The sequence below is a fragment of the Juglans microcarpa x Juglans regia genome, chromosome 1S, assembly GCF_004785595.1.
Source record: "Juglans microcarpa x Juglans regia isolate MS1-56 chromosome 1S, Jm3101_v1.0, whole genome shotgun sequence".
Taxonomy (NCBI): Eukaryota; Viridiplantae; Streptophyta; class Magnoliopsida; order Fagales; family Juglandaceae; genus Juglans; species Juglans microcarpa x Juglans regia.
Genome location: NC_054595.1, coordinates 10,453,697 through 10,513,499, shown reverse-complemented (window position 1 = coordinate 10,513,499; position 59,803 = coordinate 10,453,697). Strand labels below are relative to the sequence as shown.

General features: G+C 36.0%; 3 protein-coding genes across 3 annotated transcripts; all 3 read right to left on the bottom strand.

Moving 5' to 3' along the window:
* Positions 1-5,101: 5,101 nt before the first annotated feature.
* Positions 5,102-5,572, bottom strand: LOC121247292. The gene has a single exon (XM_041145662.1). It carries the CDS (start codon positions 5,570-5,572, stop codon positions 5,102-5,104), a length of 471 nt encoding a protein of 156 aa, XP_041001596.1.
* Positions 5,573-23,630: 18,058 nt separating this feature from the next.
* On the bottom strand, positions 23,631-24,798 carry LOC121245771 (transcription factor IBH1-like). Its single transcript, XM_041143630.1, has one exon. The coding sequence runs from the start codon at positions 24,355-24,357 to the stop codon at positions 23,881-23,883; it is 477 nt and encodes a 158-aa protein (XP_040999564.1). The 5' UTR covers positions 24,358-24,798; the 3' UTR covers positions 23,631-23,880.
* A 24,734-nt stretch (positions 24,799-49,532) lies between these two features.
* Positions 49,533-52,864, bottom strand: LOC121247829 (pectinesterase-like). The gene is made up of 2 exons (XM_041146284.1): positions 51,760-52,864; positions 49,533-50,518 (listed from the first exon to the last, which is right to left on the bottom strand). The coding sequence occupies exons 1-2, from the start codon at positions 52,802-52,804 to the stop codon at positions 49,821-49,823; spliced, it is 1,743 nt and encodes a 580-aa protein (XP_041002218.1). The 5' UTR covers positions 52,805-52,864; the 3' UTR covers positions 49,533-49,820.
* Positions 52,865-59,803: the final 6,939 nt, after the last annotated feature.

Here is a 59,803-nt window from a genome sequence, read left to right as displayed (position 1 = left end):
ATTTTATAATAAAGTATGTAGATGTACGTAATAGATCACATAAAATTATATTAATTTGCAAATTTATATTTGTGTAATCTTCTGATCGCTTCGTTGCACTTCTCAATTAGAAATGGGTTTCTCTATTTTCCTGTTAACTTATGTTCCATCAAGGAGCTTTTTATTGTTGTGATTTGTTCTTTTATTGTGTTATTTCCTTGCCGCTTATTTTCTAAAGGAACATGATACTCACAAAGTGTACCGATTAGTATATTTTTTTTTCTTAAAGTATTTGTGTGTGCTTATTTTTTGTATGTTTTTTAAAAAATATAGACAAAAATACGTTAAAAAAAAAAATAACACTGATAGGTACCCTTTTCAGTACTTATCTTCAGTACACGTAGCATCATCTATTTCTAAAATATAAAGTTGACCGGATTTTAGTTTTATACTAGATCTATAAAATAACATTATAATCTAACGTATCATTTCAAATAACATCAATTTTATTCTAATATGCTGCACCATTAAACTTTATTAACAGCATAGGTTTGATTATCTCTAAAGAAAACGAGTTTTTCATGCCTCACCTCAAACTGATCAATTTATTTCCAAATTTTTTCTTGTAATTTTATTTTATTGCTGTCGAATATCTCACAATATGGTTTGATTTTTTTTGTTGCATGGAACAGTGGTCCACCGAGAGAATGAGTTTATGTTTAATTATCTTTCTTTCTCTTCAGGGATACAAGAACACATGGCATGCATGCACATGTCATTGTCTTTTATGATGAAAAATTTTAAGATTGAACGGACGAGATCAATATGCATGGATATAAGCTAGCTAGCATTGGAAACTGATTAGACGAACTCCAGATATTACTTTCTAAAGTTTTTTTTTTTTTTGAAGTAAACTTGTATACTTTCATTTCAACTATAATCAATCATTACAAAGTTTATCTTGTAATACAAATGTAAAAACCTCTAATAGACCATCCTCTATTCAAACAGACTCCTCGTTATGTACTATGGCTATTTTAGCCAATTCGTGGGCCACTTTATTACCCTCCCTGTAAGTATGCTATAACTTTCATCTTGTTCTGTTAGTAAACAATTTCCTCAAACCCTCTGTCAACTGGTCATGCCATACCCATATCTCATCTTTGCTATTAAGAGCCTCTGTTACTACAAGGCATCCTCTTAAAAAACCACCATAGAGAAACTTAGTTCAGTGCAAAGTTCCACTACAATCCACAATGCATAAATCTTAGCTAAGATTGGGTGACTAATTTTCATCTTATTCATGCATAGAGAAGGTAGCACTTCTCCCTCCTCATCCCTTATGACGATTCCAGCTCCCTTGTTCATATTCTTTGAATCATAGGTTGTATCTCACTTCACATTCACTTCATTTTCTCCTGGCCTCTTCCATCTAGCACCAACTCGAGAAGACTTGGCTACTGTTTGAAGCACCAGTTTCTCCTTCTGTACCATCTGATACTCATTTAGACATTCCAAGACTTTTCTGATGACCCCTTTCGGACTTAAGAAATTCTCTTAAAAAGTTACCCTATTTCTCCTCAACCACATGTTTCTCATTATAATTGCAACTTTCTCTAGATCCTTTTGTCTAAGGGTGTAAAAATTAACCAGGAAATCAGAAAACCAACCCGAACTGGTGGAACCAGTCCAGTTTTGCATCAGTCCGTTCCAGTATCCGTTCCCTTAGCTCCAAAATCGGGTGGTACCGGTCCAATTCCAGTTCTATGCTTTTTAGGACTGGACCAGACCGAATCGGACCAATTCACTCTATAATATATTTTAAATCAATTTTTTTAATATTATATATAATATTTTTTATATTATATATAATTTTTATATATAACATATATAATAATATAAATTATAATTATATAATATATAAGATGATATTATTATAATTTATAACATAAAAGTTTAATCTTAAACATGAAAAATTATCTAATCATATGCTTTAAACATTATATATATATTAATAACATTTTATGGCCTAATAAATTATCAACATATTCATTTTGATAAATACATAATACATTAGTAATATTAATATACATTAGTATATTAATTATATTTCACTTTAATTAATTAGTATACTAATGTATATTAGTATATTAATTACATTTTATGCCCTAATACTAATACTATTAGTATTAGTAATCCACTTTAAGTCTATATATAAAGAACTATATAAATCATTATAGTATTAGTAGTTATACTAATACTATATCACTATATGATACTATAGTGATATATTAATACTAATCCTATTAGAATTAGTATAACAATCAGTAACATACTAATATATAGTTATACTAAATTAAAATCACTATAACAAATACTAATATATAGTTATACTAAATTATTATAACTAATACTAATATATAGTTATACTAATACTAATACTAATACTATTATATAGTTATACTAATCACAGATTTACTATAACCATATATAGTATTAATATCACAATGACTATATCACTATGACCATATATATTATTATATAGTATTAATGTCACAAGTAGTATAGTATATAGTATTATTAAAATCGAAAAACCGTACTTGAACTGGTAAAATCGGAGGTATCAGTTTAGAAGGGTAACTGGTGTGTAATTAGTTCTAAAAAATGCAAAATCAGTTTATACCGATTCGGTCTTAAATTTTGTCCAAAACCAAATCGAACCAGATCGATTACACACCTACTCCTGTTTCAGTTTCTGCACTAACAATTTTCGAATTGAGAAGAAATCCACCTCACTATTGTTCCATTTTTGAACTGGACTAGAATGGTTTGTCCACACATCTGTTGCAGCACCACAGCTCCAAAGTGAGTGACTTATTGATTCCACTTCTCTATTACAGATTAGGCACGATGGGTTTTCTACTATCTTCCTTTTAGCTAGATTTTCTTTAGTGGGAAGGTAGTTGTTTACTGCTTTCCACATGAAGTTCCTAACCACTGTAGGGACTTCAACTTCCATATCTCCCTCCACACTGGTCCTTCACTAGAGATACTCGACGATTCCCCTTTTTCCTCCTCTTTAGACTCATATCCAGATGATATGCACTCTTCACTGAAAAATTACCTATTTTGGTGTAACCCCATATTTGTTTATCACTCATTCCCAGCTTACTGAGAGGGATTATATAAATTATTTCTGCTTCTTCTTTCCTCAATACTTCCTCTCTCCTTTATCTGCATCTATAAATTTCATCACCCTTGAACTTATGTTGAATCTCTTTACAGGAGTTTGTATATATCACCAAGAAGATAGTGAAGACACCCATCTATCATCTCATATTTTAATCTCTTGCCCATTTCTTACTCTCCACACTAATCCCCTCTTTTAACACCCTCAAAGAACTCCATTAGCTTCCCCATATCACAGAAGGCACCAATCTAGCTTAGCAGAGAGCATATCCTGCTCCTTAAAATAATTTTCCTTTAAGCCTCATCCCTCCCACATCTTTTTATCCTCCCATCTTTTTTCAACTTTTTCATTGTATTTTCTTCTCATTTTGCTTATGCCCCCACCAAAAACTGGCCATCAGCGCCGAGATCTCGTTACACAGCTTCTTTGGCAACCGAAAAACACTCATGTGATGTGTGGGGCTTACTTGGATTACAGCCTTCAATAACTCTTCCTTTCCAGCTTGAGACAAAAATTGATTCTTCCAATTTTTTAATCTCTGGCATACCTTCTCCTTTATACCTCTAAAGGCATTATATTTAGACCTCCCCACCCTAGAGGGCAGGCCCAAATATCTCTCAGAATATCCACTTAGTCTTGCTCCAACAGCCTCCAACATTTGCATTTTAACTTGCTGCTATGTATTACCACTGAAGAAAGTTGAAGTTTTCTGATTGTTAACGCACTAACCTGAGGCTTCCTCTTACAACTCCAAAATCTTCTTAATGTTCTTCTGTTCCTCCACTAAAGCTTTACAGAAGAGAATACAATCATCTACAAACATTAGATGATTTACTCTCATTCCGCCTCTACCAACAGTAGCTCCTCTTATATCACCCTCTTTTCAGCCAAGTTGATAAAGCTACTCAGACCCTTAGCACATAATAGAAATAAATATGGGGACAAAGGGTCTCCTTGCCTCAAACCTCTTGAAAGAACAATTTTCTCACCTGGTCTACCATTCACCAACACTGAGTATGATATAGTAGAGACACTGCTCATAATCAACTTAATCCATTTCTCACAAAAGCCCTTCTTTCTCATCATAGCTTTCAAATACTTCCATTCCACACTGTCATAGGCCTTTGACATGTCTAACTTTAGAGCCATACTCCTTACCTTCGCTCGTTGTATATTCTTCATCGAGTGCAGCACCTCATAGACCATCAATATATTGTCAAAAATTGATCTGCCTAGAATAAAAGCACTATACTGTTGTGAGATAATTTCTGACAACATCACCTTAAGTCAATTTGCTAGGATTTTTGCAATTACTTTGTATATAACATTGCACAATCTAATTGGTATGTACTCATTCACTAGCTCAGGGGTTTTTACCATTGGTACTAAAGCAATGAAAGTATGGTTCATGAGTATGGTTCATGGACTTCACCTCACTTCCATTGTGTAGAAAATTGAGTACTGCATTACAAACCTCCTCACCAACTATATGCTAGTACTTTTGGAAAAAATAAGCTCCAAACCCATCATGCCCAAGTGACTTAAAAGGTCTCATTTGTTGTACTGCATTCTCAATTTCACCCCTATTGAAGTCTTTTATTAAATTCTCATTCATCTCCCTAGTAACCTGGGAGTCCATAGACTTTAGACATGTTTCAATCACTTCCTTTGAAGGTGTGCCAGATGACTCTTCAAAATGCAATCTGAAAGTCATTTCTATATCTCTTTGTTCCTTCATAACTCTGCATTGTGAATCAGCAACTTGGCTAATTATGTTCTTCCTTCTTCTCTAATTTGCACAGGCATGAAAATACTTGGTGTTGCGATCTCTATGCAGAAACCAATTTCTTTTAGCCCTCAGCCTCCATTTTAAATCTTCTTACTCCAGCAAGAGACCCAATTCCCCTTGTAACTCCTTTACTTCCTCACTCTTCAACCCTTCTCTTCTTCCTCCAGTTCCTTTAGTCTATTAGTTTTGCTTCTTAACTCGCCCTCATTATCTTTGGAATTTTGTCTACTCCACCCAGTTAGTGCTGCACCACATTCCCTTAGTGAACTTTGAATCTTTTCCATAAGGTCACTGCTTCCACTAACATTGACCCATTCCTTCGATACAACCTCCTCACAATCCTTGTCTTTGATCCAACAAGCTCCAAATATGAATAGCTTCCTTCTATCCTCACACCTAGTGTGAATTGTATGCTTATTCAACACTAGAGGCTTATGGTCTGAGCTTCTTGCAGGTAATACTTCCACCCAAACTTCCTGAAAAACTTCTGTCCAGCTATTCTTTGCTACAAATCTATCTAGCCTCTCTTTTGTAAAATGATCACCTAGGTGTTCATTACACCATGTGAATTTATCTCCTTTATATCCCAGATCACATAGACCATTAATTTCCATAGCTTCTTTGAATTTACACATTTGATTTTCCCCCTTTGCTTTCCTCCAAGTTTCTTTGATTGGGCTGAGACTTCATTGAAATCCCTTACTACACACCAAGGAACTTGGTCTAATGGGTTCAACTCCCCAATAAATCTGACGATAATCTTCTTTTTGTTGTGTCAGGGTGTCCATAGAACCCCTTGAAAAGCCAATTTTGTTTAGTATCTTCTTCCACAACCCAGGCATTAATATGCCACCAAGAGTAATCTTGTATTTCCACATCCACATCTTCCTTCCACATCATGGCTAAACCACCACTTCTCCCTATAGGATCAATCACAAAACATCTATCATATCCCAGTCTTCTTCTCACCCCTCTATCTTTTTTGTAACTAGCAGTGTTTCTATAAGAAACATAAGCCTAGGCTTCTTTTCCTTTTCCATAGAACAAAGGTCTTGAACTATCTAAGGGTTTCCAAGCTCTCGATGGTTCCAGCTCATAAGGATCATTGGGTTAGGCAGGGTTGCCTAACAACCTTCACCTCTACATTGACAAATTCACCCTCTCCCAGCCCCTTTAAACTTTTCAACTCTTTTTTTATAACACGAATTAGGATCACTCACCTATTCTTTCTTTTTTTCTCAGGCCCTTCTCTTCCATCTTCCCCATGTAGCTTGTTTTGTCGTGCAGGCACTTGTTAGTCTCGTAGATATAGCCAATAATTGTCCCACGGTTCCTCCATCTTATTCAATCGGTAAACCTTCTTCTGGAACTGATCCCCCCACTTCCTTTCCCCCTCCTTATCCCCTTCATTCCCCTGCTTCTTACTCTCATAAGCCTTTTTTCCTTTTTCTACCATTCCCTCCTCCCCCTTACCACTATCAACTTCAACATAACCCTGCTGCCACTCTTCGTCCCCCACTCCTATATTATTGTTTTCCTCTCCTTTTGTACTCCTCATATAATTTCCCCGATAACTCACATTAGCTCTCAACCATGGACCAAATTGATTCTCCCTCTCACCACTATGATCTTGTTTCATACCAGATCCACACATCCCTGTTCCCTATGAATAATGCATCCACATTTGAAACATATCTTAGGTAACTTCTCATAAGTGAAAGGTGCCCGCATCTTCTGCTCATCCAGCGTTACCATTCTTCCTCTAGCTATCGTTTTTTCTTAGATCCATCTCAATTTTTACACAAAGTAATTTTTCCAACTAACGTTATCCTTAGGAGCGTCAACTTCCAGAACCTAACCTAGTGAGCTCCCAATCTGTACCCCCATTTCACACGTCATGCAAGTTAACGGCAAATGGTGCATTTTCACCCATAATGATGCATAATCGAAGTTTATGTGATTTGGCTGGGTTGCTCCATCAAAAGGTTTCAGTACAAATAGCTGGTTGTCAAATAACCAAGGACAGCCTTCCAAGACCTGATATTTATCTCTTGGATTGGAAAATGTGATGATAAAAGAATTCGAATAGATTTCTGTGAAAGTTGGGGGTTTACTTACTTTCCAAATTATGGCCATGGTTGATTGGACTACCTCCTTTCCCTTAGTCGGATTCGAGCACACCTTCCCAATTAAGCTACATTCTCCCTTGCTCTTGATTTTCTCAGAGTTACCCAGCTTAATGTTAATGGCTGAGTGTTCTTCTTCATTCAGACTCAACTTCTCCCAAATCTCTACTAGGTCCTCCATCCTCCTCCACTGTACCACTCACGTGGTCAGTGACTTAGCTACCCTTTGAAGTCGGTGGGACAAGAATCTTCTCCTCTTTTCACACCCTCAGGGCATTAGAGAAAGAGAAACTTACTTTCTAAAGTTTTTTAATTACTTTTATATTATCTATACATTTCTATATCATTCTATTAAAAAAAAAAATTAGTTTAGAGTTTATGACACATTTATTTATTGGTATTAATCTTAATGAGTCATTGATTAAAGAAAATGCGTAGAATATTCATCTTTCTTATAGCTTCAAACGGATTATTATATCTATTGACTAAACAATAATTAAGAAAGCAATACAAAATTTGATAATAAATTTTGAAAAATGGTTGGAATTCGAAAAATATTATGCACCCTAACCATATATAACAAATTAAAAATATTGATCCGAGGGTTAATATTATTTGGTATGAGATCCCAAGATTGGGTGGGACGTTCCTAGTTCATTATTGCTAGTCGAGTGGAGGGACCATAACTCGTATTGGTCATGACCAATGACAATGCCGTTTGTGAGAAATTTATTTTATAGTGTTTTGGTGGCCCTAACACTTGTTAGGGGTGTTACCTAGATGGGGCCCAGCCCCACCCCCCACTCCTACATGGACAGGGGCCAACTTGGGCCCCGACCTAGCCCCCTGTGAGCCGGTGCCCCCATTTGGATGCTAGGTGGCATATTGACTCTTAATTATGTCTGATCACCCAGTCTAATACCACATAATTTACAAAACAAATCCATAAAATCACACAAAGCAAGTTCAGATCTTACAAATCTAAATAAAAGCCAAAACAAACTTATAGATAAAAAAATATCTCACAAATCCAACCAAAAAACAAAACCAAAATTATCGAGGAAACCAAACAAATAAACAAAACCATGTAGTAATCAGGGAATTGCACAAATCTTAAGCTCTATGCATAGACCCACGATTAATCATGGATCTAGAGATTTATGGGCAAATCTATATGGCCCATGGTCGTGGCCATGGATCATTATACTCACAAACCCGTCATGACATCACCCACGGCCATAGCCGTCAGCCGTGGGTCTCTAACAAAATAAGACCACGACAACAGAGAGCTATTCAGCAATTAGAACTCGCAACCACCAACCATGACCCAAGATAATGGAGATAAGTTCTCTACCATCTTAGAAGAGGAGGGAAAAAAGAAAGGAAAAGGGAGGATAAGAAAAAGATAAGAGAGGATGGTGGCCACTGGCATTAAGGAGTGAAATCCTTGAAGGAATAGTGAGAAGAGAAGAGGGGAATGGAGGATGGCGGCTGGGAATTGGAAAGAAGAGAAATGAGTGGAGAGAGAGAGAAAAGTGGTATCTATAGTTAGGGTTTTGTTTTATTTATTTTAATATATATGATATTATGATTTATATTATTAAATATATATATATATATATATAACGGGCCAGTTAGATGGGGGGAAAAGCCAAGCAAGATTGGGCCCAGCCTGGGGCTAGTACCTAGGTCATTTACAATGTGTGGGGCCCTTGCCCGAAGAAGGAGCCAGACCGAGGGGGAGGACATACTAAATGTAGGGCCTTGTCCACCACCCCTAGTCCATGTAGGGCCTGACAAAAATTGCATTACATAAATTGCAATGCATACATTAGAAAATAAAAATAAGTGAGCAATGGACCAATAAATTGGACTTGGGCCCTTGTTCCTTGTGAAGTTTTAGAATGTGATTGTGACTGCATTAGTGAAAGAAGCACTATAACCACCTATTATGGAGTCGTTGACAAAGATCTTCACGTCCTTTTCCCCTAAATTCTTGGATAAGGAATGTTGTAACATAACCACATAGAATCGGGCAGTCAAGATTGTTGGCAACCTTTCAAAGGAATGCACGGTGGAGTTGGTGTCTATGCTATGCGCTGGTGGGGGCGGAACATAGGGGCATGACTTGGATAAGGAATGTTGTAACATAACCACATATAATCGAGCAGTCAAGATTGTTGGCAGCCTTTCAAAGGAATGCACGGTGGAGTTGGTGTCTATGCTATGTGCTGGTGGGGGCGGAGCATAGGGGCATAGATTCAAAGGATCCAGTAGTCTAAAAACACACCAACATGTCAAGAAGCGGCATGACTTGGGTTGCGTGTGCTGATCATGCGGCAGTCGTTTGGCATATCCTCCACTAAGGTTTTAAAGATCAAAAGTTGGGGAACACAGTGGTGGGGCATGTGTGGCAGTTCGAACACCCATTGGGGTGTCGTTTGGATTAGTGGGTTTCAAGTCTCTGGGTTTCAAATTCATTGATTTTAATTTCCTTATTTGGAACTAATTTACAAATTAAGGGATTTAAGATTTTAAATCTATTGATTAGATGCTTCAACAACATTTAGGTTTGGACTTAAAATTCAAATCAATTAAGCTTGATTATGTATGTTAAGGGGTATAATCCCCTTGGCCCATATGGCATCCCAGGCCAGCTGAAAGGGCCATAATTATGAAGTAAAAAATAGACAATGAGGAGACAAGAAAAAGCAAGTGTCAGAGAAAAATGAGGAAGGTGACAGAAAAAAGAGAAAAATGAGAAAAAGTGGAAAGCAAGTAGGACACACAAGGGATGAGTGGGATAAAGCTAACTTCCTCACCTATCACTTAATTAGCTACAATAAAAGGGAATTTGAGATCTGAGGAAAGGGGACTTCCAGATGGTCAGACAACTGAGCAACAATTACGAGAACACTGAGATCATTTTCAACCTAACGACGAGAGCTCGAGAGATAGGATCTTCTCTAGAAAAGAGGTCTTCAACCTCCATTATACAAAGAGAAATGAGAGATCATGAGAGACTGTAATATACTCATATTATAGTGGATTTGCCCTCCAACTACCAGTAGACATAGGCCTTGTGTCCAACCAAGTAAATTTATGTGTCTCCATTTTTGTTTGCATTTCTTGTATTTATTTTGTATTCAATGCTATGGATGTTCGTACGGGCACCGTACTAGCGTTTTGGATTGCCTCATCTAGTCTTGGACTACCTCAATGGACCAAGAATGACTCTTTCTCCTATTCCAGCTTGTTGTGCGATTTTGGCATTAACATTTCGCGCCATCTATTGGTTCAATTTATTTTCTACACCGAAAGTGCGAGACAAATAATTTTCTACCATGAGAAATCGTCTTCGAATGATGAGAAGAATTTCCCTTGGATAAGTATTCTCAGTTCATCTATTATTTTAATTTATTTTGTTAGTAACATTGTTACAAAAAATTGGGCGATTGAACCTTTCCCCGCCCATGCGGTTAAGAGTACTGTCCACTAAAGGACATAATGGATAGAATACTTCAACCGCCAACTTTCCATGCTCGGGAAGAAAGTTTCTCAGCAGGCAAAAGTAAGTGTACTGTGCATTTAAGTGCACAATACTATGGCATGCACAGTACACATGCACTGTGCATAAAGCCCATGACCATGACGTTTTCCATTCATGCAAGTTCCCCACGACACAACTCCTCAGCAACAGAGTGCTCAAACACGAGGTTATCCCGGCCAAAAGCTGCCCAGCCAGGAGTTCTCCAGCTAGAAGCGCCCCGTCCACAAGCTGCTTGACCACAGGTTGCCCAGCCACCGTGGGGCAGCCGGCCATAGATGCTCGACCAAAGGGTGGAACATGTTCAAGGTGCATTGTACACGAGCATCCTCCATAGTTCACGGCAAATATGCACCAGGCAACCCACTTACAATAGATGAGAGGTTCGCAGTGGGCTGGGCTTCCTCTCACCCACATAAACAACTCACTAGTACATCGCCAGGGTTAGTTGCACACTATAATGTCGTTAGATTTGACAAACAGTCATGGCCCGTCGGTCCATCGGTTCCACCTAAAAAATAAAGCTCATCAGCCCTAATCAGCAAAACACTGAAGAACTTGAATTTCTCCCTGCAATACAGTTCAAAATAAATAAAAAATAAAAAAGCGATGGATAATTTCTTTCAAGCAAAAATCAGAAACAACAACTAAATTGCTCTAGTTTGTCTCTGTCAAAACTCACTATTTGAATTTCATTTTTACAAAAAAATTTAATTTTTGGAGTTTCTCTTCACAAAACTCCTCAAGGTTGCACGACAGGCCCAAATGGCTACATGCCTAGGGAGCATACTTCACTGAAAATCATCTGCATGGCGTAGGACACTGGCCAGACAGCCCCACCCTGGCATTACTTGGACATCTTAATATGTCTTAGAACATATTGCTCAATATCGTGGGCACCTAGGACTTCATCAATGGCAAAGCATGGCTGCTCGAAGGCCTCGACGGCACACCTCAACCATTCACCATGCTCTAGCAAAATGATTCAGGTTTGTAAATTTCACACTTGAGATTTGGATTATCTACACTAACAGGTTTGGCTTTTTAGAGTGATCAAGCATCCAGTTCAACAAAAACTAAGTCACTGGGCCCATTGCGAACAATGCTCAAATAAATGCTGAGTCACTGGACTCACCATGAACCAACTGGCGATGATAGTCCCTTGGCTGACTGACCCTTGCACACATAAAAGCAGAGTCGCTTGACTCAGCATGAGCCAACGGGCGATGACAGTCGGACCTAGTGCACATAAAAGCATAGTCACTTGACTCACCGCGAACCAAAGGGCGGTGACAGTTCCTTGTCTGCCCGACTCTCATGCACATAAAAACTTAGTCACTAGACTCTCCTCGAACCAACGGGCGGCGACAGTCCCTTGACTGTCCCGACCCTCGAGCACATAAAAGCCTAGTCTCTTGACATGTCCGAACTATGGATAGTGACAGTCCCTTGATTGCCCGTCCCTCACGCACATAAAATTTGAGTCACTAGATTCATACCTTGATAGCAACACCAGTACAATCTCTTCTCCAGTAAACAATGAGTGTTTATACTTGTGCAGCAACCACTGCCAGTGAGTTACATTTGGGAATGAGCATCTGAGCTCCACAAGCTCCTCGTGCGGGTTAGGGTTACTTTCAAGAATGAGTAGACATGCTCAACAACAGCTTGAGATGGACCCAGGACGAGCTTCCTAACCACTTAGTGCTGGTTACTATAAACAAACTCTAGCATCAATACCAAAATGAAAACACCAACAACAATTCACATCAAAGAGCGAAAATCCACTAATGTCATCGAAAACAAAAACGATCAAAAGAATATACACTCTTTGCTAACGATAAACAATCTCATACAACCTATCAGGCAAAGATTTATACCAACAAACTATCTTTTGACTCGTAGCAAAAAATGGCGATGACAGTTCCTTGACTACTTCAAGCCTCCCCCACGGGCTCAGCAAAGCCGAGTCTCACGACTGGTGGTAAACAACGACGATGACGGTCCTTTAACTGCATCGACCTTCACCCACAGGTCCAGCAAAGTTGAGTTCCTTGACTCACTGCAAACTATAGAAGGTGATAGTCCCTAACCTAGGTCCCTTAACCCACCGTGAACTATGGGCAGTGATAGTCCCTAAGCTGAGTCCCTTGACTCTCTGCGAACTATGGGCAATGATAGTCCCTTGACTACCTAACCCTCGCGTATAAAGATGGGTCCCTTGACTTGCCGCTAACTATGGGCAGTGACAATCCCTTGACTACCTGACCCTAACCTACTAGATTGGGTCCCAAGACTCATCTCGAACTCTGGGTAGTGACAGTCCATTGACTGCTCAACCCTAAGCCTAGTCCGTAGACTCGTCGTTAACTATGGGCTGTGATAGTCCCTTGATTGCTCAACCCTTACATACAAAGCCAAGTCTCTTGACTTGTTGCGAACTATGGGTAGTGACAGTCCTTTGATTGCCCGACCCTCTCACTCAAAGCCAAGTCCATACAACCAAACTTCAGGTCGAACTCTACGCTTGCAACTAGTGTAGTCGAGCACATCTTCCGCCTAACTTTCCAAGCTGAGTTCCACTCCCCTACCTAGCACGCTCGAGTATGTCTCCCTTCTAGTTCTCTTAATCGAGCTCCGCACTTGCACCTAGTGTGGTTGAGTACATTTCCCACCCAAGCTAAGCTTTGTGCTCGCACCTAGTGCGGTTGAGTACAGCTTCCGCTTGACTCTCCAAGCCAAGCTTCCTACTTGAAAAGCTTCATCACTTAACACAAAAAACAGAAAATGAGAGACTTGCTCCTGAAATTTATTTTTCTACAATTTTCTATGAACTATCTCTATCACTGTCGACTTGATGATTCTGATGGCATTCTTATTGAGCAAGTCTGCCTTAAGAATTGCGGGCATCTGTTAAAGGGTAAAATCCCGTTGGCCCATATAGCATCCCAGGCCCAGCGTAAAGGGTCGTCATCATGAAGCAAAAAAAAAAAAAAAGAATAAAAAAAGACGAGGAAAGAAAGGTGGAAGGTGATAGAAAAGAGAGAAAAATGAGAAAGGGAGAAAGTAAGTCTGACATGCAAGGGAGGAGTGGGATAAAGTTAACTTCCTCACCTACCACTAATAGAGCCACAATAAAAGGGATTTGAGATCTGAGGAAAGGGGACTTCCAGACGGCCAGATGACTGAGCAACAATTATGAGAATACAAAGATCATATTTAATCTCACAATAAGAGCTCAAGAGAGATGATCTTCTCCAGAAAAGAGGTCTCCAGCCTCTATTATATAGAGAAAAATGAGGGACAATGAAAGACAGTAAAATACTCATTTTATAATAGATTTGCCCTCTTAATAACCTGTAGACGTAGGCCCAATGTCAAACTACATAAATTTGTTTATCTCTATCTCTATTTACATTTTCTGTATTTATTTTCCATTCACTACTATAGACCTACATACGGGCACCGTACTACCACTTTGGACCGCCTCTTCTAGTCTTGGATAGGGGCATAAAAAAAACAGAAAACCTGTACAACCGGTCCGGTGCGGTGTGGTCTAGTGTAGTATTGGTTCTTAAGAATAGGAACCAGTCCTAAACAGGTATGATATCGGTTTTGGCGGAGGAATACCTTATACAAACCATGCTCCAATCGACCTATTCCAAAAGAATTGAACCACTATGTACCAAGAAAGCAAAAGAAACCGTATACCCTGCACCTAAAGAAACTCATCCCTTGCAAGCAGAACTTAGTAAAAACAAAGGCCACTTCAAACCTATAGGAGACTTCAACCTTTCTTAAATAAGGCAAGCCAAGTTGGTCAGTTCTAAGAATACCTTTAAGGTGAAAAGGAAGATGTTCAATGGAAAACTAACCATTATTGCAGCCAATTCCTCTAAAACGAGCCAAACAGTCTGCTGCAACATTAGCTTCCCTGAAGACATGCTGAAACCGAATGTTAAAACCCTGCACCAGATACTTTATTTCCTCCCAAAAATCCTCTAAATACCATAAACTACATCTACCCTCCCTCAACCAAGTAAGCACTAGCATGGAGTCCATCTCAACAATTACATTATAACAACCCAGCTCCTTGCATTTTCAAAGCCCAAGCAGTAAAGCCATCATCTCTGCTTTGTTATTAGAACCAATTCCAATATTAGCAGCAAAAGCAAATTGCAACAAACTTTTATCATTTCGCAATACACCACTTGCACTAGAGTCTTTTGGATTCCCTTTACTACTACCATCAATATTTAATTTTGACCATCTTGAACATGATTTTTGCAATGAGACTACAATAATCTTTTTCTATTTAGGCTGCATAACTGGTACCTACAGCATGTTCAAGATTGCCACATCTCTTTTAAGTAATTTAGAAATAGCCTTAAGCTTAATACTCACCCAGCTTATCCAATACTTAACTGATTCCACAAAGTAGCAACAAACTCCCTCTTCCCTTCCATGCATGCTGAATATCTCCAACACCACAAGCTTCAAGTAATAATAACTGGTATTAAACCAATTAAATTACCTACCTGCGAAGAACTTTTGGTACTTCTGAACCATGCCTTAACAACCTCCATCCATGATCTTTGAGCAACATAAGGTATCCCCAAAACATTAGAGGCCAACCTCCATATAGCAGTAGCAACTCTTCCCCCATGAAGCACGTGATTTAAGTCTTCGAAGGCACCCTCTACACAGCACTCACATTTTGAAATTAAAGGAATACCGATACGCCGTATATGATCATCAACACTTAAACTTTGAGATAAAGCTAACCACATAGTAACCGAAAACTTCCTTGGGAAAACAACATGCCAAATTCACTCTGACCATTGTCATTTTGGAGCTACAACACGCACCAAATTCCAAGCACTATGTTCAAAACTTACCATTTGAATTCCCTAACCAAATCAAGATATTAGAGCCCTCTTTTGTTACTCCAATCTTAGACAAAATGAGATTAGTAATCTCACAACCAACAAGCTGCACTAACAGATGAACATCCCAACTATCATCCACCATACATTGCCTAATACTCAAATTCTACTGAGCAATATTGTCCTGCTGAATACAAAGTGGACCTGAGTCCATACACTTATCCCTCCAGAATGAAATATGCCCTTCCTTAGCAAGCCACTTAGAATTATTGAGTACAAATGGAACCAAGTCTATAACCATCCTCCAAAATCTTGTACCTTTCTTAGGATTCATGAGAGAAATATGTTGATCTCACACATACTTCGCCCTAAAAACATTCACCCAAAAAGAGCTACCAGTCAACAGCTTCCAAACAAATTTAATATGTAGCAACCTCTGGATATCAAATATATTTATGAGACTAACACCTCCCTCATCAGTTGGCTTACAAAGCAAGTCCCAAGACACCCACTTGTGCTTAGGCTTGCCATCCAAGGAGCCCTAGAAAAAATTGCTAAACAACTTCTTCATGGTGTTCAATATAGAATTTGGAGCATGAATAACTGCCAACAAATGTACAGGCATACTGGATAGGACATGTTGTAACAAAATCAGCGTTGCACCCAACGACAGGAATTTCATCTTCCACCCTTCTATTTTTTGTCGAATACGCTGCATCAATTCATTCAAATAAACACAATTCATCCGGCCAGATATAATAGGAACCCTAAGATATTTAACCAGAAAGTGACCTTACGAAAAACCTGTCAAACAAAGAAGCAAACATCGCCTAGGAGTCGAAATTTTAGAAGAGAAAAATATGGATGATTTAGTCACATTTACCACTTGACTGGACCAACTTGCATACAAACAAAGAGTATCAGTAATTGCCTTAATTGACCTTTTCCCTCCGTTCGTAAAAATGACCATATCATTCACATAAAGAAGATGTGAAATTAAAGGGCCACCGCTCTGATGAGAAAAAAAAAAACCAATCTCTCTTGCTTCTAACCTGCTCTTCAGAAGACGAGTGAAAACCACCTTCATTAGAATAAATAAATAAGACAAAAGTGGATCTCCATGACAAAGACTCCTCCCACCTTTAAAGAAACCTTTAGCCGGCCTATTCATAACAACCGAATACCACAGCGTAGCCACACATTGATTGATAAGATTGCATACCTTAGAGGAGAAACCAAAAGCCCGAAGCACACGTATTAAAAATTCCCAATCAATAGTGTCATAAGCGTTAGCCATGTCTATCATCATCATAATATTCCCACCTTTAACTGGCTTGTTAATGTCATGTACTAACTCTTGAGTAAGGCTAATATGGCCAAAGATACTTCTCCTAGGAAGAAAGGCACCTTGCTCCAAAGAAATAACACGGTTCAAAACTGACGTTAAACGGCCCACCAAAATCTTAGAGATTTTATAGACCACATGACAAAGACTATCGGCCTAAACTTGTCAAAAGATGACGGACTCAACACTTTGGGAATTAAAACAATGAAAGATGAGGTATAGAACCTGGGGAGTGGCACACCCCGAAAGAAATCACAAACGGCTTCCCCTAAATCCATCTTGACTAACTCCCAACAGTGTCTAAAAACCCTGGAACCAAATGCATCTGGACCTAGATTACTATACACTGGAATAGAGAATAAGATTTCCTTTATCATCTACTCAGAAGGACAACTACAAAGAGCTTGATTTTCAGCTTCCTAGACCTCAATATGCACTAATTTTGAGAGATCAAGCAATTGACTTCATGGTCTAGTTTGGAGGAATGAATAAAAAAACAATTGCCTCATCATGTATATCGTCCGGAGAAGAAAGAACCTGACCATCACTCAGGTGCATATCAATTACAACCTTATGCTTCCTCGCCTGTAAAGCTGAAAAAAAAAAAAAGAAGAATTAATTTCACCATGATCAACCCAAGATTGCTTGACTTGCTGTGCAATACGGGTCTGCTCCCTTTTTAACCAAGCAGAAAGCTCTAGCTCAGAGGCCAAAACCTCATTCTCAACCTCCTACGAAAATCTTTCCTAAAAACGTGTATCACATTCCTTTACTCTAGCTTCCAACCTTTTAATATGCTCCCCAGTTCACCCAAAAACCTCCTTATTCCAGTTCCCAAGAACCAATTTGAGTCTTTTAATTTAAAGGCAAGCTTCAAAAGACCCAAATCACAAGTAACCTCCTGCCAAGACTTAGAGACACACCTCCAAAAATCCTCATGAGATGTCCACATTTGTTGAAACTTGAAGGAGGTCGGGCCATACCTCAACGATATGTCAGACATCCCAAGAATCATTGGAGCATGATCTGAGGTTCTACAACCTAAATACTTAATTGCACAAGATGGATAGAGGTCCAAACATTTGGAATTACAAAAACCCCTATCCAAACAAGCCCAACTACACACCAAACCCTCTGCCCATTACACCAAGAGAACTTATTGCCACCAAAAGGAAGATCAATAAAACCTCCAAAATCAATAAAATTGCAAAAATCCTCCATTGCACAAGGCAACCTCGGATTGCCTCCCCTTTCTCCCTATCATCAATAATAATATTGAAATAACCAATAATTATCCACGGTAATTGAAGGGCACCGAAAGATAAAATCTCAGACCATAGATGACGTCATTCCAAGTATAAACACTTTGCATAAATAGTTGTAACCACCAATGAAGAATCAATCAACAATGAAATCTGTTGATTAGAGAAATCGAGAACACTAACCTTCACTTTTTTTTCCCAGAAAATCCACAACTTCCTGTCTTTAATACCTTTCGAAAAACACTCATCAAACTATAAAATGTGTTTCCAACGTAAAAGCTTACTTTCATCTCTAAAATGCTCCGCCACAATCAATATTTTTGGTTTATGCTTTTTCAACAATGATCTATGTCTACTCCTTGAGGTCACAAGGCCTCAGACGTTCCAAAACATAATTTTATCAATCATAAATTCAACTGAGAAGGACTACTAGGAGCCCTGGATGAACTGCGTAACACTCTGCCTGGAACCACATCCTTCTTGTCTAGTTCTGAATCAAAAAATTCATCCTGCTCCTGCCCTAAATTAGGAAGCTCATCTTCACCCTTAGAAACTGAGCCAACTTTATCTCCCTCCCCCAAACAAAAAAAAAAAAAAAAGAAAAGAAAAACAACTACTTGCAACTCTGGCTTATGACCAAACAAAACCCCCCAACACATCCCCCATAAACGGAGCATGTGCTAACACCAACTCTGTAGGACCTAGTTCCATAGACCCACTAACAAAATTGTCAACAATCAAAGCCCCATCATCTTGGGCCCCACTAGATTCCCCATGCACAAAACCACTCCTCTTGCACGTGGTCAAAAGCAGATTCTCATGGACATCATGCATATCATGCACGTTCTCAAACACCAAAAGAGAGTCTGGATCGACTTATTAACCTCCCTCACCAACTAAGAGTTCTTTGCCAACTCCCCCATCAGACTTAGGATTTTCATTAGCATGCAAGTCTTCCAATTCCCCTCCCTTAGAAACCCCTTGAACAATGTCTTTATTAGCCTGAACATCTAGTCTTTTTGGAACCCAAACACTTCCCAACTTGCCATTTTATTTCTTTATTTCAACTCTTTCATCCTGCTTTTTACAAGTACCTTGATTATGACCTTGCGCTTTGCAACGCATACAAAATGCAAGCAAAGTTTCATAAACCACCTGTTCACAAATACTCGCAGGGTTTTTTAGCATACCAATCCAAAAGGACTAAATCGGATCAACGGAGATATTCATCAAGACATAGAGCCATGCACCATCTATCCTTGTGGCACATTGTGTGGCATTATCCCTTTGCAAATACGTACCAATAAGAGCAGTGATACTTTTCAGAAAGGCTTCGTGATATAAATTCAGTGGAAGACTAGGAAGTGTAATCCAAACTGGGGCCATAATCGGTTCAGACTCCTCTATAAAATCCGTAGACCACTGAAATATTCGGTAAGTCACACCATCGTTGTCTTAGCTCTCTCTAGTCGTAGTCTTTAGAAAATCCTCCTCATTCGAGAACCAAACAAACACCTTCCGGGGCCTTACATCGCCGACACCACGGGTGAGATCTTAATCCCCAGTGCCCATGAATGAAGCCTCTGATCCTGTCCAGTGATGGCCTTTGTCGCAAAAATTTCAACCTAACGGCATACTGAAAAGGAGCTGCAGACCTCTCCACTTCTTCCTTAGAGAATTGAACAAAATCTTCTCCCTCCAGGGCTTTCGACTGCCTAAAAGGGACAATCACCTCAGGGATAGCCTAAGGAGATTGAGAGACAAGATCCGCAAAAGACCGAGATCTGCCTACCAATGCCGAGGAGCCAGGAAGATCCTTGACGGCAATCATACAAACGATCGCACCAAGCAAACCCTTTTTTTTACATTTTTATGTAAGTTAGACACTACTTATACCAGTATAATTAGACACTAATCCCACTATTTTAATCTTATTTTTCAAGTTTATTAATTTCACTAATAAGTTAGACACTACTTATACTCTACTAGTATAATTGAACATTAATGAATTAGTAATTGTTAATAATAAATACTAAACTTGATTATACTAAACTCTAATAATCAAGTTTAGTATTTAAAAAATTATAATATTACACTTATGTAGTGCTACACGAGTAAATGGTAAACTGTAAAACTGGACCGACTAGGAAAGCTAAAAGTTTCGGTTTTAGTGATGTATTGGTCCGTATCGGTTCTTAAATTTTCAAAACCGGTCTATACCAGTTCGGTTCCAAAAATTCTCTAAAATCGGACCGAACCAGATGAATTATACCCATAGTCTTGGACTATCTTAGTGGGCCGGGAATAACTATTTCTCTTATTCTAATGATTTTCATTAGCAAGTTTAAGATTTCCATAAATTCAAAGGAAGCAAAATTAAAATAGAGCTTTGCTATTCTTCATTTCCACACACCACACAACACACTTATTTTTTTAAAATTTTTTTATAACGATTTTGGTTTTATTCTTCTTAAATTAATTGAGTTCTTCTATTCATCATCCATACATCACATATTTGGTAAGCGAAAATTTTTTTTAAAAAAAAATTATTGTGGTGTGGTATGAAAATGATGAGTAGATTTTTTTATTAAAATAAGAGTATAAAAAAGATGGATGAACGAAGGAAAAGAAAAAGTTGAGAAAATAAATTAAATCAGATCAACCTGCATCCACAATATCCTCATTATGACCTTCAAATAGAATGGCGTTGTAAGAAAAATTCATGTTTCAAATGTTAGTCTGTCCAAGTTCAATAAGCAGCAATGGAACAATAGATCCCTAGAAAACCATAAAATCGAGGAGGATATAAGAGTTCACTTTCTTCCAAAAATAAATTAAAGACCAACATTTCAATACCGGAAATTATCTCCATCTCCTCAAAACAATAGATATACCAATAAACCCCAATTCAAGTGTTTCTAATTTACAATAATGCAAAATAAACTAACAAGGTATCGTTTGGTTATACATATGAGATCAGATAAGAAATATGTAAATAATAGTGAAATAATTTGTGAATAATAGTGAAATAATTTGAGTTAAGATGTTTGATAGAATTTTGAAAAATAAGAGAAGAAAAATTGAATAAAAATATTATAAAGTTAAAATATTGTTATAATATTATTTTTATTTTTGAGTTTGAAAATTTTGAATTGTTTTTTGTGTTTTGTTTAAAAGTTTAGAAAATTGTAATGATTAGATAAAAATTTTAAAAATTTAAAATTAAAAAATATTTATATTTTAATAATATTTAGATATTAAGATGAAATAAAATCATTCTTCAAACCAAACGGAGTCATAAAACATATAGGCTCATTGGCAGGAATGATCGAGCAAAAGTCATATCCAATTTTTTTCCCCCTCATCCGGAAGCGATTTCAAATACTTAAGCTCCTTCGCACCTCCACTGGCTCGGCTTGATTCCAGTCGGCTCGATTATAGTCTAAAAGTTAGGGAAAGGAAAAGAGAGATTATTTAGACTTTTATTAAAACGACGGTGTTTTGAGGATTTTTTAAATCGGGCGGGCTGGGTTTGATTCCTTTAGACTTGGGCTGGGTATGACAGATATAGCCAGCTATTGTAGCAAATAAAACTTCTCGAGGCCTTATAATAATAAGAATGATGACGCTAATTGACAGTTGTAATAGCAATAACAACAGAATGACTTATTTGCTTTATCTAACTTCAATGTCGCAGATATTTTCTGTCCATTGGATGGTGAGTGGTTTGATGATATTTTGCAATAGTCTTTGCTGTAGTCTCTCTTCTCATCGTTAGGGAAGCGGTGGGCCTACCATGTGAAACATTCTATTTCCTTGTGCCGGTATAAATTAAGCAAACATTCTAAATAGTAAATATTGACTGTCCCGCAAGAAAAATAGAAGGAATTATTTTCCCGTTTCACATTCATGGAGGCTCGCATTCCTCATAGGTGGTCATAGTATGATGTCCGAAACAGGGCTCTATGAATTAGGGGTGGGTGGCGGGACACCCCCCCACCCGTAGGGAAAATACGCAACGCGGGTAGGGCAATTATTATATATATATATATATATATATATATATAATCGTTACCAAAACGACACCGATTTGATAACAATTTTTTTTAAAAGTCAATGAAGTTGTTTTGGAGTTAAGTTAAACCTTACCTCCTCTTCCTCTAGTTTCTCTTTGTCCTCTCTCTCTCTCTCTCCTCAAATTAGTCTCTATCTCCCGATTTTCTCAGAGCCTCTCTTCCTTGCCATCATTTTCTTCCCTCTTCTTCTCATCCTCTTTCTCGACGTCTCCTCCTCTTTTTCTCTCAAACCCCTCTCTCTCCCCCTCTATTTCTATTCTTGATTTGTTGTTTATTATTTTGCAAATAAGTTTTTTACAAGTTTAGAATTTTTTTATTGTGGGTTTGTTGTGTATTTTACTATTTTGTCATGGATTTGTATTTTGGTGAGTTTTTTTTGTAGATTTGTATTTATTTTTTTACGGTTGTTTGCATAAATATACAAACCCAAGATAAGTGCAAAAGTTGAAAGAAAGTATTTAGTTAATTTTGGGAGCTTAAAATATAGAAAAATTCTACTCATCATCCTCACATTAAACACCACATATAATTTTTTATAAGTTCTGCTAGGGTGCTGCCCAGTAGTAACCGCTGGGCGTGCCCCCAGGCAAAATTCAATTTTTTAATTTTTTTTCATTTTTTGTATTCATATATTTTTTAATATTTTTAAAAAATTTAAAAAAATATATATAAAAAAATATCAATATACTAATAATTACTTCGTTAATCAGTAAGTAAAAGAAAGAAATATAAAAAAGAATTAAATGCATGAATAGTCAAAATGAGAAGGCAAAATCATGGAGCGGCGTAATAACATTATTCTTTTTTTTATTATTATTATCAAATGTGTGATGTATGAATGATGAATAGAAGAAATCAATTAGTTTAGGAAAAATAAAAACAAAAAAGTAAAAATAAAAATAAGTGTGGTGTATAATGTGAGGATGATGAGCAGAAAATCTTTAAAACAACGTGCAACTTTCATGGAAGAGTAATACTGCATATTGTTGTGGAGTATATAAGTACTGCATAATCGTTTTGAAAAAGACAGATCTAATATTAAAAAAGTAATATTTTTTTTTTACTTAGATATGATATTTATTCATTTTTTACAAAGAGATCAGTTGCGCATTCTTTAAATACAAATATGATCTCTCTTCGTGTAACTAATTTAAAACAGTCTATACCTGCATGGTTCACTGTGAAAACACACTCATAAACAGTAGAATTATTTGAGCATGCGTCCTGGTCGTGAGTACCGATATAGTGATCTTTCATATCTTACCTCCATTTCTACTGTCAGACAGGCGTACAGACAAACAAAGAAGTAATAGGAGCCCTCGTTCCTTCTCGAATCACTAGCATATATAAGATCATATATATCACCCATAAGAAGCAAACATAAAGACAAACGCGCACGCACACACAAAAACACTGGGGGAGATATTGTCTAGTATCATAAAGGGTATTCATCATCCTATATATCACCGGCCGGTCGATTATCTTTGATATAAATATAGAATAGAGGCAAGATGATTGCAATACTGGAGCTGTGCATATGTGCATGCGTGCCCAACAAATTATGAGTAACCTATACGTTCTTTCAAAACTTATAACCAGTCCCTGTATATATATTTATACCTTTCCCCTTCTGGATCCCTTTCCCTAATATGTTCAACATGTAGAACAGTTCAATACTGATCATTTAGAGAAGTTATCAGCTAAAGTCTGCATGACCTTAACCTGGGTGGCAAGGCATGTTATATAGTGGGCTGTCTCCTCCAACAAGCTGCATATATCCATTGTTTCTCCACCAGGTACAAGCTGTCTAAGCTTTTTGGCTTGGCCTAGCTCTCCTGGGGAATAACTCCTAATGACCCTTTTCTTCTTCAAGCTGCCAAGAGAGCTCCTCCCCATCCTTCTCATGTGGCGCCTTGCTCGGCTTCCAAGCTTGGAAAGAACAGCCCTGCTCCAAGCCCTCCTCGATCCAACTGCTTGAGCCATTGACAAATAAGCCGCGATCTTGATTCTCTGGCTTCGTGTACGAACTGATCCCTCGATGGATAAGGAACCGGGTCTAGGGTTTTGGTTTCTCATATGCAAGAGAGCAGAAACAAATCTGCGAGCAAACTTGATTCTGCGGGAGTTGGAGTTCCGGGTTGCACCCTTCGAGATCATTGTGGGTACAAAGAATATCCCAAATTAACTATGTCGATGGGGATCCAAATCCTAGCAATCTGACAGAAGTGAACTTTTGCTGTGAAAGGCAGAGACACAGATGAGCATTAAAGATTTGAAGTTGAGATTTTCTTCTGACACAAAGGGTCCTCTCTTGCTTGCAAGTACGAAAGGCAAAAACTCAGATCTGACACAAAGATTGATGGAGCGAGAAAGATGGTTATTGAGGACATAAGATATTGATGAAGATGCTAATTATGGGTTAGATTTGTGGGGAAAAATGGGATTGAATTTGGACGGCCAGAGATAGTTTAGAGTTTGATCTAACCATGATTTTATTTACAACTTAATTAATGTGGTTATCTTTATCTTTAGATATGCCATTTGTGTGCCAGAAATAGAGAGCGTGGGAATCACGCTAGGGCTGGCAAAAGTCATTAATTAGTATTAAATTGTACAGATTGCTTTATGTTGTGAAAGAATGTTAGTCCACCATCAGATCAACGGGGATGATTTAAGTTTGTTTTTGCAAATAAAGTAAAATAGTTGAGATTAAAATTAAAAATTGAATAAATATTATTAAAATATATTTTTTAATATTATTTTTATTTTAAAATTTAAAAAAATAAATTATTTATTATATTTTGTGTAAAAATTTTAAAAAAATTTAATAATTAAATAAGATGAATTGTGAAAACAAACTCGTCCAGCATCCTAAATAATTTCTAATAGACGTCTTTTGATGGTGGGCAGGTTTTGGGTATTTTAATTAAAAAAATATAGAGTATATTATTAAAGTATCAATTTTTTATATGAATCTTAAGTTTTTTAATTTGTTTTTTAAAAAGAAATATGCAGATTTATAGACCCTAAAAATATACAAATCTTTTTCATAAATATATAAGATTAGTTTGAAATCAATTTGGTTGACTCTAGTTCAATTTCTTAAATGAAGTGCTTTAAATAAAAAATTATAATCGTCTATTGAATCATAAAGCCAGTTTAAAATTTAGATCAATGGCATGCATGAGTCATGACAGCTCGTGAATAGAGAAATTATTTACTATACAGCAAGCTATATATTTAAAATAGAGCTCGACTTTTGATGTAGATATGGTTGTAGTAGTATATATAATATGCATATGAATTTATTTATAAGAAATGTTTTAGTCATAAACACATTATAAAAAAAATAAATTTATAAATTAACGTGACTTGAGATAATACATTAAATTATAAAATTAATTTTATTATAAAATAAATTTAACGTATTATATAAATCTGATCATAAAATACTTTTATAAAATATACTTATATAAACTCAACTAAGTCAATTACAGCATTCCGTCATATAAAGATGCCATTTGTTATGGCCCAAGGAATGCGCATGCCGACATATTACAGAAGGAGAACGATAGAAAAAGAAATGGTAAAGTCACGTACAATCATTATAAAGAGAAAGAATCTCACTTTTTAAAGTATTGTGTGATAGTTCAGTACCGTCTTCTAAACACAATCTAGAGTGCTACATAGCGTGCATAACAATCGCTAGCTAGCGGAGCATCCGCGAACCAAAGTTTTATGTAATCTCATTTTCATGGAATGGGGGCCGGGGAGGTTGGGAGAAGTGGATTAGTGGACCTACCAATGGCCAACCACTACATGATCGCACATGCTTCAGTTTCCCACTTGTCCAATGGAACCTTTCTCTCTTTTCTAATCTTCAATTAATACTAATTCCTTGTCAAATTATGTTTTATGTTCACATTAGGTCCAAACAACTCCCTTGCTACCATAAATTCTTTCCTCTCAACCTCCCTCCCTCTATCTTGCAAGATAATCAATGTTTTGTGAAATAACAACTTAGTTCTAAAAGGTTAAACTAATGAAAATATGTAAAATTTATTATTAATATTCTTAACACTCTCTTTCACATGCAGGTCAAACTCTCTCAGAATCAGGATTCAAAATTCAAGACCTCTGTTCTAATGCTATATAAAATCAACACTTATCTCAAAAATTTAAGTTGATAAAATGGAATAGATTTATTATTTATATTATTAATATTACTTCCCCTCAAGTGTAAGCCAGATATTTCACCACTACACTGTATCGTCAGTCACTCTACTCATCCTCTGTTTTATTTTTTTAATTAACACCTCTAATTTGACAAGAATTCTCTCCAATTTAGGTTAACTAAAAGGGTTGGCTACCAAAGTGCGTACAATAGTTTTTCTTCTCCTTAAATGCTCAAAAAAGAAAAACTTGCAACCGGTTAAGTTGATCTTTTGGCACGAGACTTTTGGGACAAAATTGAAATTTTTGAAAAAACCCAAAAAGTCTTGACTATCGTAGTAGTCACTACAACACAATTGAGTTTTTGTGACGGTTTTAAATTTGTGATAGTCCTAAAATCATTAGAAAAAATTATTTTCTGTAATGATTTCAGGCACCCATCACAAAAGGTAAACAAGAAATGGTTTTATGTTCGAACTATAATATTGTTTCGTTCGAACATAAGCCAGACAATGTCGTTTTGGAATGATTACATTTGAACGTATAAAATGTTACTTTCGACCAGTTCATGTACGTTTGAACATTAAGCCCACTTACATGCAAACGTGTAAGTTATTTGTTTAAACATTCAAATGATAGTCATTAACGTTTGAGCGTGAATTGTTTTAAAATGAAAAATCAAATTTCAAATTAAAAGAGACTAAGAATTCAAATACAAAAACACTAGATATATTAAATAATATTGTGTATTACATAAAGTATTGTGATGCCCCCAACCTCCGCTTGGGTTGGAATGGAGACTTAGAATGTCGAGACATACAACACAAGGTCATATACCCCCGTACATGACTGTTAATATGCAATGCATCATAGTATGCAACTAGCAGTATGCAATAATCGCAACGGAAATAAAAGGTATAAGTAAAAAAATACGCCATGATAACTAAAAACATCACAACTTCATTAGAAATCATTAAGTTCAAAATACCAATGTAGCATAGACTTAGTACAACTAAGAATTAAAGTCAAATCATTATCTTCATGCAATCTAAAGCATGAAGGACTTGAGCTATAAATATAAGGATTAAATCCAATCTCCTATCTAGGTCAGACTCCTGCTCAATTAGTTGGATTCAGCACTCCATCTAGCTCAGTCTCCTCAAGAACTAGCACAACTTGATAGTGGTCCCACAAGGGGTGATATTTACTCAAAATTTCAGTAAGTTAAACAACCAATGTGCACAAAGATAAATTAAACATGAAGAACGATAGATGTGTAATACATGAAATGCTTAAAGAAAATCAATATGCATGTCTCCCATTCAGATTCCTCAACATTTTAGAAAAATGGAGGCACAGGTTAATAAACATGTTTGCCATCATTTTTGAAAACATAACTTTCATCATAACTTTCATCATTAACCTTTATCAATATTAGAAATTTGTAATTATAACGTGTGGTAACGTCACAGTTCCCCACATGCACTGTGAGTACCGGTGACCGTAGTACAACTCACGTTGAAACTACGTTGTCTATAGACTCGTTCTCAATGCATCAGTAAATATAACATAACATCATAACATATACACCCACCAGCATTATGTGTCATAACATATTGACTTCGGTCTAGCGTTCTTTAAAAAGAACCCATTTGAAATCTGTTAACTGTTCTTCGTCAACCTAGGGGTTACCACTCCATTTTTAAACACTCCAGAGTGGACAGAGGAGTTCCACTAGAATAATTTCTCATCCTAGCCTTTGGTGTGTGACAAAAATTATTTTTTTATGCTATGCTTGAAAAATATTTTTATGACATGTGCATATGTAGTAAGCTTTCATGCAAAAATGACATTTATAGATAAAATATGCAAAAATTGTGAAAAATATCACGTCATGTAAGTATGCACTCAATGTATCATATAACATGATATTTTATACTGAAATTAAAAATTGGAATATGAATGAAACATTTATCAATAATTCATAAATAATCTATCGAAGTGTAAGTTAGATGCCAACTTACAAACTTCCTAAGTAATCGAAAAAACGTCATAGAAAATGAAACCAAGTACGTACTAAGTTAGGATTACTACTATTATTGATGAGGTTCAAAATCAAAGGCTTCAAAAATAGATATTTACAAAAATACCCCTAGGCTCTCAAAAATTGTCGTTAACGCCCTAAATGTTCACTAATTGCAAACAAACTCCAAATTTAACCAAAATTCATGGACTTCATATTTTTGGCCTTCTAAAACAATCTACTCTATTGGAGTTTAAAAAATTAAAGTAGAACTTGAACAAATAGTCCCAACCCGTGGCATGCACTCTAGTTGATGCCTAAGAAATTTTTAATCACCAATATGTTCAAAATCGATACATGCTCGATGATCAAACCAAGATAGATTCAAAACCTACCATGGCATGCTCCTAACCACAATCTAAACCTTCCATAATCATGTTAAGATAATGACAAATCATATCAAATCATGCTTAAGACATGTTATAGCTAAATTCTCACTTAAAATCATTTAATCATTCAAACCATCTCTTAATTGACCCAGTTTTGTACTAAGCATGATAACCTTCCCAAAACTTAACCAAAATTTGTACCAACACCTGGAAACAAAACGTGACATGCTAACTAAGATCAAGAGCAAGAAAACTTACAAATTTTGTGGCCTTCGAAGCACTCAAGATAGTATTGCTTAAGAACTCACCAAGAACTTACTTGGTTTCACTCTTTTGATCTCTCAAGGCTCAAGATGAAGCTTGGAGCTGAGGTTTGAAGGAAATGAGGAGGTGAGGGAGGTATTTATAGGGTTCAAGAAGGGTGGAGATGCTAGCCTTGGTGCAAGGTGATTGGGTGAAGTGGGAGGTGCACCAGTCTGGAAAGTTTCCAGATTGCTTCCATGGGCTTATGTCACATTGTGCAAGAGGAATAGTGGCCTGAAACCACCATGATACGCCCTTCACTGTAGCTACATTGGTCCTGTAGAGGTGTCCAAATCATGGGGCATCATTCAAGTGGTAGAAAATCACTCAACCCACCCTTGCGAACCAAAGGATTCAGGTGGTTTTATATTTGGCAGATTTTGGACTTCGGTTTTGATGGTTTTGGGTGGGAACAACTGAGTCAATTTCTTCATGATGTTCATGGGACCTCTTGGGGATTGGGTGGTGAAGGGTGTGGCATCAGGTGGTGGCTCAACCATGGCAGATGGTTGATTAAATTCCAACTCAATCGGTTCCTACACAAACTAAACCAAGGTGCACTCAGTTTGGTCATTTGAGTTGGTTTGTATAACCAATTTCGTCTAAGGCTCAAACTAGATTTGAAGGAATCTCATGAGAAGTTTAAGGACCATATTACCCTTGGGGACAAACCACAAAATTTTGGGCCTAAGGGCAAAACAGTCCAAGCATACAAAGGACAATACACAAAGCCGATTGATGCAAAGTTTAGGTTTGATATGTCATTTTCGTTAATGACATGTGGGAGATTTAGCTAGGGTATTAGCAAGGTCTAATTATGATGTAATGAAGTAATAATTTAAGAAAAATTGAATTAAAAGGTTTAAGAAAAGATTAAACAAAATTAAGTTTTAAAGCATGACTTAAAAGTTCACTAACCTCAAGTATGATGGTTAATGGTCTTAACCAATTTTTAAAACCTAATTTAGGTACTTAGGGTATGATTTAGGCTTAAAGAAATCAATGGTATGGTGTATTGGGCTTTTGCTCTTAAATGATGAAATAAACTCAAACATGACTTTGGGCCTTGAGAGCTTTAAAAGGGCCAAATGTGTGGGTTCATGGCTTATGGGCTCTTGAACTTGAATGATAGAAGCCTCATTTCTAAATTTTTAGGGTTGAAAAGAAACCTTAAGATCCACTAAGATGGGCTTGAAAATGTTTGACTTGGCTTAATTGGGCCATAGGTCCATTCTACACCAAGTTTGGTGTAAAGGCCTTATGCCTTCCTTAAGCTTGGGCCAAGCCTAGCTACCAAGTTTTGAATTCTCTATAGGCTTGGTTTCAAGACTTCTTAGGCTAGGCTCATGAATGCGCTAAGATCCTAAAAGCCTCACTAAATTTAGTAATGGGCTTGCTTCTCTAGTCCTTAGCTTAGTGGTACTAAGTGCCAAGATTAAAGTTAATCTCACTATCAATCTTAATGTAAATAATAACCCAAAATTAAAATTCTAATCTAGAGTGCGTAGGGGTTAATCTAATGGTTAATTAAGCAGGGTGTTACAAGTATAGAAAATGAAATATATAAAAATATAAATACAAAATATAATAAAGTTCAAAACACTCAGTACGTGTTGTTTACAAATGTATGAAGCTCTTCAATCAATGTGTTGACCTTTCGTTTAGGATATCTAAACGATGGCCAACCTCAGTGACACTTTGTTTTACATGGGCGATCTGTCGGTCAATGTGTTCAGTAATATTTGAGACCATCGCATCAACCCAAGTAGGCCGTGCATCGAGCCAATCAGGGTGTGCATCCCCTACAGATGTACCCATCAACTGTTGACTAGTGATCCCACTATGGGGAGCAACACCGGGTCCAGATTGGGTTAGAGGAACAAGATCTGGGATAGGCTCAGGCTCACACCGAGCACGCCCCCTTCCTTGTCCAACGCTCCGACGGTGTTAGGTTACGTTGATAGAGCTCATCTGCTCAGTCAACCACTCCTCTACCCGGGGTGCCACTCTCCAGTCCAGTAATAGCCAAGTGCACCCTCTTCCTTGTCAATGGAGATGATGCTCGCCTGATAACGAATCCTCGCAAAAATCTACAGTGGCAAGTCGATGAGTTCTCCGCGTGCCTCTCCTATGAGGAACTGTGCCCGAGTTCGACTAAATGTGGCCTTATGTGGCACAAGATCCACATTTGTTGCAACTATAAGATACAACATGCAAAAAAATGGTAGTAGCAACATCTGGGAGAACATGTTCTTCTTCTCGAAACGTATGTAGTCTCTTCTAGTGAGGATGTAGAAATCCTCATCGCGGTCGTCATCCATAGGTTGATCAGTACCCTCACCCTCCGACCGATCTACATCTCTAGCAGTAGACTCAACTGAGCAAGTAGATGATGTTGGTGCGCCTACTGCTGCATCCTCAGCCTGAGCATCTACTGTAGTAGTTAGGCGATGACATCTTCCGAAACCTTGAACTGAACACCGCGTACATTTGTGGTATGAGAAGATGCATCCTAAGGATGTTGGTCCAGCCTCTAGTAACAAAGATGTTTATGAGGCTCGTCTGCGCCCACATAAGCTCGTCGAACTCGTTGATAAACACTTCACATTCGGCCATAATAGTTCGACAGCCTATCCGAGAAGTGTCCTGGCCGGTTCCTTCCCTCCCCCATTGCCTAGTTGTCAAAAGATGAGACATATCCTTTAAAAAAAAATATTAGTATACATATATATGAGAAATTAAAACTGTTTCAGACAAACGTTCGAACATAAAAGGGTAACATTCAAACGTGTAGATTGGAACGTGCGAAAGTTACATTGCAAAAGACCCACTCAACCTTACATTCGAATGTATCATTACCACACGTTTGAATGTAATTGAAGAAACGTTCCAACAAAACTAAGTCTACATTTGAACATTAAGACTAAAATAAGCCGAAAGGTCTTACATTCGAACGTACAATATAAATTGGTTTGGACGTGAGGGTGAACTTCATCATATTTATTAAGACGTTCGAACATATTTAAGTCAACGTTCGAACATTTTGACTAATAGAAGCAAAAAGGTCTTACATTCAAACCTTGGTTCATATAGTTCGAATGTATAACGAACATTCAAACTAAATAATGGTTACGTTCGAACAATGACTTCGAATGACCATGAAAACTTTACATTGGAACATTTTATATTACAACGTTCAAACGTAAAAAGTACATTTGAAAGTATTATAATGTACGTTCAGAGTACAGAACAACGTTCGAATGTTATATGTGAGACGTTCGAACGTTATGACCCATAAATGGCAAAGTCGACTCGATCATTGCCGATTTCCTCAAATACAATGTTAATCTTGTAATGGCCATCGTAGAAATGAAGGATACATTGAATGTAAACTATCTATGGTGGCCATTTGGCCATTGGCCACTCATGGTGACCTGAAAATCAAGAAGAAGTTCCAAACACTAAATGGGTTTCAGTATGAACCGAAACTCTTATAATCAATAAAAAAAAAACACTACAAAAGGAAGAGAGAGGGACGCTAACCTCTTCTGTGATGGTTGTGGTGGCGATTGAAGGCGGCGGCGGCGGCGGCGGTGGTGGTTTCAAGAGCTAAATGTGACGATTCAAGGATTTTGAGGTGGGTTGAAACAATGCTTCGCGTTCAGACGCTCATCTTATATGCACATAACATTCGAACTTTATTTAACTACCTCAACATTCAAACATTGGTTGTTTGTACATTCGAACGTATATGGAATGAATTTTTTATATATATTTTATTTATATGTAAATCTTATATATTTTATATTTTCTTAAATATAGTAATATAGTAAATTATTAATTACAATATATTAATAAATTACTAACTATATAGATCACTAACTATATAATATAGATTACTATATATACAACATTACTATACTATTATTTTATAACCATTATTTATAAATATATATATATATATATATATATATATATATGGTCAACGTTCGAACAAACAAATGCACGTTCGAACGTGGTATGGTGTATGTTGAAATATTTAAATAAGCGTTCGAATGCTTTTGAAAAAATGGCAGTACCTTTCCCGCATTAATTCTATAGCATTATGTTGTAACTTAATTTCATTCACGTTTGCATGTCAACATCTAAATGCTCGAACATTCTAGCATGAAGTTTGAATGTAGACTAGTTAGGTTTGGACGTTTCTAAAAAAATTGGCGGCACCTTTTCTGCATTAATTCTATGGTATTATACGGGAACCCAATTTTGAACACGTTCGCATATCAATACTTATACATTCGAACATTTTTTAATTACGTTCGATAATAGACTAGTTAAGTTCGAACATTTGTGCTAAAATTGATGGAATCTTTTCCGTGTTAATTCTAGGAAACCTAATTTCATCTACTTTAGAACGTCAAAAGATTAGCACTCGTGTGTTGTTTTGTACGTTTGAACGTTTAGCTATTAAGTTTGAACATTTATGAAAAACTAAGTCTCCACATTTCCCACATTAATTCTATAGGAGATACGGAGACCTAATTCCATACACGTTCGCATGTCAACAGGTCTATGTTTGAATGTTGCGGAAAGTAAAAAAATTGGCAGGACATGTTCGAAATGTTCGAACGTTTACTATGAATGTTTGAATGTTACGACAATTTGATGCATCGACTTTTCATTTAAAAAGTCATTGCAATAGTCTTATTCATTAAATAGAATGACGTCGTTCAACTTAATTTGACCCATTGCAGTGACTTTTAAGTCGCTGCATTTAGTAAAAAAATTTGAAAAAAATTATAACAAGTCTGGGGTGTGTTTAAACACATGGACATGAAAGTTTGTTCTTATCCCCAAGTTAGAGAGAAAGAGAGAGAGAGATAGCAGATTCAGAAGTGAGAGAGAGAGAGAGTTAGAGTGAGAGAGAACAAGACTAAGAGTGAGAGTGAGAGTGATTGTGTGTTGAAGAGAGGTAAGGATTTGTTTATTTTTTATTGTTATTTTTATTAATGTGTTTATTTAGATTTGTTCTTTTGTAAGGAATATTTGTTATTTATTTTTTAACTAACTAGTATTGTGTTTATTTTGAAGGAATGTTTGTTGTAGCTTGTTGAAGGTTATGATTTGTGAAAGCAATTTGTGATTTTATCTAGGTATGTTTCTAAACTTGATTGTGTGCTGATATATACTAAATATTGTGATTTTTGTGATTATATTGTGATTTCTTGGAATCTATTGTGATTATTTTGTGAATATATTGTGATTTTTTTGAATTTATTGTATTTTTTGTGAATATATTGTGATTTTTTGTGAATATTTTGTGAATTTTGTGAACATATTGTGAATATATTGTATTTTTTGTGAATTTTCTGTGAATATATTGTGAATTTTGTGAATATTTTGATTTGTGATTTTTGTGATTATATTGTGATTTGTTTATGTGATTATTCTTTTATATAGGAAATGTAAAGAATGCATAATTAAATGATAGGAAATAATAAGATACTAAAATTAAAAAGGATAACTTTATGTATAATATATACTAGATTAAACAAGTACAAATATATAACTAATATGATATTAAACAATACACATAACTATCTAATAATATATACTAAGTTTAAAGCAAATGACTAATCTTTAGGATTAAAACAATACAACGTATAACTCATATGATATTAAATGGTAGAAAAAAGTAATTAATAATAAATACTAAGCTAAAAGAAATAACTAATTAATAAGATACTAAGATTAAAAGAAATAACTAATTAATCAAATTAAGGCAAATAACTAATAACTTCAATAACTAATAACAAATAACTTCAATATATACTAAGTTTGAAACAAATAACTAATAACTTTGACTAATTAAATAAGTTTGAAAAAAATAACTAATTAATTTCAAATAACTTTAAAATTATTCAAATAATTATATCTAACAAATAACTAATAACTTTAACTAATTAACTAAGTTTGAAAATAATAACTAATTAATTTTAAATAACTTTAAAATTATTCAAATAATTATATCTAAAGTAACTAATAACTTTAACTAATTAACTAAGTTTGAAATAAATAACTAATTAATTTCAAATAACTTTAAAATTATTCAAATAATTATATCTAACAAATAACTAATAACTTTAACTAATTAACTAAATTTGAAACAAATAACTAATTAATTTCAAATAACTTTAAAATTATTCAAATAATTATATCTAACAAATAACTAATAACTTTAACTAATTAACTAAGTTTGAAAATAATAACTAATTAATTTCAAATAACTTTAAAATTATTCAAATAATTATATCTAAAGTAACTAATAACTTTAACTAATTAACTAAGTTTGAAATAAATAACTAATTAATTTCAAATAACTTTAAAATTATTCAAATAATTATATCTAACAAATAACTAATAACTTTAACTAATTAACTAAATTTGAAACAAATAACTAATTAATTTCAAATAACTTTAAAATTATTCAAATAATTATATCTAACAAATAGCTAATAACGTTAACTAATTAACTAAGTTTGAAACAAATAACTAATTAATTTCAAATAACTTTAAAATTATTCAAATAATTATATCTAAAATAACTAATAACTTTAATTTCAAATAACTGAAATAACCAACTTCACATACTATACTTAGGAGACAAATCATATTAAACTTCTTTGGAATCCTCAGAGATGGACGAACAATAGATTCTTTGCTAGGGCTTCCGAAGAAGTTTAGTACGAATATACATTACTTATATATTATAGTTTGTCATGTGTTATAGCTTCTTTGTGTGACATTGCATGAATAACCTTAAACCCGTTTGGAAATTAGTGTACACTAAAGTGTTCACTAATTCCCGAAGTGTGGACAGTTTGGGATTATATTATCTATATTGCACATTTGTGTTACTCTTTTATTACACGTTCAGGATGTAAATTTCAGTGTCTTCTTCATTTGTTCTTCGGGGATACTGTTCGCAAGGTGACAATCTCTCTTTGCGACCATGTATACTTGGAGAATTATAAGTAGGTACTGCCGAAATTTCTACTGACATAGAGAATAGAATAGTGACGAAATTTGTTCAATATAGATGAAATATTCTCAAATGGGATATGACTAACTATCTTTATCCAAAGAACATGGGGAATTGAAATATTGAATTGGAACATGTGATGTAAGTGGAATTAGTTGTCATTATACTAATCCATTGGCTTTTTTAGAAATTGACAAAAGTTGGATGCGTCTTGGTGATAGACTTGGAAAAGACTACGTTTTGTATGCACGTGGAGTTAAAAACTTTATTGATTTTGCTCGGGGCTCTATTGATAGTCGCGGTTACATTAAGTGTTCATGTCAAGGGTGCAAAAATATGTGCGCTATAGGATTGGATGGAGTAGAAAATCATATATTTGTGAATGGTTTGGATTTGGGATACACTCGATGGGTATTGCATGGTGAGCCGTATGTTGTTTATTGTACGGCTGTTGCACATTAAGTTGTTCTATAAGATGTTGATCAAAGCATTTAACATGGTATTTGACTTATTTATGGAGTGCTCCCTGAAGGTTCTGCATTTATGAAAAAATTTTATGAAGTGAAACAGTTGAGAAATGGGTTAGGGTTTGAGTACAAGTCCATACATGCATGTAAGAATGATTGTGTGTTGTTTTGGAAGGAAAATGAAGAAAAACAGGCTTGTCCCGTATGTGGAGAGTCAAGGTGAAAGGGTAAAAAAAATATTCCGGTGAAGATTTTGTGTTATTTTCTGCTGAAACCTAGATTGCAGAGGCTATATATGTGTCAAAAAAAGCTCAATATATGAGGTAGCACAAGGAGAAACAAATTAAGGATGACAAATATATGATGCACCCAACTAACTCAATTGCGTCGCAATTTTTTGATAATCAATACCCAGATTTTGGCAACAAAGCTCGTAACATGTGTCTAGGACTAATAACAGATGGATTCAATCCGTTTGGTAATATGTGTACAAGTTACAGAACGTGACCTTTAGTGTTGATTTCATATCATCTTCCACCATGGAAGGACATGAAGGCGCCAAACTTTCTGTTAACTTTGTTTATCCTCGGCCCAAGATCACTTGAAAATGATATTGACGTATTCATATAGTTGTTAATTATAGGGTTGAAAGATCAATGGGAAACAGGCGTCTGAACTTTTGATGCATACGTCGAGATCTTTTCATATGCATGCTGCAGTATTATGAACGATAGATTTTTCAACATATTGCAATCTTTCCGGTTGGAGTACTAAAGGGAAGTTAGAGCGTTCCACGTGTAATAAGAAAACTGCAAGTGAGTGGCTAAAATATTCGTTGAAGATGTGTTTCATGGTTCATTGACGATATTTGTCAGCAAATTATGAATTGCGAAAGAAAGTCACTAAATTTGATGGGGAGTAAAGGACATAATTGCACCAAAGGAGTTGTCGGAGGATGAGATATTGAAATAATTAATGGAACATGGAGCGAACAATTTTGGAAAAGGTCGGAGAAAGAACAAGATAAGACGAGGTGCAACAGAATTGAATTGGATAAAGTGGAGTATTCTTTTTGACTTGCCATATTGGGTGTCATGCATGTTGCGACATAGCTTAGATGTAATGCATATAGAGAAGAATATTTGTGATAATATACTAGGGACATTGATGGGCATTAAAAAAAAGATGAAGGACACGATTAAGACGAGCAAAGATCTCAAGAAAATGAGAATTAAACATAATATTTATTTACGAGAGGAAGGCAATAGGATGGTTATGTCACATGCATGTTTTACGATGGCAATGGATGAGAGGATAGACTTTTGCAAATGGTTGCAAGGTGTGAAGTTGCCAAATAGTTATGCTTCAAATCTCAGTAGATGTGTCAGCATTCCGCTCTTCAAGATTAAATCATGTCTCAACACCATGAAGATATAGAGAGCAAAATGTCAACCATTCGTTGTGTGTATAAGTCTTTGCTATTGAACCCTTAGCTCGAGCTTTATTCCCAACAGTGTGCTTCAATCTACCCAAATATCTTTCAATTAGATACATCCAATGAAACTGCACCAAGCCACCTAACAGTACCTCCCGAGATAAATATATTGCTAAACGGACCATTACATTAAAAAATGATGGTGGAAAGATCTACCCGAATTTACATAGTATAGTAGTAATGTCTTCTTCCATCTTCCGTAACATATCTCGATTTACTATCCAAGAGCACAGATCCTTGAGAAACATGCAAAGTTCGGTTATGGCGACACGTACATTAGAATTCAGTTTCTCACGAATTCCCACCAGTAACAATTTTTGTAAAAATACATGACAATCATGACCTTTCAATCCACTTATTTTTCAGTCATCAAGGCTCACGCATTTATTGAGATTGGAGGCATAACCATCTAGCAACTTCATCCCTTGCAACCATTTGGAAAAATTCATCCTCTCATCCCTTGTCATCATAAAACATGCATGCGGAATAACCACCATGTTGTCTTCCACCTGCAAATGCAGATTATGTTTAATTCTCATTCTCTCAAGGTCTTTCATTGTCTTAATCGTGTCCTTCATCATTTTGTTAATGCTCATCAATGTCCCCATAATATTATCACAAATATTCTTCTCTATATGCATTACATCCAAACTATGTCATAACATGCAGGATGGCCAATACGGCAAGTTAAAGAAAATACTACGCTTTGTCTAATTCAATTCTGTTGCGCCTCGTTTCTCTTGTTCTTTCCTCGACCTTTGCCAAAATTGTTCACTCTAACTTACAGTAACTATTCCACTATCTCATCCCCAAACAACTCCTTCGATTCAGTTTTGTCCTCCACTCTCCCATCAAATTTAGCGCCTTCCCTTCGCCATGAATGATTTGCTGATAAATACCGTCAATGGCCCATGAAACACATCTTTTACGAATATTTTAGCCACTCACTTGCAATTTCCTTATTATATGTGGGACATGCTAACTTTCCTTTTGTACTCCAACCGGAAAGATTCTCATATGCTGAAAAATTATCTATCATTCACATTACTGCAGCATGCATCTAAAAAGATGTTGATGTGTATGCATCAAAAGTTTTGACTCTTGTTTCCCATAAAATTTTCAACTCTTCAATTAACAGCTGCATGAATACGTCAATATCATTCCCAGGTGAACTTGGGCTGTGGATAAGTAAAGCTAATAGAAAGTTTGGCGCTTCATGCACCTCCATAGTGTATAAGTATACTTTATTAATATATTAACAGCACTAGACTAGTATAGTATATATACTAATACATAGTGTATAAGTATAGTGTACATAGTGTAGAAGTATATTCTATTATAATATATACTAGTACATAGTGTATAAGAATAGTATATTAAGTATATTATATATAGTATAATAATAATATTCTTGATCGATAATATATTCACAAATAACAACTATATTATCAATAATAATATCATTAGATTATATAAAATCTAAAAACTATTATATATTATATTATAAATAATGTATTATTTAATATAAATTATCAAAACTTTATTCTAGAAACGTTTAAACGTAAAAATATAACGTTCGAATGTCTCGGGGATTAAGTGATGAACGTTCAAACATACAAATAGTAACGTTTGGATGTCTCTCTCACTCATTAAGTGACGTTCGAATGTCACGTGTATAAAAGTTGTAGTCCGAATGCGAAACGGCATTTCAAACGAAATCCGTAACCTATAATTCATCTTTCGTCGCAACCGCCGAAAACACCACCAAATCCGTCATTGCCGGCATCAAACACCATCATAAATGTCACAAAAGATGTAAGCATCCCGCTTTAACCATTTGTATTTTTTTATGTTTAATAGAGGTAACCCATTAGTGGCCAGTCTTTCATCTTAATTTTTCAGCCATCACAAGTTGTCAATGGCTAAACAGCCACCGTAGAAAAATTTCTTAAAGTGTATACTTCATTTCCACGGTAGCTTTTGGCCACTTTCATTATGTTTAAGGTGTATGAGAATAGCTGAGTCGACTCAGCCATTTCTGTGTCGTAACTTTTGAACGTTACAGCCTCACGTTCGAACATTAGACTTTTCAAATGAGAAAGATGGCAAGCACGTTCAAATGTTAATCAATAACATGTGAACATTCTATAGTACGTGCAAACATAACGAGAGTACATGTGAACGTGTATTTTACATTAAAACGTACGTTTGTAACATTCGAACATCGTATCGTTCATTTTCGAACGTTAGTCTTACGTTCAAACTTTTATTTTGCATTCGTTCGAATATAAAACCTTTTAGCTTTCAGAAAGGTCAGAAACGTTCAAACTAATAGGTAATGTATGTTCAAACATCTTAATAAATACGTTCAAAAGCTTGCTCACGTTCGAACATATTTGTTTTGTATGTTCGAATGTAATAATTTATGTTTATTTTATTAATATCATTCGAAAGTATACTTGGTTTAATTCGAATGTGTGTTTGCCAGCATCACGTTCAAACGTAACTTATCTTACGTTCAAATGCTTATCCTATAGGAAATTAACATGCGAACATAAAGCCTAAAATATTCGAACGTAGAAGGCTAACGTTTGAACGTAAATTATTTTATGTTTGAACATGTTTCTGAAACAATTTAGATTACAGTACATAATATGCATCCATAGTAGTAATGTTTAGAAAAATTTTTCTTTCTTTCAGGATATGGCTAATCTTCTGACTACTAGGAAATAGGAGAGGGAATGAACAAGCCAGGACATTGCTCGGATCGGGGCTCGAACAATTATGGTCGAACGAGAAGACTTGATTAACGAGTTCGAGGAGCTCATATGGGAAAAGGAGAGTCTCAGAGACATGTTCACTACTAGAGGCTAGAGCAGTATCTGCACATTGAGGGGTATGATGGTTTGAAAGTTTTATATGGAGATGTGCTCCATGCCTTAGGATGTATCTTCTTACACCGTGACTGTACGGGGTGTTCAGTTCGAGGTCTTGGTAGATGTCATCGTCGAGCTACTGGGTATCTGTCACATAACTAAGAAATCGACTACAGGAGATGCTAAGCCTAGGGACGGATCTTGAGTAGATATAGATACTTTTGCATCATCTACTGGCCCAATTGACTAGTCGGAGGCTAAGGTTATTGATGTGGAGGATGGGGACCAAGATGAGGATTTCTACATCCTCACTGAGAGGGACCGAGAGTAGCTCGATAAGAAGAACTCATTCAGCCAAATGTAATTGCTCACATTTTTTTTTCATATTGCATCTTATTGTTGCAACAAATGTGGATCTTGTGGCACATAAGGCCATATTTAGCCGGACTTATGCACAGTTTCTAATACAAGTGACACGTGGAGAGCCCATCGACTTACCACTTCATATTTTTTAGAGGATCCGTTACGAGGCGAGCATCATCTCCACAGATAACCTTCCATACAGAATCATCATTACTCGGTTATTATAGGCCAAGAGTGTTCCACCCCAGGCAGAAGAGCGGCTGACAAAATAGATCAACCCCATCGACATGACCACACACCATCGGAGCATTGGATAGTCTGGTCCTGTACCAGATCTTGTTCCTCCAACCCAGTTTGGGCCCGGTGTTGCTCCCTATATTGGGAGTATTAGTCAGCCGTCGATGGGTACATCTACAGAAAATGCACAGCCTTCTTAGCTTTATGTGCACCCTGCTTGGGTTGATGAGATGGTCTCACATATTATTGCACACATCAACCGATAGATCACATTAGTACAACAGAGTGTTACCAAGGTTGGCCATCGGTTAGATATCCTAAACAAAAATGTCAACACATTGACTGGCGAATTTAATATATTTATAAACAACTTGTTTTGAGTATTTTTCACTTTTATCGTATTGTTTACAAAATTTTATCATATTTTACACTTTATTTTTATTATATGTAATGAATAATATTATTTAATATATTTACTATTTTTGAATTTCAATTCTCAATTTTTTTTAATGTTAGCTTATCCAACTTTAATATTAAATCACTGCACTTCAATTCTCAATCTTTTTTAATTTGAAATATCTTACTTTAATATTAAATCAATTAAATCAATTAACGTTTGAACGTGAATCACTAATATTCAAATGTTGGCACCAAAAATTTCCACGTTCGCACGTAAGTAGTCTCGACATTCAAATGTCCAGGGCCCGTTTGAACATAATGCAATTTTTCAGCTACCTTTAATGATGGTTTCCACAAACTATTACAGAAAATACTTTTTGGTAACAGTTTGGGGACTGTTACAACCGTCAAACCGTCATAAAAACTCATTTCTATATGTTGTAGTGATATTATCTCTTCCCTGATCTGAACATTTTGGCAGTGCCTATCCCATGAATCGGTGGGCCTGGAACCTTATTTCATAGTTCATTGTGCTTTTGTCCATATGTCCAATTGGTTAATATATATTTACCGAAGGGACTTGTCAAAAAGTCATGATTGGAACATATTGGAATAATTATAAATTGCAACAACTCTTTCTGGAATTACACTCATCACTCTCTCGTAATAAATCCTGATCGTTGCAACTTGCAAAGATAATAATTAATCCTTTTAAGTTTGTGATTGTTATCAATTAATTCAATCTAGCTCATAAATCATATATATGCTACATTTGACTTCTTGGGCCATGTTTTATTGAGTAAATGTATTCGGCGCTAACTTTAAGATTGAGGCGGCATATATAAGAAGAAAAAATTCTACTTATCATTCTCTAAGCCACACACTAACATGTAGTGTAAGGGATGATAAAAGAAGTTTAGCCAGCCTTCTTAGGCCAAGACCTAGAAAACTATTATTAAACTTGATGCCTGAGGTTGGGTCCAAAAAAAAGAAAGATAATATTGAGATCCAGTGCTATTCAAACCCATTTTTGTCCGAGCTGGAGTCCTCTCCTTATGAAGGGTGAGGTTGTGTCTTTGCTTTGGCAAAGTGGTGTCTCTTAGACTTTGGTCTAAAAAGGGTATTATGGAGGAAGAACTGGAGAGGATGTGGAAAGGGTTCAGTTTGACTGACCAAGAAAAACAAGAAGTCATTTTGATGCCAGCAGAGGTCAATAGATCAGTCACCAAAGGGAAGATGTGTCTTCTTGCATTGGTCATTACCGACAAAATGATAAATAAGGAGGCATCCAGGTCCACCATGCCGACGGTTTGGAGGATAGAAGGTTGGATTCAATTCAAGGATGTGGGAGATAATCGGGTGTTGGTAGAGTTTCAATATGAACAGGATAAGCGTAAAGTTTTCATGGGGAGGCCATGGTCATTTGACAGAATGCTAGTCTACTTGTAAGATTTTGATGGGTCCATTCCACCAAAGGACTTTTCCTTTTCGACTGAAACATTTTGGATACAGGTCCATAACATGCCATTAATGAGCATGACTAAAGAGGTGGGTTATCAAATTGGTTTTGGAGAGGGAAAGGTTGTAGAAGTTGATACAGATGGTGCAGGTAATGGTTGGGGTTAGTTCTTATTAATCAAAGTGGAGATAGATATCACCAAACCTTTGGCTAGAGGAAGACTTCTAACTATAAATTAAAAAGCAGTTACGGCTTCCTATAAAGTATGAAAGACTGCCTTCCTTTTGCTTTCATTGTGGTGTTATTAAGCATAAGGAGAAAGTTTGATCAAAGATGACACAAGATAAGAATTCGAGAGAGAGTCAACAAGCTCAGTATGGTTCTTGGTTACGAGCCAATCCTCCAAAGGCTAGTAGCTCAACAACCAAGAGATATGGTGGTGGTTGAGTTAGAAACAAGAGAATTCCGACGAGAATGGTAAATTTGGTAAGAGGAACTTGACTCCTGATTTTCAAGACCAACCTACAATCAAGGAAGAGGGAATTCCTGACAAGCAGGAGGATCAAGTCCTGGTAATGAATGTAGGACGTTATGGAGATGGGTCAAACCAAAACAAAGCATGAGAGGATTTTGAAATGCTACACCAAAAATTGAGGACCAGATTGGTGGGATCACACCTATTAAGGAAAATCAGGAAGACAAATATGGTGAAGATGCTGCTAAGAAATACCAGGAAGTTGTGAAGGATAGAAATGATTCTGTGGAAGATTTTATCATGGATATGGAGACTTAAGTCCAAAAGGAAGTTTCCTTCCATAATGCCAACTCCAATCCAGAATTATCTATCGCCAACCATGCAAGCTCATTGAACCTTTTTATCTCTAAGCAAATCCAATATCTGGCTACTTCTAAGCAACATTCAAAGTGGAAGAGAAGAGCTAGGGATAATTACTTGAAACTTCTAAGTATTGATAGCGAGACTAATAAGAAGTTTAATACGGTAGGTCCTACAAAGAGGAATGCTAGTCATGAGAACATAGAAGATGTGAATGATGGTCTCTTTAAAAAATCAAAATCAATCCTTTTACCTGGAGGAAATGTGAAACAAGAAGAGTTGGTGGTGGTTACTGTGTAACACTACCAACAGCCATGAATTGCATCAGTTGGAACTACTGAGGGCTTGGGAACCCTCAGACAATTTGAGAACTTCATCTCTTGGTGAAGACAAAGTTCCCTAGTCTCATTTTCCTTATTGAGACAAAATGCAATAGGAATAAGATCAAGAATGTGAAAGTAAAGTTAGGTATGGACAACAATTTTGTGGTGGAGAGTACAAGTTCAAGTGGAGGCTTTTCTGTGGCTTAAGTCTGTGAAGGTGGTTCTGGATTCCTATTCTCAATATCATATATCTCTTAGAGTCTCAAGCTCTAATGAGGAATCAGATTGGTTGCTAATAGGTTTTTATGGACACCATATGACTTCAAAAAGAAAACAAAGCTGGAGTCTTCTTAAAGTTGTGAAACTTGCAAATGGGGTGGCTTGGTTATGCATAGGGGACTTCGATGTGATTATACAAAATAGTGAGAAGTTTGGGAAGGTGGCTAGCCCTTATGCTCAAATGAAAGATTTCAGACTAGCATTGGAAGAAAGCGGGCTTAGTGATCTGGCTATCATGGAGACAAATTCACTTGATGCAATAATATAGAATGAGACCAATTCACTAAGTAAAGACTAGACATAGCTCTCACTAATTCAAAATGGATTGAGTTATTTTATAGTACAACAGTGACTTCAGAAGTTGCCCAAAGTTCAGATCAAAGACCTATTGTGATATCGATGGCATCATGTGCTCAGGATTTTCATAGAGGAGATAGACCATTCAGGTATGAGGCAAGTTGGGCCCATAGGGAAGAATGTCATATACTTGTGGAGAATGAATGGAAAAAACCTTGTTTAGCTGTGAATAAATTAAAAATGGCTACTGAAGGACTGGCCATATGCAGGAAAAGCTGAAAAACTGGATTAAGGAGTGAGTTGGGACTTTAAAAAGATTATCAACTCTAAGCTCAGCCAGATTTCTATTCTCCAAAAAGCTAATCAGGGTGATCTGAGAGAGGAAATAAGAGTTCTTCAAAAGGATGTGGACTTGTTGCTTGAGGAAGATGATACTAAATGGAGATAAACGGTTAAATAAAGGTGGATGAAAGAGGGTGATAGAAACACAAAGATTTTCCACCAATGTGCTAATCAAAGGAGGAAAAATAACACCATCAAGAAGATATCAAATGCAGATGGTTTTGTGGCAGTAACTCCTGAGGCAATTAGTGAGAAATTTTAAAAATATTTCAAAAAGCTCTTCACCACATCCCGCCCTGAGAATATTGCAGAATGTTTGCAACAACTTGATGGCAAAGTAACAGATGACATGAACCTCAAGCTGCTTGGGAAATTCACAGTGAAGGAAGTGGAGGAGCCATATTTCGAATGAACTCTCTCAACTCTCCAAGACTGGATTCCCACCAGCCTTATTCCAAAATCATTGGAGTTCTGTGGGCAACGAGGTATGTGAAGCTGCTCTTTATATACTTAACTCTGATGGCTTGGTTGATGAGATTAATGTAACACATATTGCTTTAATTCCAAAGATCAAATCGCCTTCTAAAGTTTTTGACTTTAGACCTATTAGCCTATATAATGTTATGTATAAAATTATTTCTAAGGCTATTGCAAACAGGTTGAAATCAATCCATCCAGAGCTTATATCCCCTACCCAATCAGCCTTTGTGCTTGGCAAACTCATATCTGACAACATTGTCACAGCATTGGAGGCTTTACACTCTATGAACAGTCGGATGAGTGGAAATCATGGATACATGGCATCGAATCTCTACATGAGCAAAGCATATGATCGCATTGAATGGAATTTTCTAAGGGTAGTAATGAGGAAGATGGGGTTTGCTCAGAGTGGATCAGCTTACTGATGAAGTTTATTGAATCAATGACTTACTTATACTGATAAATGGTATTCCCCAACAAGCTTTCAAGCCCTCAAGAGGAATTAGGCAGGGTGATCCTCTGTCACCCTACTTTTTTATTCTATATGCTGAAGCATTAAGTGCCATGCTAAACCATGCTGAATTGTCTAGAGCTATCTCAAGGGTCCTAATTGCTCGAGGTAAAGTTCCCATCAATCATCTTTTCTTTCTTGATGACGGCTTATTATTCTGTAAAGCAAATTCTCTTGAATGGAGCCGTATGATCGGCCACTTGCTGAACACTTATGGAAAGGCTTTTGGTTAGAGGTTAAACAAGGAGAAAACATCTATCCAATTCAGTAGGAACACCTCAAAGGAAAATCAGGACATTATTCTAGGTATTGCTGGTGTGAGATCAAACTTGCCATATGAGAAGTACCTTGGCCTTCCCGCTCTTATTGGAAGATCTAGTATTCAATCATTTAAACATATTCTAGATAGGATCAAGCAGAGACTAAGCAACAACAAGATTAAGACTCTATCTCAAGCAGGCAAAGAGATATTTTTGAAAGTAGTAGTCCAAGCTATGCCAACCTACAACATGAGTGTTTTTAAGCTTCCATAAAGTTTGCTTAAAGACATTAATAGAGTTATGAAAATTTATTGGTGGGGACTAATTGATAAAGAGAGGAAGATCCATTGGATTTCTTGGAGCACCTTGGGGCAAGCCAAATCAATAGGGGGGCTAGGCTTATGAGACTTGGAGAGTTTCAACTTGGCTATGCTGGCTAAATAAGGATGGAGATTGATATAGCACCCTCAATCATTGGCTTCTAAAGTTTTGAAGGAGAAGCATTTCCCTAAAGTGCATTTTTCCAAGCTAAAATAGGAAGTAGACCCTCTTTCATATGGAGGAGTATCTTGGTAGAAAGACCATTGCTAGAGAAAGACACTAGATGGAGGGTAGGGAATGGTACTGAGATTAAGATCTAGAAGGACAAATGGATTCCAAGGCCTTCTTATTTCAGAATTCATAGTGTAGTGAGGGGTTTGGATAACAATGCTATTGTCAACGAACTTATTGACCCTGATACCAAACAAAGGAAGGTTAATCTTATTAATGAGATTTTTTTCAAGATAAGAGGCTGATATAATTAAACAAATCCCCATTAGCTATAACAGTTGTTCTAATAAACTGATATGGACTGGTTCGACCCAAGGCATTTTCACAGTGAGGAGGGCATATCATATGCGTAAAGAAATGATTAAGAAAGCCAAGGGTTAGCCTTCAAATGCCAATAGTAGGAGGCAATTTTGCATAGAAATATGGAAATTGAACATACCTCCAGCTGAAAAGATCTTTGTGTAGAGGGTCTGTCAAGGACTTCCTACCAACAAGAACCTGTATAAGAAGAAGATAATGGAGAGCCCTAATTGTCCAATCTGTTTAGTGGCAGGAGAATCAGTCATACATGCTCTTTGGACTTGTCCTGTAGCTCAAGACATATGGAACCAATGTACTAGGAAAATCCAAAAGAGTTCTATCATCAAATGTAATTATATAGAGCTAATTGAGGAGATGGGATCTGACTATGGAAATGAAGTTGTGGAGGAAGTAGTAATGGTGTCTAAAGAGTGTGGCAGAGACGAAATACTTATGTATTTCAAGATGATTTCAGACACCCCAACACTGTGGCACAACAAGCTCAAGAAGTGTTACAAGGGATGAAAGACTCCTAAACTAGTAAAGAATTTCAGCCAGGTTTGCCAGGTTTGTTGAAGCCTACGGATCTTAGATGGCATCCACCTCCATTAAGCACCTATAAGATTAATTGGGACGCAACAGTTGATAGAACACAGTGCAAACTTGGTGTGGGTATTATAGTGAGAGACTGGACCAGGAAGGTTTTGGCCACCTCAAGGCAAAGCAGATACCTCTTCCCTAAGGGTGTAAATTTAAACCGAAAAACTGGAAAACCAGACCGGACCGAACCAGTTGGTCTGGTTTTGAACCGGTCTGGTCCGGAACCGGTTCCTATATTATGAAAACCAGCCTGAACCGGTCCAGTTTCGGTTCCGTAGTTTCCGAAACCGGACCGGATGGAAAAAATATGTATATAAAAATTAATTTTATATATTATACAAAATATTTATATATATATAAGTTTTATATATAATATATAATTATATATTAAATTTTTATATATAACATATAATTATATATCATATATGAAATAATTTCATATTATAATTTATAAATTATAACATAAAATTTTAATCTTAAATATAAACATTTGTAATTTGTTTGATCATATGTTATTAATATAAGATAATTTTATTATAATTAATAAAATAAAAGTTTAATCTTAAAGATGAAAATTTAATTGATCATATGCTTTAAACATAACATATATATATTAAATTATTAATAACATTTTATCATAAGAAGTAACACTTTATTATATATTTTTTACATTTTTAAAAAATCGGAAAACCGGACCGGACCGAACCGGAAACATTTAAAACTGGATGTTCTGGTTTAGGAGGGTAACCAGGGCGTAATCGGTTTTGAAAAATGAAAAACCGATACATATCGGTTCGGTCTTAGATTTTGTCCAAAACCGGACCGGTTACACCCGTACTCTTCCCTGATCCTCTACTTGCATAAGCTTAATTTTGGTGCATTGGAAGCTACATGTTTTGGCCTAAAGATGGGACTCAATAATGTAATTCTAGAGGGAGACTCTCAACAAGTTATTAAGGACATCACAAAGGAGGGTGTGTGCTGGTCCGCTACAGGTATGGTAGTTGAAGATATCAAGCTACAATTGAAACAGTTTGGCAAATGGTCGGCTAATTAATCATGTGAGAAGAGATGTTAATAAGGGTCCCAATATTTTTTCTAATTAATGATTAGGGATATGTTTTTAATAATATTGTGAATTTTTTTTTTAAATGTTTTAAGGATATAAAAAGTATCTATGGGGAAAAAAAAAAAAAAAAAAAAAAAAACAGAAGAAGAGGATTTGGCCTTCTCAAAACCATCATCGGGCTACACCCACGCACTACTCTTAATAATATCGATCACTTCTTTTCGGCAAGGAGAAAACTAGGAAAAAAAACAAAGGATATTAATATATATAGTTACACGTACATCGTTGTAACTTTTCTTGATTTTGCAATCCATACGCACATGATACATAATGCACAACACCCATGCAGTATATACATGGGAAAGTACTAAGTCATGTGTCTTGGCCATGCATGCATATACGTAAGCCTAGTTTTTTGAAGTTGCAAAAACAAACCCATGAATGAACCAAATTAACTGTTTTCAGCTAAATGAGACGTTCATTCAGATTGTGTATGGACAGCTAGGCCTTAATTAAGTACCCTTGATAATTAAGGACATATATGGTTCATCCAAGAAGTCCTGAATCAAAAGATACCCCAGTGGAGGGCAGCCAGAGATGTCCAGCAATAAAACCAGCCACTGTGAATCTTTGAGCATCAGCCGACGTGAGGGAGGCATGATAACCTGGCCACTTTACCCTACCGGAAATGGAGGCTCCAGGCCCTTTGTTCTTGTATTCCCCATAATAGAGTTTTTCAAAGGCAGAAGATCCGGGCCACGGTGCCCATCCTGCTGGGTGGATTAAGCCATCCAGATACGACTGCATGATTACCGTCCTAGAATGCTTAAACCATGGTCTTCCAAGATACGTAGCAACCTTAGATTGCACAGGTTTTAGGTCGGATGCAGCTGCTATCTTACAATTGTGAATAGAAATGCCGGTATTTTCATCTGGGCTGTTCCGACCTTGCGCTGTAATGAAGTTGTCCTGACCAGACAAAGGTTTCCTCACGTATATGTTGCAGTTTTGGAAAACTACTGCTGAGTTCCCGAATATGAAATCTATGGTTCCGTAAATATCGGTTTCTCTGTAGAACTGTCGTTTAGAATAGGTGTAGAGTGTGTCTTGATAGCCGAGGATGGAGCATCGGAAGATTACGGACCTGTCGGATCCAACACGTAGGGCAACGGCTTGGTGCTTGGCTGGCCCCGCACTGTTCACAAATGTGATGTCTCTTGCAATGAACCCATCGCCCATGGCGGCTGACGATAACAATTAAAGAGGCATATGTGCATGCATTAATGTAATATCGATATCAGCTAAGAGGCTCCATCTTTCAAGTTACGATTTGAAAACGGTACAAATAAAGGACCCACATGCATTATTTTGAGACGATCGATGCTATCTTCTCATAACGAATATGGCCATTATGTATTTATGTATGTACGTATGTGATCTAGCTACTTCTCACACTCGTGTTGCTTTCATACTCTCAATTGCTATCTAAATGAAGTAGGGAACATTTTATATATGATCTGGTTATGATTTTATTTATCAAAGGAGCGGCTGCCTACAAATTAGAGATTCGTGTGGCCACCTAACATAACTACATTATTGGCCTACTTATATTAATACGAACATGATATATATATGTATACGTAGAAAATTCTGTTCCTATTATTTTTTTCCTTCCGATCTGGACGGACTTTAAGATTGTACTGAAAATATAAGACGTCATGTACTTAACAAGTCGAGATGATAATCTTATCCTAAGCTGTAAGGATCGTTGCATGCATGCCCTTCATGTTCACAGTATATTATAATATGTATTTTCAGTACTGCTCTATCAAGTTCGGAAGAGATCGATCGATGACATATTAATTATAAGTAAAAGATGAGAGAAAGAAACTGAAAAATAACAGTAATGATCGATAGAGAAAGAACATTTTTTTTAATTTTTTTACAACTTTATTTTAAATGAAGGGAGTTTTATGATATAATTTATAAATTATGAGGGGTAGAAGTGAATTCCCATATCTTTTACTTTATTAATGAATCGAATAGATTATAAAAAGGTTGTAAATATGTTCATAAAATGGTGATAAGATCGATGGTGATTTCTTAAGACTTTATTCTCGTGATCATCATGTGACGAGTACATTAAAGTCATAATGTTATAGGTTTACACTAATGTAAGTAAAAGATACAATAATGACCTATAATAATGGGACTAAAACAACACCTCTAGCTAGCTAGGAAACCTCTTTAAGAAGTAAAAGATCATTTAAGACTTAATGTTATATAAGTAATTTTCTTCTCTTGCGGCCATATTTTTTTAGTCCGTAATTATCTATTCTTACAAAAAAAAAAGAAGAAAAAAAAAAAGGGAAGGAGAAAAATGCAAGTCTCGTGTTATTCATAGGCTTCATGCATTCATCTACTCCAACTTTGAATAAGAGCATAACGAAAACCAAAAAAAAAAGGGGTGGAAGTGAATCCGTACCAAAAGTAGCAGAGCGGAAAGTTGTCCAGCCACCGTCGTTGCTCCGATCACCAACAATGACTGTTTGTCCCTTTCCAGCCCCAACTAACATTAGGTTATTTTGGTCAGTGCGAATGTTAAGGTTTTCGTGATATGTCCCAGCTTTAACGTGAACTACAGTCCTACCAATACCACCAACAGCCAAGGAGGCCGCCAGCGCAAGTGCCTCCCCTATCGTTTCGTGAGTCCCGCTTCCGTCCTTAGCCACCACTGCACTTGCCTCTATCTCTCCTATAGAAGCTCGTAATAGTCTCCGTTCTGCCGTCGACACCCACGACGGAAAACCATCCGACATCAACCTTCGATGGCCTCCAGTACTACTTATGCTCCATTTTTTAGCCTCGTGATAATTTTGGTTGCTAGACATGTAAAGGTTCAGGGAATTGCTGATGAAGTGGCTCAGATCTCCAACCGTGGCATCCATTATACCTTTGTCTATCTTAAATCTGTAATTCTCAAGGCTTTTGAGACAGGTCACCTGATTTGTAAGAGCAGCACTGAGCCATGTTTGGACGTCGTCCGTACTGCTTGGGCTGGGCTTTCTGTGGCGGTTGACAACATTCGCGAGCTGGTCCAGACTGTCATCGAGCAGCTCGAGGCAGTCGTTCATGCCACCATTTAAGAGGATATGGGAAGTTTCAAAAGAATGACTGAAGTTGTACGCAAGGGCTCGAGCCGAGTTAGCTTTGCCGATGCTAAACTGGACCGAGTGGTCGAAGAGATCTCCAAGTGTTTGAGGGGGAGCACTAATTAGCTTTGGTGAAAGCATGGATTCGCAAGCTGCTCTGTAGGGGGTGCGCCTGCAAACTGAAAAGATATCTGCTCTTGGTGATGCTCCAGGGATTTTGGAGAAATGGGTTGGCAGGGAAGGTAACACTGTTGGTAGAGATTCTACAGAACCAACAAGGAATAAAAATTCAGTGAATATTAAGAACACAGCTAGTGGAATTATTACTAATATATTCCCTCTCTGTGCATGGAAGACTGTCATTCTGTACTTGATCATGATCGATCGTGTGCGTGCGAGTGTGTGAGAGATCAGAGAGATAGGAAGGGAGGGGAGTGGTAAGGCTATATATAAGGAAATAAATTTATATGTATTTTTGTTTATTGTTACATTCAACACATTGAGAATGTGAAAATCTGTCACAATATTAGGTTAGATAAAAAAACTATTGGTGTTTTGACTCTTTTAATAATTAGAATAATATTATATATTAGAGTTTGCAAACCTCACACGTTCCTTTTGAGAAAGGAAAATATACTAGCCATAAAGAGATTATATAAAAACAATCTCACAAATTGATATGGTTCGTCAGATTGTAAAGTTACTTTTATTTTAAATTAATAAATCTAACATGTCAGATGAAGTCACATCAATTTATAAGATTATTTTATATAATTCATTTGTGAATGTAGCATTACTCTATAAAGTGGGGTCTCACGAGAAGTTATATGCTACACACTAACATGACATATAAGGAGCATGCTACTTGCCCAAATTGACAACTTTTTCCAAATCTCCAAATTTCTTATAATAAAGAGAGTCAGAGAAATCACATTTCAATTAAGAAAATGCAAAATTTTGAGAATAAAGAAGTTTTAATTAATTAATTCGGTAAAGGGTTGTCATTTGGAGCCCAACTATCATTTTCCTATAAGAAAGCAACCTTACAAATTAATTTCGTTGGTCCATAGTGCCCTTAGTTAATTTGGAGCATCCGGCCTATGCTTAATTTTCCTGAAGTAGGAGAACCTAGCTGGCTAGCTACTTAATTTTACCCAGATTAATTACCAAATGAAATAACATCCAACTCAAAAGTGATAGTGATAAATGAGAAAAAGAAGGTGGATGAAAAAGGTAAACAAGTAATGCTATATCACAAGTCTTCCACTACTACATTTTGAGGTGGGGCACTCGATCCATTGAGAAACAAGCTAATTGGGATGTTGCTGTTGATAAAACACATTGCAGAGTTGAAATTGGAGTAGTGGTTCGAGATTGAGAGGACAAGGTGGTGGCTTCACTCAGATCATGACAAAAAGACTTGTTTCCAGATGCTCATTTGGCTTAATCATTAGCTGCTCTTAAACTTGTTATATATTCTGTGTCAACTGCTGCATGGGTTTAACTCATATATATAATGCTAGAAGGGGATGCACATGCAGCAGGTTGTGTTGGATCTTAATGGTTCAAACCAGAAGTGGAACTCAGCTGGATGATTCTCAATGATGTTAAAGTTCCTTTGTTGAAGATGAAGCAGTGGTTAGTTCACTATGTCCCCAGGACTTTAAATGATGTGGCTCATGTATTAGCCAAACATGCACTTAGGCACGGTTTGGATATACAAAACCTTATCATCTCATTTCATCTCTTCATTACAACTTTCTCAAACTCTCACACAAAATATAATAAATAATTCAACCTTTTCAAATCTTAAAATAAAAATAATATTAAAAATTTATATTCTAATAATATTTTATTCAACTTTTAACAGAACATCTTATCTCATATCATCTTTAACTGCGTAACCAAATAATGCAAACTCTATGAAAAGAGCAATATTATTTTAGAGGGTCTCCCTTCATGTATTCATCTATTGAGATTATAAGTCGAATAATTATATGGCTTATTCATTTCAAAAAAGTCTTCCACTACTACTAGTGGATCAACAAAACATGCATGGGTCTTGACATTTTCAATGCTATTATTGCCGAGGAGGCCGGATAGCGCCACGTACGCACCCATGCATCCTGATCTTTGTTGTTTACTAAATTCGAGTAATTTCATTTTTTAATTAGATGAAAAAAGTTATTTTATTTTATTTTTTTAAAATACTTTTAAATATATATATATATTTATTTTCTTTTAACAAAAGTACTAGCTTTTTTAATTATAAATAAGCTGATATACACAACATTCGTATCCACTTTCATCTCATTATATTGTAAGATATGATACATATATCATTATTAGATAATAAAAAATTATTTAATAAAAAATAATTTAATAATAATAAATGTCTAATACTTTATATAATAAAATTAAAATATGATGATAATCTGATGTATAAAATTTAATTTTTGGTGACATATATAGCTCTGCATAATATTTGACAATGCAAAGGCAATAACTGACGCATGCGTCGTTGATAACTCGAAAGTGACAATTAAGATGATAAAAAGTGGAAGCTTGGGAATTTGAATTGAAAGTCAAATCGCAAGGACCAGAATATATATATAGTAGATGACCCTGTAAACTATTACAATTTCTAGGCATTCACAACAAGGGTATAAGTGCCTAATGACAAAAGCAAAAGGAAACTTTAAAATATTAATATTGAATTACGAGTGAAAAAAATTATCCAAGGTAAATATAATATTAAATATTTATGTTAGAATCACACTCTCATTTTAGAATAATGATAGGAAGATAAATTCTATTTATAGTTTTGAGTAGAGACTGCGTATATAGTCTCATTGATGAATATTGGAAGTAAACTAAAGGAAGAAAAAATATCATTTTAAAAATAATATTATGGTAATTTTAATTTTTTTTAAATATAATTGTATGAACTTGTATGAACAGTCTCCCAATAGAAACGGTATATATAGACTAACTCTGGGTAGGAGTGCTTCTATTCATAACGCCCCTTCCTTCCTATTTCAAGTTTGCTTTCCTTTACTCTCTTTTGGGTGCCTTAGAAACCTTTCTCTTGTTTCCCTTCTTCTCCACTACCTTATCTCCTTCTTTCGTGTCTCTAAAAAATCCCATTTTCTTGATCTAATGGCTGCTAAGAATACGTCTCGCACCACCACCCGAGGCATGAGGTTTGGTCATCCCATCGAATCCCTCCGAAACCCTGGGGGAACTGACCCATTACTGGTTCGCGAATCCTCCCAACTTTTCGAGGGCTCCAACTAGAGGTTAAAGGTTATGCCTCGAAAGTGGCGTTGTATCCCGGTATGTTTACCAGTGGGTTGCAGTTCCCTCTCTGTCAACCGGTACATGAGCTACTGGACTTCCTTTGTCTAGGCCCCTGCGTAGCTTCAACCCAACACGTGGAGGATCTTAATTTGTGTTGCTACATCGTCTAGCGTAAGGCTTTGGAGGAGGTCAACCCCGAACACCTTGATCTCACAGCCCAAGAGTTCCTCTTGACCCACAATATTTTGAATCACAAAGGGAATATTTGCAATTTCTGCTCACATCCAAGGCAGGCAGTGACACGTTTCAAGCCACGATACAACTGGGTCAAAGACTGGAACCAGCGTTTCTTTTTCCTATTTGGCAAGGGGTGGAAGTTTCCAACAGGGCAAACTGTCCGGCGGCAATATCCCGTGCAGGCCATATGGGGGATTGTTCCTGAGGATAAATACGTTAGGCCAAAGGCGACCCCAGAGGAGGTAAGTCAATTAGAGACCGTTTGAGCTTGGGTCAAGGCACATTAATACTGTAAAAAATAAAATAAAATAAAATATAGCAAACAGAAGGGAGATGGAGAGAGAGAGAATGAGGGAGAACTTTTAGGGTTACATCTTTACTATCCTGAATTGTGTTTGAGTACGTAACACACACACACACACATATATATATCCCTATTTATAGGAGACTGAAGTTATAGAAATAATAAAAATACAATAAATCAATGATATTAATTGATATTGATTGTTTTGCACAATAAACTAAATATGGTAGAGAATAAGTCATATTACCATACATACTAGAATAAATATATTAAGTATGGTAATATTCTAACATCCCCTCAAATTCAGGATGAAAAACTTTGAAATTTGAAATTTGAGTGTAGTCTTTATATTCATTGATTGATCTGATGATATAGTGAAAATGGTGTTGGGGGCGAAATGAAGTGCAACTAGAGCATCAAATCTGGAACTGTAGCCAACAATGGGTTGTATATGGTCATGGTCAACTATAAGACCAACATTAGAAGGCCGAAACCCAATTAAAAGAGAAGAAGACTCACAGCTAATAACAATACTCCAGATGCATGGATGTGACTGTATATGAGATCAGACTTTCACAGATTGGATGGTTTATACCATGCGAACTTAATTATGAAATTTGGTTTCAGAATATCGTGAAATTTTAATTAAACTCGCAAGTGCACAAACTGTACTGAAGTATAGTTTAGCAAGAATGAGGTCGAACCTACAGGAATTTGTAAAAACATAGGAAACCAATCAAATATAAACCAATTAAATTCTAATCTAATTCAAAAAGATGAGTTGTAAAATAAAATTAAGAAATTAACTACAACTAAACAATGAATTAATCAAAGCAAGAAATAATTAATTTAATAAACAATCACAATAAAAGAATTAAAATAAATTCTAAAGAGGCAAACTAATCTAGACAACCAATAAACTATTAATGGAGAATGAACTAAGGTTTTGGAATTCACCTCATTAATTCATAATAATATATTTATGAGAATTGATTTTTCCCGAACATCTATATGATAATCTAGAAATCAATATTGTTATCATGGAAAATATCATTGTTGAAAATCTTTTTTAAGCAAATATCTAAAGTATGTTCTTGTTTGCTCAAAGATATAAAATCAAACTCACTTTTTTTTTTTTTTTTTTTAAGAAGAGCCAGTAGCCCCACTTTAGTGGCCCCATCCCAAATTTATTAAAAACACCCTCATTTATGGCGAATGAATACCTTGGTTAAAAAAAAAAAAAAAGCTATCACTTGTATCTGTTAAAACAAATCACAAAAGATATATAAGATTTTATTTTTTTTAACAAAATTATAGATCAGACTCTCAATTGATTAAAATTATTCTAGATTATGAGAAAAACATGATTGAATTCATATCAATAACTCTATTATATATATCTTTCAATTGATATGAAGTAAGAGCAATATATCCTTGAACACATAAATAATTGGGAAAAAAAATCAATCTCATAAATAATACTACTAATCATCATCAATGAGGTTTCATCCTCAATCTTAGCTGAAAACTTAGCTACACATGTTCATGAAAATAAACTCTAAAATCTGAATGTAAATAAACATCAAAATAATATTTAAAAGAAACTAAAAATAAATAAAAATTACAATATATACTCTAAAAATATAAACATAGCTATAAGACTAGAGGTAGAACCCCTAGTCTTATATTTTGAGTTTTGTTACGTACAGTTATTTTTGCATATTGCTTATACACACTATTAATATAATTGATCAAAACAGTTATTTTATATTAAAAAAAATAATGCAACCAATCACATTAATAAAATGTACAAAGATTAATATACAAAACTACCTGCACATGAAATTTTTAATGTATTTATATGCCCCTCGCTTGCCGTTTCCAAATCCACTACTTCTTTTAATCACATACTTTTCATTCCTTTTTTATTTCTTACGCTGAGTTTTTTTTTTTTTTTTTTTTTTTGGTGCGGCTCAAGTGTTTTCCTTTTCACTTCTGCTCTTTTCATTTCACGTTTCTTTTCTTTCCCTTGCATTCGTTTTTCACTTTTTTTTTTAATAGAAGAGTCGGAAGCCACATGTCCAATAGTGTCCCTGTCCCAATTTTATTAATAGCCATCACTTATGGTGGAGGAATACCGTGATAACAAAACCGACACTCAGGATTTACAAAAAAAACACTAACACCATCCCTTGTATCCAACCAAAACCAAACCAACAAAACCAACTATAAAAAAACATCTAACAACAGACCTATACAAACAATAACGTATACCTGCCTATAAAAGCAAAACCAAAAAACAAAAAAACACAACAACTATCATTGTGATCCGCACCTCCACATTTCTGAATATTTTGATTTCTTGCACGTTAGTAATACTGCAATTGAGACCATATTCTGCACGAAACTTCTAACACATTCCATACCACTTCTAAGTGCTGGAAGACCCCACTTATCTACTCTGATCAAGCCCCACAGCATAGGAGGGAGCTCACTCATAATCTTCCATTCCACTTCACCTTCTCTTGCGCCCCTTCTAGCTAACCAATCCGCAACCGCATTTCCTTCCCTATGAACATGCATAAACTTTGGATCCATATTTATGAGCGAATGTTGAAGTTCCTCCCAAAATTCCTTCAAATACCAGATACCACATCTATTATTCTTCAACCATGACAGAATCACTTTTGAATCCATTTCAATATCTACTGCTCTGAAATTCATATTTTTACAATGTTTAACTCCCTCCACCAGCGCTCGTAACTCTGCATAAATGCTATTACCATACCCGAGATTCAGGGAGAACGCTAACAACAAAGCTCCCTGCATGTCCCGAATAACACCTCCAGCCCCTGAAGCGCCTGGATTCCCTAGACTACTTTCATCCGTATTCAGTTTCACATGTTCCTGTGAAGGCTTAGACCATGCTATATATTTTATTTGTTGTCGTTTGATTGGGACTTGAGGAATATTCAGACTATTAAGAATGTAAAAGTCGGTTTGAGTAAACTTCTTTGGCTTTGAAAACCCTTGACAGATCACGCCTATCCACTGTTTGATAGATTGCCACTCTATCTGAACAGATTCAATCTTACCTTCCATACGAGCATTACACCTTCTAGTCCATAACCTCCATGAAATAATAGTAGGTAATACACCCAAGATGACACCTGTTTGAGAGGCATTTGAAGCTCTCCGAAACCAACTAAGACAGGTTTCATGCTAATTTCTTCCAACCAGCAGACCAAGAATAGCTCCAAATTTTTTCCAAAACTCAACTGCAACCTATCCTTCAAATAAAACGTGGTTTAAATCTTCATATTTTCCTTGATTACAACAATTGCACCTTGAGACTAAAGGAATGCCAATTCTCCTAATTCTATCATCCACTGCTAAAGCTCCTTGCCATGCCTTCCACATTAGTATAGAAAATTTTTTTGGGAGCATGTTATTCCAAATCCATTTATGCCCCTCAAAATTCTGGCCTCTAACCTGAACACATTCCCAAGCTGATTTTGTGGAATTTCCAAATTAGT

Bases quoted from the DNA above. Each gene is read 5' to 3' on its own strand.
- LOC121247829 (XM_041146284.1), bottom strand. From the start codon at position 52,804: ATGATCAAGTACAGAATGACAGTCTTCCATGCACAGAGAGGGAATATA. The intron at 50,519-51,759 runs GTACGGATTCAC...TGTTATCGTCAG, and splicing joins TTTCCGCTCTGCTACTTTTG to CCGCCATGGGCGATGGGTTC.
- LOC121245771 (XM_041143630.1), bottom strand. From the start codon at position 24,357: ATGATCTCGAAGGGTGCAACCCGGAACTCCAACTCCCGCAGAATCAAG.
- LOC121247292 (XM_041145662.1), bottom strand. From the start codon at position 5,572: ATGGAAATTAATGGTCTATGTGATCTGGGATATAAAGGAGATAAATTC.